General features: G+C 38.9%; 1 protein-coding gene and 1 long non-coding RNA gene across 6 annotated transcripts in view; both read right to left on the bottom strand.

Annotated features, from left to right (window-relative positions):
* The window catches only part of LOC308190851, a 6,362-nt gene extending 126 nt beyond the window's left edge, over window positions 1–6,236 (bottom strand). The window contains exons 1-2 of the long non-coding RNA XR_013947531.1: window positions 5,991–6,236; window positions 1–2,381 (exon numbers count right to left, since the gene is read on the bottom strand). The exon at window positions 1–2,381 is cut by the window's left edge and continues 126 nt beyond it. This is a non-coding gene — a long non-coding RNA (uncharacterized lncRNA). The remainder of the gene's footprint in view (window positions 2,382–5,990) is intronic.
* A 13,578-nt stretch (window positions 6,237–19,814) lies between these two features.
* On the bottom strand, window positions 19,815–69,107 carry CUL2 (cullin 2). Of its 5 annotated transcripts, none has more exons than XM_080582615.1 (22): window positions 68,949–69,107; window positions 65,720–65,858; window positions 62,354–62,456; window positions 60,466–60,560; window positions 51,403–51,508; window positions 47,190–47,272; window positions 44,445–44,531; window positions 40,922–41,018; window positions 40,720–40,830; window positions 39,323–39,485; window positions 38,026–38,150; window positions 36,315–36,422; window positions 33,322–33,381; window positions 32,812–32,940; window positions 32,631–32,717; window positions 31,956–32,108; window positions 31,497–31,574; window positions 28,739–28,805; window positions 27,900–28,102; window positions 25,028–25,129; window positions 24,189–24,305; window positions 19,815–20,423 (listed from the first exon to the last, which is right to left on the bottom strand). In XM_080582615.1, the coding sequence occupies exons 2-22, from the start codon at window positions 65,836–65,838 to the stop codon at window positions 20,292–20,294; spliced, it is 2,325 nt and encodes a 774-aa protein (XP_080438741.1). In that variant the 5' UTR covers window positions 65,839–65,858; window positions 68,949–69,107; the 3' UTR covers window positions 19,815–20,291. The 5 variants fall into 5 exon arrangements, with proteins under 5 accessions (XP_080438741.1, XP_080438742.1, XP_080438743.1 ...); XM_080582616.1 differs by having other exon boundaries at window positions 68,839–68,959; XM_080582617.1 differs by lacking the exon at window positions 68,949–69,107 and adding an exon at window positions 68,734–68,864.
* Between the last annotated feature and the right edge of the window lie 2,982 nt (window positions 69,108–72,089).

The raw sequence follows: 72,089 nt of genomic DNA, 5'->3' as shown, positions 1-72,089 counted from the left end.
CCTGGACCATGTTTACTACTTATCCCGAAGCCCAAAAACCAGCAGTGTATATCAGCTTCCCTAACAATTTCGCAATTGATCATTCAGAACAGGTCGGGAAGATCCTGAAGCCCACAAGCCAGCTGCAGCCTGCAACATCATCTGTCTGGCATTTTGTCTGTTATTGTTGGATAGCACCAAGCGTGCAGTGCTGCGTGGGCCTGTGATTTAGGCAGAAGCAGCCAGCTACCAAGCGTGGCATAGAGCTGCTGACTGTCCCCCGCAGCTGTCCGGGTTCCAAAACCCTCAAGCTACACACTGCAGCACAGCAAGTACGCCAGTGCACCTCAGGTTACCTATATGCAGAATTACACCAGATTTAAAACAACAACACAAACAAAAAATGCACAAAAAAAACACTCTCTGACAACAGAGAGACCATACTATACAAAACACACACATATAACTGATTCAGCTTTAACCATGCTTATCTTCAAATTAATCACAACTCTTTTTAAATATTTTAAGTAACCCTTTGGAGGGTATTGAGATCTCTGTGTTGGTTGAACTGCAAGCTTTGTGGTCCCTGCTGAGGAATTCCAGCTTATCCCATGGAGCGCGGCTACAGCAGCAATTTACAGCACGCTCTCCTTTTTATTTGTGTTTATATAAGATTATTTTATGACTTCTGAGGCTTCACAATGATGCATAATCAGAATGACACTAGCAGAGAGAATTCAAACGCTAAATATTTTTGAGTAATCAGCAGACCTGCTCTCACTGACTGCAGACAGTTTTTACGGTTTGTTTGTTTGGCTCTATCAAAGAGGTCTTACCTCCCACACGAGGGCTACCCTGCTGTAAGTTTTTCTAATTTGTTTACTGTACTGCTTTCAGATGTTGGTGTTTTTTTCCTTTTTTTTTTTTCCTCTTTTTTTAAACACAGAGAACATCTTGCTCTGCCTTTGAATTCAGCTCACTTTCCTTTGTACAAAGTCAGGCAGCACTCACACCTTTCCCAAAGCACGAACTATCAGACTCTGCTAATCACAACTGTCTCTGAAGTGCTGGTCCCAGATATTGCCCAGTGCCAAACTCATGCTAGCGAGGAATGTGTGCTTGACAGGTCGATGGTCTGAAGGCATTTCAGACAGAAACATTCTCAAATGCAAGGTGCAGATCAGAAAAACCAAAAGTCCCTGGACTAGGTTGCATTACTTCAGCCTAGAGAAATACCTCATATCTCAGTGATAATCTCACTGAGATTTTTCTGAGTTTTATTTTTTTTAAAAGGAGTGCTCAGCTCCACCACCCCAGCCCCCAGACTGAGCTAGAACCTCAGCCCGTTTGTCAAAATGAGAAAATAAGGCACAAAAGCAGTGGGTGGGTGAGGAGGAATTAAAGCAAGGGTTCGGCAGACTGAGCAATTTCATTTCTTGGCCTTAAATCCCTTTTTGTTATGTCAACTCATTTGATATAACCATATGAAGAATAACAAAGTCTGTGAGAAAGTCAGAGCTCAGCAGGACACAGGCAGGTCTCACAAGGTGATCGTGGCATCGGTTACATCTCTGCGTATCAAGTCTGTGCTCCTCCCCATGTACCTCAAAGAGGGGAGGAAAGTACAAAGCGTGGTTCATAATATACATGGCATCTACAAGAGGGCGCATCATCTGCTGCTTCAGAATCAGGCAAAACAGCAGTCTGAACATTATGAAGAAAAATAGAAACTTCCTAGTGTATTGATTCAAACTGCTGCCAGTAGAGCTTCAGTTTGGAAAAACCGGTACTTTCCTCACTCTTCTTCAGAGCTTTAATTTAAAAATCAATTATTTCAGTAATATATGCTCAGCTGATGTGCGAGCTATGCCTTGTGGCTGTTTACGACAGAAAATTAGAAGTCAGACCTTCTTGAGAGTTAATTTCAGGAACCTCTAGGTAGCAATTTCAGGAACCTCTAGGTAGCTGGCTCCGTACTTGCAGGCTGAGCCCTGCAGAAGGGCAGGTAACAGGAGCGGGTGCTTTCCATGTGCAGACCTGGAGCCACCACTGGCGCAGCCCTCTCACTTGTCACAGCCTCAGGGCTCTGCTGTGTGCCTGCAGAGCAGGTCGCTGCTCCTGCCGCATGCCAGTGTAGCATCACAGAGCCTGGACGCAGCTTCCACCTTCGCTTTCTGCTGTCATTTCTAAGGCGGTTTGCTTTGAAGATGAGTCAGCTCACCCTGCACATTCACCACTAATTTTTGTACCTGCTTCTGACCAGACAAATTGTTCTCTTGGAGCAAATCCCTGGGAATGGGAAAGAGAGAAATAAACACCTGTTTTGCAGCACAGCACTTCTGTTTTGCAGATACACGTTGCTTCTCCTCCCCTGACTTCCAAGCTGAGCAGTACAACGTTACCTGTGGGAGTAAGCATGGAATAGCGCTAGCAGGTGAAAATGTAAAGGAGCTTAGTGCACACTCTTCTGAGCCCTTACGTTGTGGGTAATTTCTCAAGGTATCTGTTATCATGGATATGTTATTACCTGTTATCACCAAGTATACGGGCTCATTCCCCTCTGAGCACAGCTTTACTCATAAAAGGTTTGTTTGGGTTGGCTTTGTGTGTTGTTTTTATTTCAGGTTTGGGCCACGCTTACTTTGCCTAAGCATTTGTGCAGCTCCCCTTGCTGCTAAGAGCAACGCGTTACCATTGCTGTGGTACAAGTGTCATCATTTATATTACAGAGGTATTTTAAATCCCTAAAAGCTTCCCTGGGCAAAGCCCTTCACATATGCCTGCCCATGGGAAAGCCGTGCCTTGTCCAAATGCCTGCCTGACTTGCATTCTGTAGTTGTGACAGCAGCACCAGGAAAAGACAGAAGAGGTAGAAGTGAGACCACACAGCCACAGGGCTCTCCTGCCCCAGGCCTCCTGCTGCACCCAGTCATTGTTGACTCACTCCATAGGTCCTCACAGCCGAGCCCCAAACCTTCCTTACATTGCACGACAGTCTTTGCACTAGGCAGAATGGCAGCCATTTCATACAGGTTTTAAAAACAAATTTACTACGGCATCCACATGCTTTTCCTTTCATTAATTCTGAGCCGAGCTGATACTTCCTGGGAAATGGGATAAGAGTGTCTGAAGCAGATGAGGGCAAAACCAGAACTGCTGCGAGCACGCTTGTTTTTAGATGCTTGAGAGGAAATTCTGAGCATCTCACTTGTCAGTGAATTTTGCAGTCTGCAGAGCATTTGCATGTCCATTTTAGACATTCAGAAACAGTTTGTTCTTGAGGTAATTGTCCAGGATTATACAACTGTAGTTGCATAATGACAATTACACAGCACAGTCAGAAATATTAAAGCCAGATCTTCCACTCAGCTCTTCCCACAGCAAAAACCAATGAACGACACCGACTTGGTGCACTCTTCCTTCAGGTCAGGCAGTGTGCTGTCAGCCCGCACCTGCCACAAACCCACAGCCCACCGCGGGCTCCACCATGCCGCATTCTTCATCAGGGGTAGCAGCAGCCCTGCAAGCTGCAGGCTGTCAAAGCACGCCTCGCTTTCTCCAGATGTGAGCCTGGTGCCCAGCTGACCGGTTGTGCTCTCACCTGCCTCATGAGCATCAACCCAGGCAAACACAAAAGGGAGAGATAAGTACGGTTCCTCTCGTCAGAGCAGATAAAAGTGAAGAGCAATGTGCAAGTGAACTTCCCTTTGGATGGGGATTAGAAAAACCAGAAGTGCCTCAAGGTAACGACTTTCCTAATTAGATCCTATACCCATGGTAGATTTGCATCAGCCCCTCTATCTAGAGCTGCTGATCATGAAAGCAAAGATTTGTGTACTTTCTGTTGTGTAGCTATCTGCACTTCTTCGTGATTAATGTCACCTCTCGCATCACCCGAGGGTTAAAAAAAGTACCCTCAGAAAATTGAGGAACATTAAACAATCTTCCCAGACTTTCTCTATTGTCTTAAAAGAAGAACAGTGAGTAAAAAAATCAAAAGTCTCCAGTATTTATTATGCCCGTTGTAATTCTCTGCGCTTCCCACAAGAGAGGCCTGGCATGTTTTGTGCCATTAATTCATAGCAGGGTAAGCAATGCCAGCGCACCCCTGGAGTTGCTGCTCATCAGCTTTTAGGACAAGCTCATAATTATTAAATGTCAAAAGTCTTCTGAGATCATTTTAAATAATTTAAAGAGAAGCAGAAACAACTCTTTGTAGCTTATTCTGGAAGGCAAGATGAAAGTCTGATCTCAGCAAGTTAAATTTACATCTTCTGGGAGATCTGTTTTTGTACTTTAGGAGTGCTTTGGCATAAATCTTTTTTTTTTTTCCTCATTTATTTTGTTCCCCTGAGATGAATATCTCATTTTAAAAATAAACATGAGCAAGACCAACAAAACAAACAATTACAACATGACAGGAAAAGATATTTCTATACTATTGCAAACATGCAAAGCTGCTCTGGAATAAATGCAACCAAATTAAGGAAGATTAAGTAGTTTCCTACACGTGAAAGATCACTCACAATAGTTGTAAAACGTCAGTGCTGAGGTGCATCTAACCCCGTATCTTGTCTCCTTCAGCTTTAGCCCAGATCACAGTATATGAACAGTGTAAGAACACGTTGTACTTCTGCCACTATTCTCCATTCTCAGGGACTTGGGCTCCTCGCTATTCGTAGCCCTTGACAGATTTCCATGAACTTGTTCAGTCTCCTTCTGAGCCACACAATTCTAGCAGTCACAACATCCTTTATGTGAGGAGTTTAACAACTCAATTACCCATTCTATGAAAATCCACTTTGTTTTATTATCATCATCATTTTTATCCTGGCTCCCACTACTCCATGGTCCTTGCATCAGAAGAGGCAGCGAGCAATAATCCTTACCCACCATTTCTGCAGCACTCACCCTATGGCCTCTATTGCCAAAGTCAGTCTCAATAAGCACACCCTTCTTACTGCTTCCTGAAGAACTGATTTCCCACAGCTGCTCCTTGCTCATACCCTGAACACTCCTGAATTCAGGATGGAGAGATTTCCAGATTTTTTTCCGGAAAAATTTTGGGCCTAGCCTTGGTTCATCCTCATGGTATTCCTCATGGCCCAGCTCCTAGCACAGGGCTCACCTACGTAAGCGTAGGTGCCTACCCACAACCTAACCGCTCGATACTCCCCTCGCAGTTGGCAGGCATCGAGTCGATACAGCCAATAGCATTTGTGGAGCCTTGTTTTCTGCAAGAAGCCAGAATAGCTCTGAGGACACCACAAAGCACCTACTTTTTGCTATTGACTACACAAGAGCAGATGAGTAGCTCAGGTATAAACATCTGCGCTACGGACTTCTGAAGTTAGACGACTCATAACATCAAAAAAGGCTGTGTATGCTATCGGGATAAAAGGGCATATTAATTCAACAAATAAAAAGTGCAACAATTCCCATACACATACGTTTTAAAGTTTGTTATTAAATGCAAAACTGCTTATGATTACAAACTGCCTACTCACTGGAACAAAACCTAAGACGTTAAATCAGAAGGCCCTTGCTTTCAGTAGGGACCTAGAAAATAATTTAGTGGTTGAAAACAACTGCAACTATACTGCAGATAATTTAGTGAGATGCAAGCAAGTGCAATTGTATTTAAAACATATATTTTTTTTAATCTTGTATTTAATTTCTGTAAAGGACTAATAGCAAAGCTCCTCGGAGCCCTGTGCATGTTCTCCCCCAGCATATTAGCTATTTTTAAATCCAAGCACATCCCTTGAAACCCGTGCGTGCTCTAAGAGCTCACCTGTGATCCTGCAGCCCTCCTGCCACGCCACAGGGCTGAGGTGCCAGTCTCATACTTAATGAGGGTTGGCATCGTCAGAGCAGAGCCACGCTGTGCACTGGGCAATGCGGGGCAGGAGCGCAGCAGGCTGGGCTGCAACAAGGGAGGAAACACCAGCGACAGCCAGCCCCAGAGGGAGTGCTACAGCTTGTGCTAGCATAAAGCTACTGGTACTTACACACAGGACGAGTTCAGGTACCACCACGTTGTCTGCAGCCTCAGCAAGAACTAACATACCTTTTTCCCTGTGCTTTTGCAAACCTGATGTTATTTGTTCCCCCATTCAGCTTCGTTCTGTTTTCCCTCTAGCTCCTCTCCCAGAGGTTTTAATTTTCTCATGCAATTTTACGCATGTTTATTTCATTATGTCTTCTGAGTATAATCACTGACCTCAGCCCCATGAACAAGATGCAATTTACCCGTAATTAAAATCATTCCTCACCTGTAAGGTTTCACACATGGCAGTGGAAAGGACATTAACTTTAATTGGAACAGCCTGAAGTGCAAACTGTGCTGTCCCACCACGGCTTCTCAAACAGCTTCATATCACTGCAGCAATCTAGTCTCCTGCTGGGACCTACTGTTATTAATGTTTTTTTTTTTTCTTTTTTTTCTTTCCACTGAGAAGGGATGCAGGTGCTATTGATTAAGTGCTAAAGAAAGAAGCCAGAAGGTGAGGTTGCACTCCTTAGGGCTTTTAAATCTGTTTCTAAATGTTTGCATTGGCACTAGCACAGGGATGCTCTGGTGAAGACGCAGGTACCACAGTCTATGTGCTCTGCACATGGATGCTGCGCACAAGGACCAGTGTGAACAAGCAGGGCACGCAAGAGGCTATGGGACTTCAAGAAAACCTGTGGCACAGACATGGGTGCAGTTGTAGATGAAAAAGCATATTTGAGAAAGGCAGTGGATGAGGGTTGTGGAAGTAGGGATGAGCAAGAAGCTTCTCAAAAATCTGAAGGGCAAAAGGACAGAACATGTAAATAGAGAGGGACAGTGAAAGGATGTGCCAGGTAGCTGTGGGAAGGAGAAAATGGCCAATGTGCTCATGACCAGCTTGTCCAGAAACCTACAGGGAGTACTGAAATATTTACCTCGTTACAGCATTGCAACTAATACTAAAGCATCCAGCTAGAACAGGCTGTTCTCTTGCCAGCTCCCTCTGCCACCCGTTCTAAGACGTCCCTGGTTTCATGTGTGTGTGTGCTTTTGTTTTAATAATCATATAAGAGGATTGCAGATATTTTTTCCCCTGGTGCTTTCACTATATTTAGCATTGTCAAAATCTCCTCCACTTTGTAGTTTATCTCTGCCTAGGGTTAGTATTTCGCACGCTCTGATTGAATTAGGGCGCTAATCCATCAGTGGGGTTGCCCGCAAAAAATTCTTCAAGACCTTTGCTATATGTTATCAGGAAAATAAATAATAAATCTCTGCTTCTCACAGAGATGGGGATTGGTTTTATTAGGTCAGGATGTATTCAAAATTAAAATACAGTGCCATATTATCAAGTTAAATCCAAGAGTGACAAAAACATGCCATCCTGAAGTTTCATACCAAGAGGTATCAATGGCAGATTCTTCTTTTCCCTTCTCACCTACCCCTTGCATTTGATAGCCTCATGGCTAGCACATATGGCTAGGAAACAGAAGACCCAGCCTCAGTTTCCAACACTGAGCCCCAGGTAATTCAAATCAGCGCCCTAGGGGCACACCAGTCACTAAGCACAGGTTAATTTGCTCCTCCCTGCTCCTGTTAGTGAGGCCATGCTGCGGTGCGTGGAGGAAGCCAGGACTCCACCTGGCCAGACCGAGAGCTCGCCCTCGTTGCTCAGCTACCTGGGGCAAGCCTTGGCTTCTGCTCCCTGATGTGTCTCCACGTTTCTCCATCTCCACAGCACTGCGATCCACCCCGCTTCAGATCCACCCTGCTGTGACAGCTTTGTTCCACAATGTATTCCTGCATTTCTTCAATGGTTGTTGAAAGTGGGACAAAACCGGTTGTCTGGGAGCCAAAGTGTGCATCCAGACCTCTCCACCCCTGCGCGAGCAGCCAGCTCACCGAGCGAGGATCCCCCTGGTTCTCCTTCTGAACTCGTGTACCTTAAACTTCTGTCAGCACAGCAGACTTGCTTCCACAGGTTGGGTATAAAATATTTCCTGCTCAGCTTATGGCATCGTGCTTTGAGCATTTTGCTGTACTTAGCATCCATATGTAATATATTTTTCAAAACAGTTTTTCAGGGAAGGTGAGTGAATGTGTGTGTTCTTAACCTCACTCAATGGACAAAATGGACTCCAGGTTTTGCATCTCATTTATCCACAATAATAGTGATGAAGTCAAAAATCCAATTAAAGATTTTTTTTTTTTTTTTTTTTTAAGTAAGGTCCATTCGCAATCAAAAACTGCAACTAGTAGTTGTTCTGACGCAATCACTGTTCCCTAAAAAAATGGATCGTTACCTGACCACAGGCATCTCCAGAACTTCTCAGCAATATCTGAACTTTACTGTAGTTGGATGATGCTCTTGAATGTTCTGAGGAAACAGCAGTAGATGGGGGGGGTTGTTTTATTGAATTTGAAAAACTAGCATCTCAACTAAATGTATTTTATATTTAATTAATTTCAAAAGTTGTAACTCTTATTTTCTAATTCAGATCTCAAGGATTAATGTATTTTTCAACTCAGATATTATCAGACAGCGTTAAAGTAATATTTCTTCTCCTTGGTAAGCACAAAACAAAATTGAAGAAATTCCCAAAACACAGTCAATGCTCTACCTGAGGGTTGAATAACGAGGCCCCAACTTTACACACAAAAGGCTCGCTGCCACCAGAGGGGCACATTGCCTAACCCCACTCAGTTCCCTCACTCCTGCGCACAAGCAGAAACCTCACTGCCAAGCTGATTTTGGTATCTTTATACCATGCTGACGTTCAAAATGCTGAAAGCTTTTTCATCTCCGGTGTGCTGAAAATGCATCTGGTTCTATAAAAAACGGTATTCTGTAACACAACTGGTTAAAATCTTTAGGACAACTTATAATCAGAGAACGTAAATATTTCAAACTGATTAGGGGAAGGCAACGTCTATAGTTTGTTTTCTTTAAGAGTTTCTTCTGCTACAAAATTGGAAAACAAACAAGCAACAACCAAACCATAAAGACATTACAAAATAGCAAACAACATTCAGACAGGAACTTCAAAACAATCAGGAAGCATTAAGCAGTGCAGTACTAGCCTCCTAATGACAGGATTTATTACATCCATTTTCTGCTGTCACATCTTCCTCCCCCCACAATGATTCACTGCAGCTCGTTTCAAATGGGACCACAGGTGCAGGTCCCTGGCTCCATTCCCGGTCTGCTCCTCTGCTTCAGGGCTTCTCCCATTTTCTCCAGCCCACTCCTCTCAATACACACATGGGATTCACACACAGCACTGCTGACCCATTTCAAGAAAACTGGAAAGAAAACTTGATACCTGCACCTGGAACTCTTGCCGGTTTCACTATTACCAGCTTGTTCCCAAAATCGAGTTTACATTTCAAATTCCACTCACATGCATCACCCTTAGCTGAGGAGCCCTTTGTTTTCAACAAGGCTCTGAAAACTCACAGCATCACGTACTCCACACAAAATCAAAGGAAGGAGGTTTGGGGCTGAGGAACTTAGGGAGGGAGGATATCAGCAAGCTGTGTGGAATCAGACACCAAGTGTCTCATTTGTTACCTGTACAAGCTTACTAACTGCCCAGGCTGTAGGTTGTTTTTTTCCTGCTCTAGACAAAACTGATGCACCACACACAGAAACACTGCCAGTATTTCTGTACTGTCAGCTCAGTGTCTGTCCATTCTTTATTTCATACACTGCTACATCCCAAAACTATTTTTGTTCACACTTCTAGAGTCCTTCTACCATGAAGAGGTGATCCTTCCCCTTTATTCAACATTGGTGAGGCCGCATCTGGAGTGCTGTGTCCAGTTCTGGGCCCCCCAGTACAAGAGAGACATGTGCATACTGGAAAGAGTCCAACAGAGGGCCACTGAGATGCTGAAGGGACTGGAGCGCCTCTCCTCTGAGGAGAGGCTGAGGGAGCTGGGACCGCTCAGCCTGGAGAAGAGAGGGCTCTGGGGGATCTTGTCAATGTCTATAAATACCCGAAGGGAGGCTGCAAACAGGATGGAGCCAGGCTCTTTTCTGTGGTGCCCAGAGCCAGGACAAGAGGCAATGGGCACAAAGTGGCCCACAGGAGGCTCCATCTGAACACCAGAAGCCCTTCTGTGCTGTGGGGGTGACGGAGCCCTGGCACAGGCTGCCCAGAGAGGCGGCGGAGTCTCCTCGGAGACCTTCAGAAGCCCCCTGGACACGGCCTTGGGCTCCCTGCTCCTGGTGGCCCTGCGTGAGCAGGGGTTGGGCCTGCTGGGCCCAGAGCTCCCTGCCAGCCTCAGCGAGTCTGTGATTCTTTAACAGTGATTTGGCCATGAATAGCTTCACACTGTTGTGGTTTTACCTTCTACCTGCTTCTCTCTCCTCCCCCCAAGTGGTGCAGGGGAACGGGCTATGGGGGCTGACACTTTGCCTCTACCACTCCCTCATGGTCCCTCTCTGCCCCTGCTCCACGCGGGGTCCCTCCCACGGGATGCCGTCCTTCCCGAACTGAGCCTGCGGGGGCTGCCCACAGGCAGCAGCTCTTCAAGCACTGCTCCCACAGGGCTCCGTACCACGGGGTCCATCCATCCCCCAGGAGCAAACTGCTCCAGCACGGGTCCCCCACGGGCGGCAGCTCCCCCCAGACCCCCTGCTCCTGCGTGGGCTCCTCTCCACGGGCTGCAGCTCCGGCCCGGGGCCTGCTCCTGCGGGGGCTCTCCATGGGCCGCAGCCTCCTCCAGGCCACATCCACCTGCTCCACCGGGGGCTCCTCCACGGGCTGCAGCGTGGAGATCTGCTCCGTGTGGGACCCGTGGGCTGCAGGGGGACAGCCTGCTCCACCAGGGGCCTCTCCACAGGCCGCAGGGGAACTGCTGCTGCGTGCCTGGAGCACCTCCTGCCCTCCTGCTGCACTCACCTTGGGGGCTGCAGGGCTGCTTCTCACTCCTTGCTCTCTTTCTTTTTTCTTGCTTTCTTAAATCTGCTCTCCCAGGGGCCCAACCAACATCACTCGCTGGCTCAGCTCTGGCCAGTGGCAGGTCCAATTTGGAACCTTCTGGAGCTGGCTCTGATCTGACATGGGGCAGCTGCTGGGCTCTGTTCACAGAGGCCACCCCTGCAGGCCTCCACTACCGAACCCTTGCCACATAAAGCCAAGACACACATCTATCTTGCTTCTTAGTTTTTGTACCTTTTTGCTGTACCTGGGCTGCACAGACTTGCCAAATATCCCCCAAATACTGACTCCGCAGTGGAGCGCATGCCCTCTCCTCCAGCATACTCCCAGTGCCCGCTGCTGTGGACGGGGGCTCGGGAGCAGCCAGGAGCAAGCAGAGGCTGTGCTGCGGGCAGGGGGAGCAGCCCCAGCAGCGATGCTGCCACCTCCCAGCACCCAGCCTCTCCGACGCAGCAACCTCTGCTGGCACAGGGCTGCAGCGGAGCTCCTGCTGCAGCACAGCCAGCGTGCACCCAAACCACCTCCCTGCTAACAGAGGGAAGCACCGCATTTTAATTTCTTTGTACTTGCCTCCCAATATTTGACCTTTTCAACGGAATGTATTTTCACACTGCTCTCTCCCCAGTCTCAGGGGCTGGAAATGTTCTCATGAAAGCAGAGCTTCTCCTGTAAGAATACAGTTTGAGGAAAGCACCCAACTTTCCACACTCTAATCCAGCGTAATGCTGTTGCAGAGCTAGCAGGCAAATTACATTTTACCTTTGGCTTCAGGAAAGATGAGAACAGCCTGCTGATGGAAACTGCCCCAAGCAGGCTTGACAACTCTCTGCCTTCTTCCCCAAATTTTCCCAATCAGCCAACAACACTGTTGAATGAAGAAGTTAACAATCCCACTATGTGAAAGCAAAGCAGCGGAAAGATGCCTCCCTTCGATGCTGTAGCTTCTCCAGCAGTGATTTTAGTGCAGTTGTTATTGAACGTAACAGCTGTTGCTTCCTCCATCAGTACAGACAGCAGCTCAGAAAGGAGTTTGCCTTTGTCTTGCCTGCACTCCACCCAATATGTAGCTTAGTGCAGGTTTTCACAAGCACTTTATTGAAGAACATTTTAGAGGCACAAAAATGAACAAAACAACCCCGAAAGGATTTCTAAGGACAACAAGGAGTTACTTCACTATATTACTCTAGCATGTGGAGGACTAATCGATGACTTGCAATGCTCTGTAGAAGCAGAACCAACACCGGCCTGCATGGGCAGGATCTAAAGTGATTTTTTAGTTTCATAATTGATGTACAAAACAGCGGTCTCTCAGAAATTACCAATGGCGAACACACGAATAAATCCTGTTTTAGTATGCACAGCTCGCATGGGTATGACAGTAACAAAATCACCCTGTGAGGAATGCTAGGCCAAACTGATTGCTACAAAAATAGACAGGAGTAGAAAACTGACATACAGATTTGAAAAATAATAAATTTAAGGCACTATGCATAAATGCCATGTACAAAGCACCTTAATGAGGCAGCAAAATCTACGAGGGTACAGCAAGAGAGAAGAGCTCCACATAGGTGTCCACAGCAGGAGCAGGCCCTGCAGAGGAACAGTTTTGCTACTTCTGGAGCTCCGCCAAGCCCAGCGTTACAGACGTGGACCAGCACAACAGCTGGTTTAGACAACGTGGACGGAAATTCTGGAAGATGAAAAACCCAGAGGTTCTGTCAGCAGGAAATCTGAATTATACGTCGCATAAAAAACCCTCCAAAGTAAACTTTGCGAAGACCAACTTTTCCAAACTCTGCATTTTATTTCACAACAGGATTTATGAACGGATCAAAAAGGGCAAAATCAAACCCGTGCATGAAGCTGCTGTTCTACCAGCCCTATTTTCATCTTTGTCAGTGCAGGTGACCCACACAACCTGTTGCTTCCTGTGCCACCTCAAAGATAAACTACGAAAAACTTTATCCAATGAAACCTTCTAATGAAGTGTGAGACAAATAAAATAAGTTTGATCTGCTCAAACTTGTGCAACGGAGCCGCATCATGAAGCCATGCAGAAACATGTGGTAGATGCCGCTAGGGGATATGTAGTCATAGAGCGTTTCTACGCTTCTCGGCGTTTTTACAGGCAGTTTACGGCCTCTGTCCCTATCTTAGAATTAAGCCCACACGGGTGACGCCTCCTGTGCCACCTGCGAGCCCGTAGCAGCCGGGCAGGCCGCCCGAGCAGCGCCCAGCTCTGAGGTGCGCCGTGCCCCTCGGAGCCAGCCGGCAGAGCCGGGCCTGTTGGGGCAGGCAGGCCTCGCGCTCGCAGGAGCTGCCCCGGGAAGGGAAGTAGATATTCCAGCTCTGCCTGTCAAGTCTGCATTTCAAAGGTTGTGCCTGGGTGTGGGAAAGAATAAAGAGGGTCTGTCAGTCCACATGCAAAAGCCCACACTCTTTTGCCCTAACTGCCAGACTCTGTCATTTGGGACCAGAATTCATGTCCCCACTTGCCCCTGCCCACTTCAGTAAACACCAGTCTCGCTCAGGGACACGTGCCCTGCTCCTCCTCCATCCTATCTGTCAAACTACGTACGTGTATTTTAAAATACGCACCTCTTAATTTAAGTACCTAGTGCTCTGAAGGAGGGAGGACATCCAAAACAGGCAAGGCCTTGAGGAAAGCGGGCTGATGAGCAGCTTGTGTAATTTGTCAGTTACTTTATTCAAAAGTGAATGAATTTGTGGGGTCTTCTTAATGGTAGAGATTTTTTAAGGCTACAGTCTACTTTTATGCAGATGGAAGGTTAATGCTACCGTTGTTCTCAATGGGAATAATACACCTTCCTAAATCTCTTTCAGCAGCTGCAATGGGCACGTTTCTGATTCACAGCTATGACTCAGATTTTAAGCAGCACATGCTTTGTGGGTGTACATCTATTCCCTTCAATTTGTGGCTACAGTAAGGCTTACGTACATCATTACCAGTACACTAAAACATGTGGCAGCAGACACCCACCTGGGGAAGGAGAGAGAGAACCTCACCTGGAAGCTTTGACATGAGTCTACAGGTGAGGTTCATGGATGGAAAGAAGAAAGGAAAACAGATGAACTCAACTGAAACTGAAACATAATGTGAAAACTACCTGAGAGTTCTTATCCTATATACTTAGGAAGTTATAAATGATATAACCAACACTGGAAGACAGGCAACAGCAATCTGCCACGTTTCAAAACAGGCCTCAGATCACTCCTCTTTAATAACTGTTGGCAAATACAGTGCCACTGTTCACAGCTGCTGAAAAAAAATAGCTTAACACACATCAGAACAACCAGCTTCCACCTAAAGGTTATAATTACAGTGTTTACCTGTTCAATGATTGGGCTAAGAACAAGGCCTCTTTCAGATGAAAACATGCCCAAGTCTCCTTATGTATCCATCGCTCCTGTAAACACTAATACATCAAAAGTGTGGTTGGATAAGAGTCAGACTGAAAGAATTGATCCCTTAGCTATGCAGACATTAGGAAGCCTTTCATCCATCTTCCTTTACTTTCTGTAGTCTCAAAATACAGAAATTTCTGCTCCTGCTATGTAACACTACATTAGAGAAGATAAGGGGGAGAAATATTTATGGAAACACCAGTGTATTATTTTATTTATCTCAATGGAAGAGTGGAAGGAAGGGCACACAGATAAGTATATCCCTCCTGAATTTAAAATACTAAAAGGTATTTCTGGCTAGGCCATGAAAGGGTTTATATACGGCAAATTCATTAGATTCTACTTCACTGGTGGTTCAAGTGTAAAGTTTTTACTTGATAATTGTAATAGTAATGCACACACAACCTTATTGTCCAACATACTACCGTGTTAATGCAAGCTGTTCATGACTTGGTTGTTCAAAACAACCAAGGGAGCATTTCAGTTTTGACTAACTCACCTTTGAGAGCTTTCAGAGCTTTGATAGCTTTTGAGCTTTCAGTCAAAAGGGTCATACAGAAGGTGTAGGAATGAATGGTGAAAGTAATTTCCTGAAGGTCTAGAACTGTTTTAGAAGTGACTATCAGTACCTCTTGACTTGCTTCTTGTTACTGCTCAGGCTTAGAAGAGTCCTTTACTTCTCTGGTGCATATGCAAGACTGGACTTAGTGGGGAGTCTTAAGGGAGCTTTCAAGTCTTGTGCTGCGCACTCCTGTGACAGTTGCTAAGAGCAGCACAGTTATGTCAAATGCACTGCTTCTTTGAATATCCTAACAGACTTCTTCAAATGTGCAACAAGTCATCATCACTACTGGACTAAATAGTAATCTTGTTAATCACATATGCATGTTTAAACTTTTCAAAGATATATAACAAAAATATAACTCGAGTACTTCTAAAAGCAAGTCCAGCTGGACAGCCTCCTCATCTACCTCTTTCCTTTAGCTGGCTGTTGTTTTCTTCCTATTGATGCAAGTGTGAGTTCCGTGGAGCAGACAGTAAGAAATGCACCTCTAAGTTACATGAGCCTGCTGACTTTTATTGTCATTTCTTCACCACTTTAAAAGCATAAACACACTAGTGTTTAGCAAAGTCTTGCACTGTTTTAAAATTGTACCCAAACAATGTTTTGATGCTTCCTCTTCTTTTGCCTAGCAACACACAAAACCTCTGTTATCAGCTTGAAAGTGCAGGATAAGTTCCAATTTGTTAATTATAAGACCATATTATAAGGCCAAATACTCAGTTCAAAAACAATTGCTTCAGGAGAATGTTTTCATAGACTGTTATACAATAGATTAATTGACTATAGGTAATTATCATATTTGCAAAGCATGGACAGTCCTAACATATTTGCCCCAGGGTACTCGTGAACCAATACTGTGCTGTAAGGATTGCTCTTAACTTTAAGGATAAGAAATGGATTTTGAAGCATAGCTGAAAAATATCAGCTTATAAATTTTATTTCCCCTTTGACTGATTTCTCTGCTCTGCTCCTTATTTGGAAATGCAATGTACTCAGTAAAAGACTTCTTACAAAGCATATGTTCAGTAAAGAATACTATCAGGTTTGAAAACTGTTTCTCCTGTTATGCCCATGTAAGTACCTTTCATGCTCCAAAAGCATTGTATATATGAACATAATGAAATATAGGCACACATTTTTCTTTCCTAGAATAACCCAGTCAATCTAGAGACAAATTAAAACCTCACAGAAGTATATTTTCAGTTAGCATAAGAATTATCAATAATGCCCAGTACCATAGGCAAAACGCATTTTCATCTTAGAAATGCATGAGATGTATCAACGTATCATGCTTCCAGACTCAGCTGTGTGGATCCCAATGAACTAGTGGGTCATACATGTTAACAGGCCTATAACAAAAAAAATCCACACCTATGTCAGTTAAAAATTAATGGCATTTTTAGGCATCTTCTGTTCTTATAACTCGCCCTTATGTTAATACCATTACCCATGAAATTACCCTTTCCAGACGTATTTAGTTGCCAGGTTGCAGCCCTACACGATACGCTGCATCACTGCGTGCCAACAATGACTTCAGTGACCTAACCCAACCACAGAGGGCTGAGGCTTTTCACTACTTCTTTCCTTAGGGGGAAGGTGTGAGTTATAAAGTAGGATTCAACACCTTTCCCAGCTATGGCTGTGTTTCCCAAGAGGCACTGAAAAGACCGAGTTTGTGTATAATTATGAAAGACATTGTCTGGGGATGCCAATTGTGCTGAAATATATGAATGTTTTTAACTCACTAAACAAGTCTCAACTCAGCAGCATGCTTATCTAAAAAACAAAATACTACTTTTGATGTTTTAGGTATGCAAAAAATCAGAGATAAGGTAATGCTAAAACCTTACACGTTCGGGCTGGAGCAGTGAAGTGGCTGTTTTGTTTATGAAGTGATTTTGAAAATAAGTTCGGTAGAGCTTTTTCAAACTCAAGTCTTACAATTTTGGTACTACAATTCAATTTAAATACAGTTTTTATTAAACCTTTAATGAAGAAACAAGCTTAAAATCTGTCGACTCGGATCACAAATTACAAGGTAAAATACATTTGCTTTCAGAAGCTTTGGTGCCATTGTTTGTTTTTCGGAGAAGGGATCTGATGATTCAGTGTTCAAGCAATATTTTTTAATTTTTTCTATTGTGTCATAGAATATTTCCTCTATTCTTTCTTTTTCTTCCATAAGTAATAATGAATTACTTTTTATAAAGGACAGATTTTTTCACACTGAAATAAATTAAAAGTCGCTGTCGTGAAAATCTATGCTAACGTGTCTCCTGTTTGCTGCACTTAAAGACACGATAAGCATGCCTGCTGTCTTTCAACACCCATATACAACTCTGAACTACCACTTTGGATAGCGACCTACTGCACTACATTTAGATCAAAAAACAGTTCTAAAAGGCAAATTCAATTTCAAAAATCTGTATCTAAGTGCCATGAATATGGAAGAAGTGTTTAGTGCCATTCATTGTTTACTGCCCTTTATTTGCCTTCAGCAAAATCCACATAAGAAAAACTTACCATGTCATGATGCATTCCCTAGTTAGCCACGGGATGTTTACTATATACTCTCCAGAGGACATATGAATGTGAGGCTACTTAAGAAAAAGGAGACAGGAACAATCTGAGAGGCAGAGAGAAGCCAAGCCATTCATACAGTGAAGAACTAGAAAAAGAAAGAAAACAAAAAAAAAAGCTCCCTCCTAAGGCTTTTTCCCTTTGAAATTAATTCTTGCTCTGTGGACTTTTAGTAGGTCATGAAATATCAAAAGAACTAAAAAAAAAAATAAAATCACAAATAATACATATATTCATATGCACCCAAATAAAAATCAGCAAAAATAGAACATTTGAAGTTAATACAGATCTCATCAATGACTAACAGCAGGCATAGCCATGAGAAAGCTCTTTTCTGCAGCAAGTATTCAGTATGTTCATGCTCTTAATGATCTTAAACTTTAATTATTTACATTGGTAGAGTTAACACTTTTAAAAATTACACTTTGCTTGTCTGATAGTGAGCAGTCACCATGCCATCCCTGATGAACAACAAAGGACACGAAATAGCCCATGGACTCCTTGTCCCACCCAAACTAGAAACCTGACTGAGTCAGGGGAAAACATGAGATAAGTAAAACCATAAGAGTTAGGAGGGAAAACAAGAAAAATGCATTACGGGCTTATGTGGAAACAAGTATAGGCATCTACCCATGTAGTGTTTCTACCCAATACGTTACAGAAAGAACACACTTTTCAGTTACCAGTCTGGTATATTCTTTCCCAGTAACAGTGTGGTTTCACAAGCCACTGAACTATACCTTCAATGTTTACAACAACCATTCCTAACTCTTTGTGAACTACTGAACTTAAATTCCCTCAGACATCTGTTGATTTTCTCTTGTAACATATTCCTGCAGTGAGATTAACAAGACAGAGTAGGCCTTACTAAGAGTAGAAGTTAGTTGAATCTCAAGAAAAGGGAAAGGCTGTGGATGTGGACTGCCTTGACTTCAGTAAGGCTTTTGACATCGCTTCCCACAGCATTCTCCTAGAGAAACTGGCTGCTCTTGGCTTGGACTGGCGTACGCTTCGTTGGGTTAGAAACTGGCTGGGTAGCTGTGCCCAAAGAGTTGTGGTGAATGGAGTTAAATCCAGTTGGAGGCTGGTCACTAGTGGAGTCCCCCAGGGCTCAGTACTGGGGCCAGTCCTCTTTAATATCTTTATCAATGATCTGGATGAGGGGATTGAGTGCACCCTCAGTAAGTTTGCAGACGACACCAAGTTAGGTGTGTGTGTCGATCTGCTCGAGGGTAGGAAGGCTCTGCAGGAGGATCTGGATAGGCTGGACCGATGGGCTGAGGTCAACTGTATGAAGTTCAACAAGGCCAAGTGCCGGGTCCTGCACCTGGGGCACAACAACCCCAAGCAGCGCTACAGGCTGGGAGAAGAGTGGTTGGAAAGCTGCCTGGCAGAGAAGGACCTGGGAGTATTGGTTGATAGTCGGCTGAATATGAGCCAGCAGTGTGCTCAGGTGGCCAAGAAGGCCAACAGCATCCTGGCTTGTATAAGAAGCAGTGTGGCCAGCAGGGATAGGAAAGTGATTGTGCCCCTGTACTCGGCTCTGGTGAGGCCGCACCTCGAGTACTGTGTTCAGTTTTGGGCCCCTCGCTACAAGAAGGACATGGAGGTGCTCGAGCGAGTCCAGAGAAGGGCAACGAAGCTGGTGAGGGGTCTGGAGAACAAGTCTTACGAGGAGCGGCTGAGGGAGCTGGGCTTGTTCAGCCTGGAGAAGAGGAGGCTCAGGGGAGACCTCATCGCTCTCTATAGGTACCTTAAAGGAGGCTGTAGAGAGGTGGGGGTTGGTCTGTTCTCCCACATGCCTGGTGACAGGACGAGGGGGAATGGGCTAAAGTTGCGCCAGGGGAGGTTTAGGTTGGATGTTAGAAAGAACTTCTTTACTGAAAGGGTTGTTAGGCATTGGAATAGGCTGCCCAGGGAAGTGGTTGAGTCACCAGCCCTGGAGGTCTTTAAAAGATGTTTAGATGTAGCCCTTAGTGATATGGTTTGGTGGAGGACTTGTTAGTGTTAGGTCAGAGGTTGGACTCGGTGATCTTGGAGGTCTCTTCCAACCTAGATGATTCTGTGATTCTGTGAAATCGAGATATGCACTTAAACATAGGTGGTTTTTTTGTGTCTTGTGTTTTTTTGCAATCATATCAAACATAACATCATACCTGGTACTCAGTTTTATATACAAGTCTTATGACAGTTTTTACAACAGATCTACTTCAAAGGTTATTCAAAACCTGAACACAACATTATTTTCAATCTTACCAGCCTCAATATTATTTACAGAGATAAATGCTATATCCATTTCTACAATAATTAGAGACACATCATATAACTTTATTTTTTTATTTGACAAGCAGCAGTATCATGTTCTTTTTTTTTTTTTTTTTACATTTTAATGTAGATACAATTATTAGGTTATCTGTCATATTACAATATTTAGTTTTTTTTTCCTTTTTTTTTTTTTTTTTACTTTGTCTTAAGATACATTAAAAAACATCAACTGCAAACGTGAAAGGGAAGGGGAAAAAAAAAAAGCATGGTACCCAACCAAATTTCCACATTTCAGCAATACTTCACTCATTCTTTTAGTAAAGTTTTAAGAAATGTCATAATGACATGAGCTTGAAATATCTATAGGCATTTTCATTGACGCTCATGACATGGCACTGGTGATGTTGTAAACAGCAGAAAAACAGGGGCTGCCAAGTGACCAATTATGGAGGCACAGGCCTGCCTCTTCCCACAGGAACACACCAAACAGTGACAGCAATGATCTCCTTACAATCATACCTGCAGGATAGCAACATCATGCTACATAACTGTATTCGTCTGCAGAGGCCTGGCTTCGCTCTATGTACTGTTTGTCTATCAGAACTTCAATACACTTCTTAATCATGCTGATACTTGGGTTAAACCTAGCTCTTGATTGGCTAATCACCTGCAAAAGAAAAACAAGTTTTATGTGTTATTTTCATTTACAACAGTTATAAATGCAACAGGAAACTCAATAAGCACTTTAAGGGAAAAATCAGTTTACTTTTCTTTTAAAGTCAAGATTAAATAAATACAGGACAGTTAATTTATAACAATAAACAAAGCATCTCTGTACAGTAGTGTCAAGAGACTTAAACTGACTGCTTAACTCATTGGTTCAGTTTGCACATTAACCAGATTTTTTCAGTCCTCTTGCTTGCTTAATTTGTCCCGGTACAAGTGAGGATAAATATCCAACTTAAAATTGATCTAACATTTCTTCACTTTTATTACTATTAGTACAGTTTAAGCAAAGCGAAAGCATTATAAAACCACCTGTGTCCTTTCCAGTATCTATGCTGGCTCTTCCTAAGTTAGGTACCTTTTACTTCCGTTTATATACTTTTGTTGTTCTGTAATATTTCATTTATGGACTCCCAAAAGTCTTACGAATTTATGGACTTGTCTTCAAGTCTTACTTGGAAAATAAATGCCTAACAAATATGTTAATCTTAGTTTTCAGAACAGTTTATACAATTATGAATGGTTAAATTTCACTTGACCAGTTTTCTCAAAACTATTTCTAAACCTGAACCAATTTCCCTCTCATGCATCACCACCTTTGTTATTAGGAACGGACAGAGAAGACATTTTCATTTAATAAAGTTTTGTGAATCATGTGTTTTCTTTATGGCATTACAAATAGTAACTGACATGCACGCAGATAAATAGCAAATTCCCCCAAAGTCTGACTAGGATCTTAATAAGGGGTTACTCATTCTTGATTAACAGTTTAAATGTATTAAAAATGCAAGCCATCCTCCTAGACACTATTGCACTAGACAATCAAATTTGTAAGATAAAATAAGATTTACTTTTTAAAAAAATTGTTTTGTAAAGTTACACTACAACATTGTTGTTTCAGTTGCCACGCTGTATGATGTAAGCTAGATTTGTTGTGCTGATTCTGCCATGCCATGCTGCATACCTGGTCCTGAAAGGCACCTGAACCCCTGAAGCAGCGTAAATGGAGTCCCCACACTCCCACCACTGACATCTTTTTCTCATACAATTTGAGACTATCAGGATGAACCTTTATTTATGTCACTAAAGACCATCCTACAATTTGGCAAGTCCAATCCAGCTGTGCTGGAACTTTTTAACAGATACAGTAAAAAAATTATTTATGGTAAAATCAGATCTATATGTGCATTGCAGAAGAAACTGTAGCTGCTGGCTAGACTTCAGATCTCTCTTAATAGTTTTAAATTCTATGGGTTCTCTTCTAGGTAAGTGAGGAAATGGTGTGTAGTAACAGAACATCTACCTTGGAGAGTTTTTGACATTTAAACTTTTGCGGCCAACTTGTAGCAAAGAAAGTTACTATTACTTTCTCCTTTCTACTTCCTAGCAGTGGGAAGTGAGGGAAACAAAAGACCTAACTACTCAAGTGTCAGAATAAATTTAGCCTGTAGTTTCACATTTGTTCTGTAAAGAAAGTGATTTTTATTTCAGCTGGACTTCCTGTTTTCTTTACAACTTTTCGTGGCTGGCTTTGTCCCAGCTCTAGTGAGGAGCTGGAGCTCTCTGCGAGCCAACAGAACTCACCAGGTAGAACTCACCCAGCAGAACAAACAGAAAGCTCAGAAGAGATAGTTTTGTTGGGCTAGCAGCCAACGGTCTGATAAGTTCCACAGCAGTCAAATGAGAAGAAACTAGGTAAAATTTCCACCTATCATGAAATTTTCATTTTTAACATTAAATATACAAAACCTGTCTCCCCACAATTTGCTCTACAATCTGGCAAGAGTATCTGAGGTACCCAAGAGTCCATCTGTATCCTAGACTGCAGAGTAGATACCTAACAGATTTTGAAGAACCTAGCTCATATGTCCTAGTTAAAGTTTAGCTGAGGAAGCATGAAGATTGGCACAAATCCAGACAGCTAAAAAGCACGAAAAATTAACTCTAATGGATTTTTGTACTGCTTCACATTACTGCTTGAAGTTCTACAATTGCTCATTTAAGATGACATCAGGTCTCCACAGTACATTGCAACATAGATAAGAATTATTTAGAAGTCTAGCCTTCAGTTTTTACTTATATTCTGGGTGGATTAGAACATTTAAGATTAAAAACTGAGAACTACAGACTAAATGAATAAGGACACGATTTTCATAAATTTATAGGTCATAAATTTAGTTAAAAGCTAAAGTTAAAAAAAACAATACAAGTTGATGTGGCTGGTGATAGATAAATGGGGCACCAACTTTATTCTGTGCTGTTTTTTAAGCTGACTTGCTATCAAGATATTCACTTTTCTGGAAAAACTTGAAAAATCTCCTGATGTTAATAGACTGTACTATTCTGCAAGAGTACTGCACGAGCAAAATGCAGCATAAGCATGTCAGATACTGCCTCCTGAGCTGGACAAAGAAGGAAATGACCATAAAGTAGTTCTTCTGTTTCTAAGCTGTCCAAGTTTGTTCTCTCTTCCACCATTTAAACGGGTCTCAAGTAAAGCACACTTTGAAAACTTTTTTAAGTTGCAAATATGGGGGAAAATATTTTCAAAGATGAATCAGGGCTTGCCTACCATTTTCTAGTTTTAACATAAAAATCTTAGAGGATTTCATCATGATTGTATGAAACAGAAGAGCAAATAAACAAAGGTTTTGAGAAGTAATCAAGGCCTATGCTGCCTCATCTTTTAGATGTTCAAAATCAGATTTCTTAGGTTAAGCTTGCTTTCAGAGAGTTTGTGTACAAACACTATTTATTTAAAGATCCAAAACCTTTCAGATGTCTCGTGTTACCAGTCAATATGAAAGCTCTGGACTTACAAGCTCTCTGCAGCTGCTTATTTTGCTTAGGAAATAAAAAATAATTGGCAATTATGGTAAACTAATTTCTCCATCACCACAGGACAGAAAGAATACAGAAGACCTCAAAATGACAGAATGCCTCTCCACCATGTTCAAAATAGTCCAGAAAAGCAGGACTCTATTCCCTCTCCCACCAATCTGCTCTGAGGCTATCCAGCAAAGCTTGGGAGACACAAGAACGACTTGGAAGGTTGAGAAAAACTAGGGACTGGTTGGTATGAGTGAAGGTTTGGTTGGAATAGGAAATGCAATTAGGCAGGCAACTATCACAGATGGAAAAGTAGAAGAAAAACGAAAGAAATAACACCTTTTTCCAAGCCAGTCCATGACAGTTCACAGATCATTAATTTAGAATATAAAAAATCTAGACAACTGTACTGCTGCTAAAATAAAGATTAAGAGGTGCACGTCTACATACTCAGACAACTTTTAAAATATAAGCCATGAATTAGAACAAAATCCAACTTTACAATTAGAGCTCAAAATTGGCGAGGTGCTTCTGTGGAAATGTAATGTCTAGAATATCCATACTCAAGTGTCTTCAATTGAACCTACAGCTCTGGCAACGATTCCTACAGGATACAACATCTGCAGGTATAGAACCAGCCAACTGGGAAGAGCAAGCACAGCACTAAAGCATTAAGCATCTCTAAGACATATTTACAGGGCTGAGTGATCACAGGTAAGTGCCCCAGTACTATGGTTCCAAGTAGACTCCATTGGAATTCTCATCAATTTCAGTGAAGTATTAGTTTTGACATGGGAGTTTTGTGGTCAGATGTTTTACCCAGCTATCCTGAAGATTTTCCTCCAAATCATGCTTAAGAAGAGGATTTTTATCTTACCTCCTGAATAAGAGCATTATGTCGCAACACTTTACGTGCTTTCATGATACGGACTATAGCAGCTTGAAGATACATTTTTCTGTCTTCATCTACAGCGCTTCTGGTCTGTTCCATCTCCTGCGATATAGGAAGAATGGTAAAGCTTCAAATATAGTAAGATCAATAAACACGTCATAAAAGTATCTTGAATCTAAACTTTTTACTTTATTAAAAGTGGTCAACTGACATAAAAATCTAGATAAAGATCAATGTAAAGTGCTTCTGTAAATCAAGAACACCAGGTTTCATGAAAGTCAGCAGGTAGGTAGGAGGAAGACAGCCAAATCAGATTCTGCTATGGAGAAAAGTGGGCAAAATTTACTGTAAGATATTGAGTTTGTCGGCACATACGTCTCTTGTATACATGTCTATGTCTTAAGAGATATAGAAGGAAACTGGATTATCAAAATTTGAGTTGATTATAGTTGATGGACACAAAACCATATGAAAACAGAGTTCAGTGGATCTGCTGTTTCTGGATTAAATTGCTTTTATAAACACTACCAACAAAAGAGTCTCATTAGATAAGACAAGGTGAATGTCAATTCAGTTTGGTACAAGAGGAATAGCTCTTGTTCATTTTTTATTCTTATTCCCTAACCCATTTTTTTTTCTACCTGTATTTTAAGTACAAAAAAATTGCAGTGCTTAAACTGTAAACTTAAACAATGTTTTCACAATGATATAAATCTTACACAGAGACTCTTATATCTGCTTTTACCAACCTAATACAATCAATTCAATTTTAGAAAAATAAGCTTCATAAGCTCTTCAGTCTACAAACATCAAAAAATACTTGCCTGTGGTGTGTCTTTCTGCATTGACGTAGTAATTTTAAATTTCGTTCGTTTACTGCTGAAGTTCATATTTAATGAAAACGTAGACTCTGCCTCTACATCTTCCTGCAATAGAGAATCTTTTTAAAAAACAGAAATGGAACCAAAAAAGAATAAGCAGCAAGGATTTGCCAGGATAACAGTTTACTTAGAAAAATCACAGGTAGGGGCTTGCATACATACAAATAATTACAGTGGATTTGTAGTTGAAAATTCTAAAGAGCCACTTGAACCAGGTTAGTTTTTTAAGTTACAGTTTAACTAACCTAGAAATACAGTCTATTTTACAAGACACTACAAAAAACTCTGATATACATGAGTACTGTTAATAAGTCAATATTATGAATAGAATAGTTCCAGTCCGAAGGGACCTACAAAGATCAAGTCCAACTGTCAGACTACTTCAGAACTGACCCAAAGTTAAACTTTCATTAAGAGTGTTATCCAAATTCTTCTTAAACATGGACAGGCATGGTGCATGAACCACCTGCGTAGGAAGCCTGTTCCAACATATACCTACCATTTTGGTAAAGAAGTTTTTCCTAACGTCTAGTCTGAACATTAAGAAAAACTTCTTTACTGAGAAGCAATTAAAGCAATTTCAGTTTTAATAACTGAACAGCTGTTTTAACTTATGGTTTAATACTTCAATAGCTTATCTTAGTTGCAAACACTCTCCTTTTAAACACATTTTTGTCCCTGCAAAGAAAGTAGGATTTGCATTTATTTATGGCAGAACCTCAAGAGAGCAAGCTATTACTTTCACAAACATTACTAAAGTTGCCTTAAAGAACTTAAGGAGAAAAACTAAACATTTTATGTTGTATCAGAAACAGTTGATGAACTGCAACTTCTACAGCTCCACAACTGTATGCAATTTCTCTTTTTTTCTCATCTGGATCTCAATTTTTTCCCCTACACATGTCAAAGTCCATTTCTTTCAATAAATTTTAACTATTCCCAGCAGTCCCAACACCTTTACATTCAACTAACAGGATGACCTGAACAATCTTTCCAATTTCCAGGCAAGAGTCTGTACAAGTATTACCAATTTCCAGCAGAACACAGTTACCGGGCTTCTTAGACTTCGGAATCTTGCCAAACTATGGTTGCCTCAAGTGCAAATACTTGAGCAAACTCTTAAGCAAACACTGTCAATATTTATTTAAAAAATATACCAAATACTATTACTTTTAATTTTATACTCTGCAGACATTCTCTATTAGAATATAACATCTAGTCATATATAATATCTAGTATAGAAAATTTAATACGGAAGGGCAAAGATCAACAGCTTTAAAAATGTCATTAAACTTTAGTGCTGTTGTGTTTATATGGTTGAGTATAAAACAAAACAAAACCAATAAAGATTTTGTCAGAACTTTGTTTAAAAAAAAAAAAGAACAAGCAAAAGCAAACTGCAGTATATAATACATTGTACTTTGCTGTGTAGCTCAGACACAGGTAGAGAGAAGTCAGTATGTTTAATTTCACTGTTTAAGCCACTGAAGTTCACTGGCTTATCCAATGAGTAAGCTGATAGACTGCATACAGATCAGCTTTCAAATTGCTGGACGGAATGCAAAGAAAACAGAATCAGCTAATACGTTTGAATACAACAGCCTGTAAGTTAAAGAACCAGAAAATGCAGTGGTAAACATTAAAAGGTAAAAGGACTGGAAAGCTATACCATTCAGCCTTCAATGACATATGCTTAAAGAAACTAGATGAACCTTATATGGCAGACAAATAAATGTAAATCCTTTAAATAATGGGCAACTTTCTAAGATTATGAAAAATCTCACTGTTTTCTGTAATAGCTCCCAGTGTTATATTTCACCCATGGTTTAACAGACATCTTCCCAGCCACTGTTCCAACCTGAGCTCATTTCTAGATATTGGAAGCATGTCCTATGCTTCAGCCAAGCATCAGATCTTCCTTGCGATCTCACTTTCCATTTTCTAACATTTTCCTGGTTAAAAAAAAAAGCAGCTATCAGAGCAGCTTTGGATTTCTTCTCGTAAGCCAAGTGAACAGCTTATCAGTTTGTTCTGCTTGATACTGTCTGAATAACTTGGGCTTTCTGGGCTAGCTGGAAGCACATACTAAAGTTTGTACGGTATGCAAAGGCACTTCTGTAGCATTACTTACGTAACAGACTTCTGTGCCCTTCACTGCATGGGGAAAAAAGGTAAGTGATTTGATGTACGTCATACAGAAGTGTGAGGCAGAGTCAGTAATAGTACCTGTATGAACCTTTGCCTTAACCACAAACAAAGCTCAGATGTTACTAGAACTCCATGAAACTCATGGAAAGACAGAGTTTGGCATAATGCAGCAAAAATCCTCTCACACAAGCCCTCCTTGCTGTCTGTCCTCCTCCCTCCTTCTCCTGTAACATGTCAGCCAGGAAGTATATGGTTGCTGTTACTTTCAGTCTCTTAACCCCACAAATTTATTTTAAGGATCTTTTTAAGTCATTTTGATTTACTACTCAGGCTCCTTCCTGTGATCCCACTACTTTGAAAGTGATGTATTTAAAGAGAATTCCCATCCAACAGTAGTGAGTTTAAAGCCACATGGATTCAACAGGAACAATAAACAGTCCCAGCATTATTACCTTTTTAGCAGACCCTGCTTTTATAGGCATATAGACCAAAGATAGTCTACTTCTTCCCCTCTTTCCTTATAAATATTTGTAATTGCTAACAAGGCCCATAATATGTTAAAAAAAGAAAAAAAAGAGCTGATTGTTTTGTATTAAAAAAAGCCCTTGACAAACCGTAGAATGAAAAGACTGAGAACATGAAACACTTTTATATCATTACTGCATACCTTGTCTGAGTCATGGTTGATCATTTTGACATCGAGTAAGGATTTGATAGTTTTTGTCAGTTCCTTCTCATTCATTTGTGTGCTGTCCTGAAGCTCCTTGTAACTGACAGTTTCACTGTTGTTGAAGGCAAGCAACACTGCCATTTGGTATGTTGTCACCATGGCTACATACGGTTTGCACAAATAATTCATTTTTACTTCACCTGTAATGATACAAGTAGTATTTTATAAACTGATTAATGTGCTGAAAAGACATCTGAAGCCTAACTACTAGAGCTACTCATACAGTTCCTACACACATGCAATTCCAGACATGCAATTCAGACCTCAATATGGCATGGGAACATGAAAACCGATGTTGTAAATTTAGACACGTAGGATACGGTTTGCAAAAAAAAAGCACTCATTAATTGTGAATACCACAACAGTAGTGTTTTCAGGAGAAAACTGAAAGCGTTGAATTTGAATAATGCAATACAATTTAAAGTAGTAAAAAAATTCCAAATACCCTCAATGCAACACTGCAACACGCAAGCTTCAATTAGTAACAGCTTACACAGAATCACAGAATAGTGATTAAAAAAGGCACTGAAGAATGTGCATTAAGAACGAACAACTCTAGTTTTCCCTGGATTTAATAAATCACAGGTGACATGCAGGTTTACAAACAAATTTTGGAAATACTAAATAGCAAATATTATATTACTTAATGATGCAAAAATAATAAACTGACTTAATATGCAGTGTAATGTTCTACCTCCAATGTCTGCCGTCATTTGACCTTTAACAAACAATTGCCAGTTGTTTAGAGCATAAGTTAGCAAAGCTTTTGTTTTTACCTGTACAAAGATAATGTAACCAAGTAAGCTTCCTTCCACTAAAATGTTGACTGTAGAATAATTCAAACTGCAAAACAAGATGAACTTCAGTTAATCACACATATAAACTTACAATAGTTTAATATCACACTAACACTCCAGCAAAGAAATACTGGTTTTATGCTCACTGTATTAGACACAGACCTTGCTGATAAGTTCATGACAGCACCTTCTTTTAGAAGACGGGTGATTGAGCACCAGCCAGTTAGTGAACTACTTGAACACATTAACATACCACTTGATGACTCAATCAAAAAGATTGTTGAGACATTCATACTCTCAAAGCATAAAATATTGTAGCTAAAATTAGTGTAACTTGACTGAACCCAACAGAGTTCCTCAATGTTTATCAATCTTGTTATGTTTTATCATTCTGTTCCTTCCAATTCCATATGAAAACAAATGTATTTTTGTTTTTTCACCTTGGTGAAATCAAACCTATATTCCATGGCTTTAACTTCATTTGATTTGTCTTGATTTAAAATCAAATCAGAAAATCCATTTTACTGATTTTTTTTAAGCATCATTACAAAAATGTAAGCTTTTAGTTAACAGGTATTTCCCACAGCCAGCTATGCAATGATGAATCTCATCCTGCAAATCTCAAGATGAATCTCATCTTATGTTCCTCAACACATTTTTAGGGGAAAATTTCAAAAAAAGCAAGCTTAAGGGCAGGTATAGTTTTTGTCACTCTTCCAGTTTCGGTTTCCGACTAGACACAACTACACAAATGGAAAACATCTCAGAACCAAGAAACAACTAGGAATCCTTAAATTTCTGCTGCCAAACTTGTAAACCTTCAAAAACTTCCAAAACCTATTTTCAGAAAGAAACACACATTTATGATTTAGAAGGTAACATTTCAAACTTATGTTGACATCAAAAATTGAAGCATCTCCTTAAAATCAGTATTTTAAAATTCTTATTTCCTAAATTGCATTAGTAGTAATATTAACTTCTTCCTGATTTTTTTTCTTTTTATAAGAATTTATAGTCATTATGGAAAGTGTTACATCAGTCACTCTGGACAGCAACTTTTCCTGATATTTAAGATATAAAAAGACACATAAACACATAGAAAACCAAGAATATGAAAAAATCAACCTCTGAACAAGAAAAGGACTTAAATTAAAAATTCCTCTCTTCCTTTAGAAACATGGGACGACTTTGTTCCTTGCTTTCGTGCAACTGAAAATTAGCTATGCAGTTTGAAATTTTGCAATAAAGTACACAAGTCTGGCATCTATAAATGAGATAGCTCTACAGAAGACTCCAGAAATGCCATTACCAGAAGATTCTTTCAAAACTACATTTACCTACATTTAAATATAATTTTCATAGAATAAGAGAAGGAAAGGCATATATGACCGGTGGATTGTGGTAAGAAAAATCAAGTTTACAGAGAAGATGCAAAATTATCCTACTTTCGTATTATATGCAATTTATCAATCCTGCTATTCCTGGAAACTAGTATGCAGTGCAGAGACAGAAAACAAAAAACAAAACAATCAAACAAACAAACTTGGAAAATAAAGGAAACACTGGATTTTGAAGAACAAGTAAAGATATTCCAGAATGTTAAAAACAAATAAACAAAAAACTTTCAAGGAGACGGCTTCCAGGTTACTTGTTCTGTGGGCTAATCAGACTGATGGAGAAAAGTTACTCTGACAGAAAAGAATTTCTCCAAAGGCTAAAGAAATTTATGGTAATAAGTCTGACCATTTTTCAGAAGAAATAACACTGGGAATTTTAGTAGACATGGCATTCTCTTGGATGTCATCTGAAAAGAACTGAAATTTGGCTAAAAAGCTAACAGAAAAATTAAAATATGAAATGGACCATAATCCATACAGACATGAAGGACAAGTCAGACTGCATAGTCATTGCCAAGTGCCTGGTAAGCGTTAGTATTTTTTGTTGTTTGCGTATTTTTATTTGTTTAGGAAAAAAATCCAGACATTTTGCCCTCATACTGCCTATTCGAAAGGAACAAGAAAGTAAGGCTTGCAGACTAATCCTAATGTTAGGTCTAGCTATTTTTTGGCAATGAGAAGAACTCTGGCAAATTCAGTCTTTCCTTAAAATTGGATGGAAAATCCTCACATCCCAGGTAGCCAGCGCTACCATTTAGAACGTAACAATATAATCAAAATTAATGAAACATTCCACCTGTACAAAACAGAAATAATTTTAAATAGCAAGAGAATATGTGGCCAAAGCTAAACTTCTAATGTTTTGAGAATTCTCAAAATTATCTTTAAAGAAGTTTGCATGAGTTTGATTTTGAATGAAATGTGGCTCATATGAAATACATGACAAGAAAGTTGTATCTGCTTTTTAATCTATGAAGTCTATGCAATTTTAATATTACTTTTTATATTATATCTAGATAATTTGTTAAAATCAGTTGGAATTGGTTTTAAAGTTAAGAATCAAGTCAGTTCACTTGATTGTATTTAGTAGCATTTTCCTCTTCGATCACTGAGTGTAGAAAACAGAAGAAATAAAAGTTATGCAAATGCATACATGGAAATCAATATGTCATTTGGGTGACCTTTCCAAATTTCATATAACTAGAGAAAGGGTAGCCTTGATTTACAATCAAAATGAAATAGCTCCGGTTTTCCTCTGTTAGAGTGATCATCATAGTGGTGTTTTTTTTTGGAGTTTTTACATTTTCCACATGTTTACAAGAAGCCTCCTACTAACCTACCATCTGTACACTTTTTTCCAGTTCCTGAGGAATTGCAAATGTAGAAGAAGGAGCCTGAGTAAGAGGCCATGCACCAGCCTAAGGGTATCAGGAAAAATGAAAGCATTAACATTTTCATATGATATATACATCAAGAAAAAAAAAATAACACCACTAAATAGTTTTACAATGTATATTTTCGTAAGACACTCAACTGAGACCAGAAGTTTGAGCACTGCTCATTACGCGTGCCCCAGTGAGACGTAAACTCAGGTAAAAAACACAAGGCATTTTGCATCACTACTATTTAGTGTGCTAGCAGGTTAATTTTAAAAGTTAAAACTAGGAAAACAAACTATTCCACACTGATCACAAGGTGTCATATGAGAAGTGTTCCTAGTTAGAAAAATATTTCACTTGATATCAAAACATAAAAAATGAAGTACAAATAACTCAGTAATAATAAACATACATTAGTACCTGTAGAACATATATCTGAAAACTAATTCCCAAATCTATAATCGTGTCTTGGTTTTTGATAAAGTTGTTGAATTTATTGTTGAGATCAGCACTAACACTCATGTCTGTATACATTCGATGCAGCTTGCTGGTAAATTCATAACCACAGGCTTGCTGTGAAAAAATATTGTAACAAGTTTTATTGTGAAAACAATACTTATTAAATAAATAATGCACATTCACACATTTATAATATGAGTATCTAATTAGTAGAAGTGTTATATACTGTTTACAGAGAACACCACGTATAATAGAAAACAAACACTATGAAAGAAAATTATCAAATTTATCTTAATCCTGCTTTGTACACATTAGTTTAGATGAACAGTATAATTTCTTATAAAATTGAAGGATAAATCTAGTTTATGACAGGCTGCTTGGTACTTTTACAATACAAAAAACAGGCTATTGAACACACTTTATAAAACTACCCAAAAATCATAAAAAAAACTTTCATATTTAAGTGATACTTCACAATATATCTTTCATACACTATGAAAAACTTAATTTTTCTTTTCAACTACTCTAAACAGAATCTACCGATTACTAAGTTATCTCTGGCACCCTCTGCTGCTCCCTCTCAACACCACATTCTCTTATGCTTGTTTACATTGCATTAGAAGAGGATTACATTACCTTTAGTTTATTAATCATGGCTTCTTCAGAGTCCATAGACATAGACAAACCATGAATTAACCTTTTTGCCAACATTCTGGCATAGAACTGCAAGGCAAAAAAAAAAAAAAAAGACATGAGGATTCTTGAAAGTATAACCACATTGTTCGTGTATAGTTTAAATTTGAATATCAAAAGTTACCTTTTGGAATACGTCTTTGTCATCTATGTATTTGAACACGGTAATGAAACTTGTAAGTTTGTCTTCTACTTCATTCTCTGTCATTCCCTTCGCTGACTTCTTCAACAAGTTGTCACAGTATTTGGCCAGCTCAAGTTAAAAAAAGAGAAACCCAAACCTACTTGTCAAGCTTGAGAACAAATGTATACCAAAGTACTCTTAAATTCTACATGAAGGTTAAAACATGAAGTAATTCACAGTCCATAGTCTCATGTTCTATTATAAGGGCTGTATTCACAGGTAAAAGATACCAACTACACACACCAAAACCACAAATTCTGTATCAAAAATTATAACTGCACCATTTTTTGCATACCCCCAAAATGTGAGGGGGGGTTAAGTAACCACTACTGACATACACACCTGAGGCTGACTTAGAGAAATGGATATTCATGTGATGGTCCCTATGCTAATTCATTTGATAGTTATAAAGAAGTATTATTACATTCTACAATAATACTTATCACTTACCAACTCAGGTGCTTTGCAGATCGACTTGGGCTCCCTATAGTTAACTACTGATGTCAAAGCCTACATAGGAACACAGAGCAAAGACATAAAATGGAAATTACTTGAAACTTTTTCTGTTATGAATTTTAAAGTAATTAAAAAAATATTCAGGTACAGACCATCCAAGAGCCTATGAAACTCAAAAGTAACAATGAATAAAAGGATTTGGATTACTGCTCTGTGAGAATTTGTTGAATATTTTAAAGTTGAGTTGACTTGCAAATTTAATTTTTAATTTGAGTTGAAGTGCAAAAAGTAGAGGAATAGGAGTTAATTTCAAAAAGCAGGAGAGAGAATTAAGTTTCTCTCCTTCGTTTAAGTTAATTAGAAACTTAAGCACTGAAGTATGAAGGTTTTGGTATACAGCAATAAGTATTGGAAAGAAACTAAGGAAAGCTGATAAAGCAGATTTGAGCAGCAGCACATCAACAGTAGCTTACAAGACAACACAGCTTGATTTGAAGAACATACTTGGTACGCAGTAAGAAAGAAAACTATTTTGGTTTTCAGATTTTTGTTAGACTAAAGAAAATTAAAAAAATACTGTTGAGAGAGATTATGTGGAAATTTGAAGCAGGGCGATACAAAAAACATGCTAGCTGAAGAAGGATATGAGGAAATAGAAAGGAAGGAGATAAATGGCAGTTTGGAATTGGAAATTGCACGATAAAGATACCAGATTCATTGAGATTAGTTTATAAGCTATCAAATTTGAATTAACATTTTAAATTAACACTGGCCTAAAAATATTGCATAACCATAGTTTCTAGGAATTTAATCTGTTTGTGACTTTAGGTTCAAAATTCAGTAAGACTTAAACTAGCAAGAGTCCATGAAATTACTTCCTTGAGTTGCTATATCATGTTACAAAAAATTAATGCTCAAATGAACCTATGCAGAAAATATAATAATAATAATTATTATTATTATATAATAATATATATATTATATTATATTATATATATTATATATATTATATATTATTATATATATAATAATAATTATATAAAATAATAATAATAATTATTATTATTATTATTAAGAAGAACTGACAAACGACTTTTTGTACAATGCCTCAATATTCCAGTATTTGACAATAGGTCCCTAAAATCCCTATGACAAAGGAATTCACTATTTGACAAGAAATATGGAAATCTGAAGCTTGGAGCACTCTTTTGTAATAATACTGGAGGAAACAACAGCAATTTTGATACTGCCATGAAAATTGGCAACAGATTAAGATTTTAAATATCTGTTGTAAAAAAGATCACTGAAGTGACGAACCGAAGTGTTTCAGGAAAAAGTACACTGCCTAGGTACCAGTAAAAGTAGCTGTCAGTCTCCTTTTACTCCACCTTCTGGTAGATGACTTTAGTTGCACTTGAGATGCAGCATGGTACTGAAATAAGCATTTGTTTTAAAATACTAAATAATTAATTTCTAAGTATCACAAAGACAGATGGTTACCTATCAATTGTATTATTGATATCTTTGTCCCTACGTTTTTCCAGACTAACCTTGGCTGAAACTTATCTAAAGCTTTGAATAAGACTAACTACAAACTCCGAATACTATAAACACCAGAAAAAAGAGTAATGAAATGTATGCATGCATCTTATGACTTAAAACTATAGATAGGAAAGCATTACATTCACTCTCCAGGAAAAAAGATACAATGATGTATCTCTAAGAGTGGGATATTAACAAATGGATAAGATCAAATGTTCTTCTCTGAGAAGGAACCACCCAGTCTCGCAAGAGCCCAGGCATGTTTTGCAGAATTAAATTATTGTTATTATTAGAAACTAAATGTATAACACTTTGGAGTGTTATCTTAAATATTTTCATAGGTATGCATTCCACAAAAAAGGATGTCAAGCAGCTTTACTTAAAAATGCTTATTTAAATTCAAATGCAGTTGTCTCCTAGAAAATGTTACTGTGACCAGTGATTGAAGTGATATTATTTTCCAGATATTCTTTGTAGTCAGCTTGCAAAAAATCTAAACAAAGCTGCTCTGTAAGTAAGACTATCAGCATTCAGAGTTTAAGTGGAAGCAAATTCAAGTTCAAATGCATCTAAGAGTTATCACAGAATGGTTAGGGTTGGAATGGACCTTTGGAGGTCATCTGGTTGAAACCCCCTGCATGAACAGAGCCACCTAGAGCATAGTGCCCAGGACCACGTCTACACAGCTTTTGAAGGTCTCCAAGAAAGAAGACTCCACAGCCTCTCTGGGGTCCCATTCCAGTGTTCCATCACCTGCACGGAGCACAGAAGGGCTTCTGGTGTTCAGATGGAGCCTCCTGTGGGCCACTTTGTGCCCATTGCCTTTTGTCCTGCCTCTGGGCACCACAGAAAAGAGCCTGGCTCCATTCTGTTTGCACCCTCCTTTCAGGTATTTATAGATGTTGACAAGATCCCCCAGAGCCCTCTCTTCTCCAGGCTGAGCGGTCCCAGCTCCCTCAGCCTCTCCTCACAGGAGAGGCGCTCCAGTCCCTTCAGCATCTCAGTGGCCCTCTGTTGGACTCTTTCCATGTCTCTCTTGTACTGGGGGGCCCAGAACTGGACACTGTACTCCAGATAAGGCCTCACCAGTGCTGAGTAGAAAACCTTTTGCTGAGTTGCCAAACCTCTTGCAACACACAATTTGTCTATTCATTACCTTAAACTTATATTAAATGGGTCAGCTCCATTTTTGTGTTTTGATTTTTGCTTAAAAGGCTTCCTTTCAGTAAAATTTTAAGTATTACCATGTTTTTCTTTGTACATATCTATTTTTTTCCCCAGTACTAGAATTTCTTTCATATCATTGCATTTCTAAACTAGAAAAACTACATGAGAATTCTATCAATAAATGTGCTGATGCCCTGAAGAATTCTCATGAACCTGAAACAGGGTTCCACATTGATTTCCAATGCTTTTTTTTTTTAAACTTAATAGGTTAAAATTACCTTGTCAAGGGCACTCATAAAGTGTTGATCACCATTCAAAACTGTGTTGATAAGTTGAACAAATTTACTATGCACTTCCAAAACTGACTCCACAAACTGAGTTGGCATCTAAAAAGGAGATAAAACAGAAAGCAAGTTATTAAGAAAAGGGTTATTATTTACACACAAACATAATTATATCTACATTAGTTGTACATTTTTTTCTAATTATTCTTTCTGATAAAAAGTTAAAATCACTAATAATTAAGTCTTTGAGAGGATTGCTTCTGCAGTCATACTCTTGTACTAGAGTGCTTGAGCATGTTTTCAAATTAAAAAGTCTATGGCTACATTTAGAGTCAATCACACATTTGAGTCTATACTGCTCCGATGCTGTCTAATCTTTTCCATAACAACCTAACATAATTTATAAGCATTTTCAGAAATTGTTAACGCTAATATGCAAATACAGAAATCAAGTGGAAAATCCACTGAAATAAGGAAACTGTTTCTTCTACTGACTCTGAAGACAGAAAGCTGGATGAGACGTTTGAACTTTCCTACATAGAAGAACAGTTACCAATCGAATTTAGCGTGCCACATTTCAGCAAAATATTTTGTGTGGAACCAGCTAATGTGAATTCAAGGAGCCCCCACACAGATAATATAGCAGGCTGCAATGTAAGAGTGTGCAATGCACTCACCATGTCACTTGACTCCCCAAGTGCATTATCAGGTCACACAGCAGAAACGTGTTGATGCCAAAGCACTCCACCATAGTGGAGCCAAGTATTTCACGTTTTGAGTTTACCTACGTAAGGCTGTGAATTTTCATCACCCTCATGGGTCTGCATTGATTTCACTATGGAGACACTATTAGCTTGAAAGAATAGACTTGGTAAACTTTATTTTTTGAAAGCAAAATGTGCTACTAAATACTTCAGTCAGTTTTCTGAAGGTACAGAGGAGCTATGAGGAGTAAGCAGACTCCTGTGCAGTCAACAGAAGTTAGTTTACAACAGCCCATGTCTCTGTATTTTTATAGACAGAAGTACTGGATGGCTAAAGTCACTGTCCTACACTGAGCACAGATCTAGACAGCAAGATGTATAAATGTACAAAAGAGCTTCCATGTGGCATTTTTTTTTCTCTTCTGAACAGCAATGTTCAAGGAACAAAAATTGATTTCAGTAATTTAAATACACATAAGTTGAAAAAAAATTTAAACAAAAACACTTCAGTAGAGCAATTAAGCTACAGTATTTTCAAACGTCACATACAAACATGAAACTACAAAATTATTAGTGAAAAACACCACACCAAAGCAGGACAGGATGTTGAGTCTTTACAAATAACACATCGTTAAACTAAATGGTATCACTGGTTACTAATATATGAGAACAGCAAATGTCAGGGAAAAAAATAAAACAAAAGACGACACAAAAAACCACATACAACAAAATGACCTACTTGCCATGACAGCATTAAACAAGCAACAATGAAAAATATCTATCTGTAGTTGCTCTGGTTAGATCACAACAATCAACTCTCAGGATAGATATGTGTTGTACAGCTAAGATTGCTGATTGGAAACTACAATTTATCCATAAAGTTCCAACCCAATTTCATATAAACAAAATTAAAGAAACATAATATACTAAAAAGAAAAGGGTAAACATTTCATTAGGAATGTCAATCAAATAGGTAATTTCAGCTGCCTAAGGAAACTCACATTTTCCTGAGAAAGATTGCTGGTTGCTCTAAGGCCCTCATCATGGATATGGTTTTGTAGTTCCTGAATCATATGAGGTAAACCACTTGACACAGCACGAAGGAGAGTATACATATTTGCCATGTCTGTAACAGAGATACATTTTTATAGAATATGCTTAGAAACACTAAAAATCAACACTTAATATAGTATCATAATTTCACACACAACTTTCAAACACTGAAACAGGACCGACCGTTTTGAAAAAAATATTTAACATACACTGAATCGCCGACAAAAGAAGAAAAGGAAAGAGCAGGGCTAGTATCAGCATTTACTGAGTACTGCCATTGGGACTACATTACTCTTCCAATAGTGCGTATCTAGGATAGACTCCAAAAGGACAGGTAGCCTGGTAAAGAAAAGTATTGTGCTAGTTTATTTTTAATCCTCTGCCTCCCTAAGTCTCCCTTAGCAGCAGCTAACTAAGATCAGTTTTGATGTCTTCTTGACATTGTTTTCCTTCAACGGTGGCTTGAGATTTTTCTCAGGTAAGAAAATAAGCAGTGGCTGGCTTTATTAAATTTATGTAAAAAAAAAAAAAAAAAATCCAAGCCATGATCAATTGTGCAAAAACTCTTTGGAAATTTATCACTAGTATTAAATACATTCTGTCTGTGAAAAATAATTTGTTTCACATAACAGATACAATCCTCCATGCAAGAATAACTATTCTTTCAAGGGTAAAAGGCGTGTAGTCATCAGGAAGCTTTTGTTTTTTCTTTAAAAAAAAAAGGCAGGCAGGGAATATAAATGTAAGAACATCTGCTTCTGTAAAAAAGGATTTGGGAGGGGAGATCACAAAATTCAGGACAATAAAAAGTGGCTATGGAAAGAAGCCAAAATGTTTTATAATCCTGACCCGTCAAATGAAGATGAAGAAATCTGTAAAGACAGAGCCATTGGTTTACAAATGAAAACACAAGCATAAAATATGATTAATTCTATAGGACAAAAGACTTCAGTGTGTTTTTAAGCTGACTAAGACAAGGAAAGGGAAAGAGTTTTGGCCAAAAGAAGGACTGTTAAAAGTAAAATGCAAAAGAAGGTTTAGACTGTATATTTGGAAGAACAATGACAACTTGAAAGGTAAAAGAAAAATCTCATTTGGAATTTAATTGAGCTTTCTAGATGAGTAATATATATTAGCTGAAAATGCTTACGCGCATCAAAGGTCACTAAATAAAAATAATAAATCTCAATGCTAAATTAATAAAATAAAAAACACTTCATGCTTTTTGAGATCAGTGAGTCTTACCACTTCTTTTCTCTTGTCTGATAATATTGTGACATTCTGCATGTAGAAACTGCAAGTGATCTGCTACCATTCTCTGTTGGCATTCATGAATCACTTTGCCATATGAGCTGGGATGCAAATATTTCCGACACCGCATCTCTTCATCTTTTAATCTACCTAAAACCTACAGACAAGTTTTCAAACTGAGAGCAAATGAAATACTAACAAACAGCCTAGATCCATGAATGTACAATAGTATAAATACATAGAATAAGAGACAGAATCGAGTAACCAAAAGGTAAACTCGCCCAAGATGCTGAATAATTGAATTTGCTGATTTGAATCAGGCAGTTACTGAATTAACATAATCTTCTATTTCTCAGTCACTACTAGAAATCTAATAGCATTCAATAGTCCTCAAAATTTCTTCTTCCTTTGACTTTGTGACCAATTTCTCCTACTACACTTCTTATTCCTTCTGAGAAAGTATGAATATAATATACATATATAAATATAAAAATCAAATTTCTGTTCTAAACCCATTTGTTTGTATGTAAATATGTATACATACAACATGTATAGATCTACACCTGAGCTATTCAGAAGAACTCTCTTTACAATCTCAATGAATGAAACAGGTATTACCATAAAAGAAGTCATGAATACTGACATAAAAGTATTTATAACCGGTGAATGAGGGGATGCTAGGGAGACTAGCACAGCTGCAGAGCACTAATGATAAGCAAGATAAATCTGCATTTCTTGCAGTTCAGTTGAAGCCTTAGCCTTTCCCTGAATTTCACCTCAGGTGTTCAACCATTACTTTATGCTTCCTACAGTTATAACCAATCTCCCAGCCTTGTCTTCAACTTTTCCATCTTGTTACTGTGAAAAGCACGGCATCAAGGACTGATTCTTAGTCTTATATTAATCTCTGCCTTCTCAACCAAGGTACAGGTACCAAAACTTGACTTCATAAACCGCAAAACAAAATTAGACCTACTTCAGAATATATAATCTTTAAAAAATGCTCTGTAACTACTCCACCATATAGTCTTCCCTAAACATTACACTGCTAAAACTCTCATCTTACAGATGAAGTGCTTTTATGAAAAACAGAAGGAAAACAAAAAAGTGAGGAAGCAATAAGGATCAACCTGCTGCTTTTTAAATATCTGTATTTATTTGTACTTTTCATGCAATTGGTTTATCATTTATTATAGATTGCTAGCTTCAAAATAATTTATCTAGGCAAAGTTTTTAATCTATATTCAGATAAAGCATGCCATCAGAATAATCTCAAACTGTAATAAAGCACAAGAAAGAACAAATATGGAACAGAACAGGAACACATGAATCATTTATAAATTGGTAATCTTGTATTTCGGTTACTGCACATGTACAAAATAATCTCTTACCTTCTCCATGTACTGTGAGCAATTTGACTCTTGCAATAAATTTGAAGCTTCTTGTTTATAATACTCCCCTGTTTCATTCAGAAAAGGACACTCAAAAATTTCCTGATAAAACTAAAAGGGAGATTTTTTTTTTAAGTGCAAATAATGCATATACTAGACTAATGTTCACAATTCAGAATATAAATCAGAAATGTGTATCTACCTTTAGGGGGAATTTTTTCTTATACTGTTCAACATGAACAAAGGAGTTAATAACCCCATGGATTACTTTCTGGTTTGGGTCTTCTCCACAGCGATCACTGAAACAGTCAAAACAAACATTAATGAGAATGGAGATATCTAGGTGTAACGAATCCGATAGCCTAATGAAATAACTTTGTATTAGATGAAAACATTTTCTAGTAAATTCCTCTGCTTAAATTGGCCAAAAAAAGAATAGGATTAATCTCAAAATAAATAAATACGCTGTTTCTTCTCTCCTGTATGTTTAAATTGTTGAAGTGGCAATTCATAAACTATTCACAAGCATTTGCAGAACGTGAAACTTCCAAATATTTGTTAAGGATTTAAGTATTCCAAACTACGTAGTCTAAGCAAGAACTTTAAAAGTTACATCAAGCTCCACCTTGTATCTATAGCCTTCATTGAACAGATCACTTTCACACTACCGTCTCTGCCATTAGAATCATTTTTGCCAACATCACACCAAGAAGCCTAGTATGTGCTTTTCAGAATATTTGCTATTCAATCAACATGCAGACGTCAAGTAGAACAAATAATGTACTTGGCACAATCTTTACTCATATGTTGGAAAAGAAAACCTTGCATTTTCCAGTCAATTTCTTAGCTTCAAGCGAGTGGGCTCAAATAAAGTAAATATACCCTTTAGCTCCATTCAGTTGAAAACAAAAGTAATAAAAAAAAGTGTTTTGGCGTTTTGCACTGCAATTAGCAGTGATCATTCTTTTGCAAAGACTGGAAATAACAGACCCACTCAGAGCAGCAGAGGTACTCCTGAAACATGAACTGTTCTAAAAAAGACTACCTTTCACATATACTTTGCCAAAAAAAAAAATTCCTTAACTCCTACTTGTAGATAGGATTAAAATACCACTTTTAAAAAAGTATATTTACACCCAAACATCCAAAGCTGTAATTTCAAATGCTTTCCATTTTTAAATACATATACAGATATATAGTTGTAGATATAAGAACTTTACTGAGACTGCACTGAAAGAGAAAATCAGTTCTCTATTGGAAACTGTTGTTGGCTCAGGAGAGTCAGTCACAGGAATGACTTAAAAATTAAAAGGGGGGAAAAAAGCAAAGCCAACATAAACACTTCAAATCCAAACATTAACATACACACATCTAGGCTGCAGGTGGAACGATGGAGAAATCATCTTTCCTTGCCTTTATTTTAGAATTGATGAAAAAAATACAGAGGATGCCCATGAGAGGCATCCTAGAGAGGTTTAACAGGGCAGCCACAGCAGCAGTTATTGCGTTACACACACCACACCATATTCCTATGTTCACATTACTGATTATGTGTATTGCTCCTAAATACCACCGCATCCTAAGATCCTTAGATTTAAGCTCATGATGGTCATGATGGCTAGAAAGAATTTTCTTTCCCTGGGGGGATAGGAAGGTTTCCTTTGGTTCTGGCAGCCGAACCAGCACAAGAGGTCTGCTTTAGGGTACATGTAATCACATCCCACGTTCTTTCCAATACTCCTCTACTAAGTCTGGTTACGTGATGCATAGGTGGCAGCACCTCACAGAAGAGAAGTGTAACACTAGACCACAACCTGGAAGCAGTTCCGTCCAGGAGGTGGCAGGCAGCACAGTAAGGCTGCACAATGCATGAGCTCTGAACACAGAACAATGTCACCGAGTGCAGGAAGCTATGGGACCAGAAGTTAAACATGTTGGACAGCTGGGCTCTGCCAAGAGATGGTGCAACCTGCCTCCAGCATGCAGGTTTCTGGACCTGGAAAGCCAGGGGTGATACAGCACCGTAACTGAGTAAGAACCAGCTCCCCACTGCTCGATTCACAGGCCACTTCACAGACCTTAGCTCATGTAGATGCTGGAGAAGAAGAGGCAGGAAAAGGTTGGGACAAGGGAATTCAAAGGACAATGTACCATCAGAAAAAGTTTTGCGTTTTTTAATAAAAAACGGTAGCAGGTGCAGCTTCTTGCCTGGGCTGCAAGGGAGAAGACAGGCTTTAGACACAGAGGCCATACAGCACAAAGGCAATAGAGGAAAAGGATCGCAACGCAGAGCTGGCCTTCCATGGGGGTAGCTGGGTGTACACAATAAAAAAAGTAAGAATTGATGATCTGCTGTTGAATAGGGTGGTAGTGAGGATGGGGTTGCCAATCAAATGATTAACTTGGAACAAAATTCTTATTATCAGGAAAATTACACACTGCTAGATTCACCTGATTTCAAGGCCTTCAGAATTGTGCAGTTTTCCTTCAGAATTTTGTAGTTTTAATAGTTTAACTAAGATCACATTATAATGCAGTAAAAAAAAAATAGAATGATTGCCAAGAAGTACTTAACAGATGCCAACACTCCCCATTCTTTTCCCCCACACTCAAAGAATTTTAAGCAGTTTAACCTAGGTTTCCTCTGTGTGTGAGCACTATACATCTACAGCAAAGTTGTCGCAAAATTTATTGACAGAACTGTGTTATAAACTTCATTATGAACCTGTCTTTCAGATGAACCTAGTTTCAGCCACACAGCTTCCCAGACAAGCAGCATGTGTCTCCAAAGTATCATTCTTGTCAGTTGGGTAGCATCTTCAGGTTTTTAATTACATTTATCGAACTCCTCAAGAAAACTTACAGAACAAATGGGTAGTTTCAACAAAACTTGATAGAAGTCTCAGTTGTTACAGAAGTTTCAAGTTTTATTGTTATAAAAGTTGCAGTAATGAGTGTGTACTGAACTCGAATGAGACAAACTGGTGACCCAGGAGGTGGATGTTTATGCTGCATAGTTTGTGTAGTGGTAGCCAGCAGGCAGTACGGATGTGAATTTTTACAGAAGCAGCTGCCACACAGTGTGAAGTAGGGGTGTCACAAGACATTGTGGGAGGATGGAAAAGAATGAAAGAATAATGTTTGGTGGGGAAAATCAACCTAAAATATAAAGCACCAAAAATAAAAGCTCCTCCAATTCTGCTGCTGATATGGTCCCCTTTTTCAAAATCAATGGAGAAAACTACAAAGCAAAAGCTCAAGGAAATTGTGCTGTTTTATTAACTCCATCTTTAGCCTTAAGACTAAAACTAACAGTAGAAGTTTAACACATACTGTACAGTATATACACTATTATATCCATACTGAACATATTTAAAGGTCAACATACAATAATAAATCCTATATTCATTAAAAGAAGATTCCATTATTCAAGTGTTCTGCTGTGTCAGACCGATGGCCTATCTAAAACTACAGAATGTGCCATGAACCAGAAGAGCCTGTTTGGAACACTTTAAAAGAAATTATTAACTTCTAATAGATTTTCTTTCAAATGATACATTATTTGTATCAGCTTAGAGAGAAATAGGTTCAGTTAGTTAAAAAGCGTTAGTTGTGTTTAGTAGAGAAGCATCTCCCGGTTAGTCTGTGCTAATCACACCAACATTTGAGCTAGCACCTGCATAATTTCCAAATTATTTAAGAATTTCAGAGATGAATTTTCTCACAATTCGAGATCTTGTCGGCTTCCTGTTGTGTTGAAACAAAAATGCGTAAGTTGATATTCAGCTTGCCTTGCAGAAGGAGTGCTTGGGCTAGAGGGAGGGGGAAGAAAGTGTGTTATATTCAGAACTCTGTATTAAGAGAAGTGCAGTCAGACAAGACTAGCTGAAGTGCTTTAACAATTCTCTGCTGTTCAAGGGGGCTAATACTACTCCCTTTTGCTTCGTCACAGGCTTCTGGGTCCCTCTTGCACTGCTTTGGCACTCATCTAAGTCTTTGCTGAACTGATTCATCATGCCAATCCATAGAAATATTAAAACTAGACCTTGATCTGTTGAACCACAAATCACTACTTGTGCTTCTTCATTTTCACATGCCCTGAGTGTTTAATTTTTTTTAATGGGTATTGTAATAGTTTATAGCTTCTAAAAAAGCAGGTGTGTGTAAGAATTTAGTCAGTTTGTTTATTTTTTTTTCCCTTTAAATTCCAGTTCAATACATTCATAAAAACAGAAAGCAAAACTTGTGGCTTTGCTCTCCATATCTTTTCTGGTACAATAAAGATATAGTTAAAACATACTTTTATATACAGCCATTTGACTACTTCGTTGGTTATTAACTCTGTGTATTGTTGTATTCTATGCAAAATCTTCTGGTTATGAGAAGTTCAACTGTCCATCTATTTAAATTCTATTTTCTCTGTAAAATAAATTTTAATAAATTAAATCATGCATGTTTAAGTACTACACTAAAGACATCTGATGGATAAGTTTAAGTATATGTATTAGTAATTTTATTAACTTTATTATTTATTTTAGATAACAATCATGCATATTCTTGTGCCTCTGATAGATGCACTTTATTGATATCCATTTCTTTAAAAACATTAATCCCTGATTTGCTGAACTCAACATTAAAAGACATTTAACAGCCATTTGCAACAAAGACTTCGAAATTGTCTCTTGCAACATGCATCAGCCAGTGGACTAATAGCAAAGAACAGTAACAGCACTACAGTTACATGCAAAGACGATCTTCAGAATACAAATAGCAATCCCCCCCTTTCACGGTATCAGGAAGAACAGCTGTAATACTAAGTTGTCTTATACAGTTCATTACATAATATACAGATCAAAAAATGACTAGAACAAAATTAATATGGATAGTTAGATGGATATTTTTAGAAAAAGAGGTGTGTGTGGGGGGGGGGAATTATAGACCCAACTATCGTAGACAATTACTCAAGCTTCATTTAAAATGTTTAACAAATAACATTAGTATGTTACAGTCTCAAGATCTAACATCCTGTGAAGCTAATGACCTAAACATCCTTGCAAGGTCCACAGTTAGCCTCAAGGTAAATATATACCATTACTTTTAAGCAGCATCAGATGTTTGTTTAAAAAGATTTTAACACAGATTTCTGCTTCCACCACTAAGTGAAATATACAGATTGACCAAAACAAGCATTCAGTGTCACTGTGCTTGATGTAAAAAGGCAGAATTTTATTCACCATGAATCAGGAAATCTTCATTTAGTAAATATAAACCCGTAGTACAATTGTTATGGTAAACATATGAAAGAAGCCACATAAGCACTGGTTACAAAGAAAGCACACTTCAACAACCAAAAGCGAATAGGTCCTGGCTTCAGAAATACCATCTGAGAGAAACATCCTGCCAGTTATTGAGTCTTCAGAAATGTAATTCAGAAAGGAAAAAAATAAAAACATTAATACTGAAATCAGTCTTCCAATGCTTTATGGATACAGCTTTTTGCCTGACCAAGTCTGCATTCTAAGGTATCTCAATCTGCCAAATTAGCTCATTCTTTCAGTTTATATCATTAGCCTAGTCACCTGAGTCACTGAGGCATGCAATTCCTTAAAAAATCCCAGTCATTAGGCAACCCCACAACTACCGTAACTAGCAGTAAAAGTGTAGAAACTGATAGAACTTACAACTACACACAGCATCTGTAGTTGATTTCAAAATTTCTGGTTATTTATAAATAAAAAGATCTTACAGGAGCTAAATAGTACAAAGGTTTTAAATCAAAAAACTTAACAAGCCCTAAGAACTTAATGGGGATACTACAACCATATCTACCATGGAATTACCAAGGACGTCAAGGAACAAAGATTCCGAAATAAAACAAATTCCCCTGAAGTCCAAAAATAATTATTTCCATTTCACAATTAATGTAAATCACCAAGAACATTAAATAAAGTCACTCATCTGAGCAACAGAAACCCAGATGCTGCGGATAAGCAAGAATTTGTTTTGAATCCCAGGCAAAGCAATGTAGCTTTTCTGTCTTTGGCAAATCCGTGCATAAGACCTTATGTTTACTGACAGCACAGAAACCATAAGCAGTCAGCATAAGATGGAGAAAAAGGCAAAAGACATCCTTTGGGCCCTGGAGAATTATCCCAGCTATTCCCCCATCACATTATTATTAAGACAGGTTGCTGAAACAGAAAAAAATCATTACACTTTGGTTACAGTAAATGAAGTTTTCTTTCTTCTCAGTCCTCTTCCACATACACAAACAGCAATCATATAGCTACATTTATAAAAATTGACAGAACAGCATTATCAGGCAAGAACATATCTTCAATTAAATCATAAACCAGTTTGGTCAAAGTGCTTAGACTTTTCGAAAGAAAGTAGTACGATAATACCCCCACTGTATCAGTAGTACTGATAATACCACACCACTGTGTAAAAGCAAAAAAATAAGGACTCACTTTTTGATTTCTCGGAGGAGCATCCGAATAAGGATGGCCTGTAGTGGCTCAATCATTAATTTTCTCCACATATCAAGAGCTAGCTGTCAGGACACAATACCACAAGTTTATATCAGTAAAAAAAGAAAAATACAAAGAAAAATAACAAAGATAACAACTCCCAATTCCCCATTCAGGATTTTAAAAATAAGTAACTTAAAAAGAAGAGGAGAATATCCAATGATTTTGTTTGGACACCCCTTCCACATCTGAAATGTGTGCAGACACACAATTACTAGCATAAAGCATAGAGAAAACATGAATGAAGAACACCATGTTTGCCCTGCAAATCTCAAGAACAGACCCCATTTTGTAACAATCACCCGTATTTCTAGAAATGGTATCAAATATCCTCAGCTGACAAAACAGAATGTCTCTTGGCCAATCTGTAAGAAGGTAGCATAAAAGATACAGATCCCTTGTATCCAACACAACACCTCCACATTAAGATGCATACAACTTAAGCAAAACCACTTGCAGGCTAGTATTTGATTTAAATGGAATTCAAATTACTTTCACAAGAATTCCAGATGAATGTGACCCTGTCCTTAGCATATCACTACAAGGATCAAACTGTCTTGAATATTTCAAACTCTTGTGGATATAGTAATCACTCCCAAAACATGCCATTTTTATAAACATGGCTGCAATTGTTCATATGAGTTTTTGCAACAGGGCAGTCAAAAATCAGATGTGAAGTCCAAAGGGGATAACGTGATCCCTGGTATGTGGGGGAAAGACCCCCACATATTTGAGACTTCTAAAAACACCTGCCAGTAGGGGGTAACCTGGGAAAGACTGAACTCCCCCAAACCAGTGAGGACAGAGGCAGTTTGCTGCTAAAACAACCTTTGACGCAACTAACGGCTCCCTAGCTGTTAAACTTGAAATATCGGGGAGGTATGTCTTAACTGAAAGTAGGCATCTAGCTACTAAGCATCCAATCTGATTCACTCTGCAAAATAAACCTTCCTTTTAAAGACCAATTTGTAAGAGCTTCAAGCTGTCTGCTGGAATTTTCTTGTCAAGCAAACTACAGACAGATCAAGCCAGGAACCTGGTCTATCAGTTCAGGAGACCTTTTTGTCCTTGAAAAGAGGAATTGATCTTACTTCTCCACCTAAGACTGGCAATACAGAACATGGCAGTTTCCTCCAATTTCCAGAATTTGTTCCCCTGTGATGAAGGAAAAAAATAGAAGAGAGCCTACCTACCTTCTAGCTCAGGACTCCCCTGAGTCCTCTCCCTCATTAAAAACTCAGAACTCTGAAGTCACTGACATGAGCTCAGCTCAGAAAAAGCAATACCCTTCATAAAGCATTCATAAAATATTAACAAAAAATATCTCATTTTGCAAGCACTACCAGGCTACTTTCATAAACCGATTTCATCCCGTTTTCCTAGTACGAGAATTACTGAGCGTCCGGAACACCTTCTGGAATGATAAAATGTTTGAGGCCATGCCGATATGTATCTCATACATACTCCCACAGTCTCTCGTATGTTCCTAGTGTTACATACCCCAGAAGAACCAAGCAGGCATGTACTCTTGTTTAAGATTATTGAAAAGCTCCCAAAGTTTCATGAATACATATCAGTGATGTTGAGACAGAAACTTAAAAGCACATAGAGAATTCTGTTTCTACAAATTCTAAATACTGGATATTATTTTTGTAACTTCATCATGAGACTGAAAAGATCTATACATAAAATACGCCCATTTGTTCTTGAATAGATAAAGGACAGATCATCTCAGTCATCCAAAAGTGTTTAAGTGATAATTCCGTCCATTCTAAAGTGATGAACATCGGAGATACTTTTGTCAAAGCCCCTAGTGTAATCCAATGAATACAAGGCAGAATCCTAAACAGGAACCACAATGAAAGAAAATGCTTTCAAAACAAAGACTTGATACATTTGGCCAATGCCTTGCAGATCAAGAAATGTGAACCAGTTTTATTTCTGGAGCACTGAATTCACCAAAAACAGCCCTAAGTAGTTTAAGTGCATTAAATTATGTGTGTAGGACTCCAATCTCCACTGCTTTGCAGAGCAAAGGATTAACTGCTATAAATCTACTCCTACATCAGTAACGAACAAAGATTAACTTCACTGCCACAGGACCCAAAATTTACCTCCTACTATTACAACTTACGAAGACAGCATTTGTAAAGAGAAATGGAAAGAATAGTGGCGAGTGAGATGATAAAAAAATGGTTAGTAGAATTTTAGACATCATCCAGAACACCTTTGTCAAAACCCATAGGCTGTCTGGTGAAGCTTAAAAACCTTGATTCTCCCCTTAACCTACCGAAATGATGAGCTACAGATATACTGTACTGTCCAAGCTGGGAAGCTTGAAGAAAAGTGTCATCATTCCTCTCCCCCATGATTCCATAAATACGAGGAAAACTAGATAATCAAAAGATGAATTATCTGCTGTTTATTCTTTTTTGGTAAGTACATCCTAGGGCAGAGAGCTATGGACAAAACACAGAATTGCTACTACCATTCTTTGGTTGATACTTCAGAATGGAGCAGAGCACGAATTCCTAGCCCCAGGGAGCTCAGAATAGCCCAGAACTATTCCCAGTCCCAAAAGCAGCTGAACTAACATAGTCATTTGCACAGAGCTGAGGACTACCTCCAACAATTGTGGAGGAGTCAATTAAATCTCAGCCTATGGAGATAATGAAAAATATGTAGTGCATTTTGAAGACCGCACAAATAGCACAGAATTACGTGCTTCCAAGCGCTGATAAGCTCTTACAGATGACACTGATTAGAAAACCCAGGTGACAGTACAAGTAGACCAGAGAAGTATTTCCTTTTCTAAACTGCCTTGATTTGAAGTGTATCATGTTGCTGGTATTTTTTCCAGCCCACCCATAATCTGTCAAAGAATTAGCAACTTCAACTGGCAATGTCATCTTCATCAGGATAGAAGATGCTTCCTCATGCATCACATTCTCTCTGCTCTTAACTAAGACAGCAGAGATCTACTTAAAACAATGAAATCTAAGAGCTAGAAGGACAGTAAAACTTAAAGGTCCAGTTCTGACATTAGAAAAAAAAAAGGCTTCTAACTTTCCAAATCAAGAGAGGAAGAAGTATTTGCTTCCTTTTTAGAGAAAAACCATAAATTTAGAGAGGAAAGGAAAAACCACCACACCACTTTGAGTGTTAATAGAATAAATTAATCCTCCAGCTAGCACTGTGTATTTGTCACAGAAGCAAAGCAAGCAGATACACAAAAAAGTATTCAAAATTAAAGTTTCTATTCAACTGTGGTTTTGTTCCAATTCATACTCAAGTGGTGTTTTCAAAGTCTTCCTAAAGACATACAAAAATATTCTGTTGTGAAAAATCTGAAAGAAATTTTCTACTGGGAAATTTTCATTTTACTTTCTTTTATTTCAGGGCTTCTTGGCTGCAACAGTAGCCACGAAGTGACAGAAATGTATACTTCACTTCCCCAAAGCCGAATTACACAGGGTGGTGGTATCTCAGAACATACTATTGACTTTTTTTCATTTTACAATAACTAAAAATGAGCCTCAGACTCTCCAACTTACATAAGCCAACTGTAGTTGTCAACACACTTGTGTTTATTCCAATTTTTTTTTTTTTAATGATAAGCCCTCCCTACATGATATTTAAGTGCACAGAAGGCCTATGTTTTCTTCCAAAATCTGAATTGTTACAACTGAAGCACAAGAGAGCCTGCACTGGAAAATAAGATGTGCAGTATTGCTGAAGACTCTACTCTCAAAAAAGCTGTAGCACTTTGCGACAACGCAAAATATAAGTCTAAAAGTAATATTTCAAAGATTTCCCCAAATAAAAGTATTGCCTCTTTAAAATCTTTTCTAGATGATAGTGCCACATGAAAAAAACAATTTTCCCCAATAAGAGGTATCATAATACTTTGAACTGAAGTTCTGCAACAATCTTCACATTTGCTTTCTACCCTCCACCATATAAGTCATTACACACGTGTGTGTTTATATATATAAACATCAAAACTGTATTCTCATTTTCCATAGGATTCAATACTTGTATCTTCTACTTTAATTAATTACTCAGATTCTGTGACACACAGAAGTCAAAATTTGAAAGGACCAAGCTGTGCTTGTAGTGCAGCTGAACACAGTTGATATTCGGAGATACCTACCTCTCCTATTTCCATCAATGGTTCGTTCATATCCACCCCTCCATAGCCATACTGAAGATCAGCTTCTGTCAATTTGTTCTTCTTAATAAACTGTGTATTGAGGTACCTGTACAAATAAACACATTCTAATCAAAATATGGAAAAAATTGACCTATTAGTTCTTAAAAATAAATTTGGAATTCTGGAATGTCTTCCACATCACAAAAGATAGCCATGATATTGGTTAAAAGTGGTTATCTGTTGAAAGTTCTTAAAATACAGATGACTTGAATATCGAAGAACCTTATATCATGTTAAAGCAGTACTGTGGTAGTAATTGAGATATTAGTCTGATAGATCTCTGTCAGCATTTTCTTGGCAAGCAATATACTTGTGTAAGGATCCACAGAAGGTGTAGAAGAAAGTTCCCAAGTATCATTTTTTTTTGCACTCCCCCCCTTTTAAAGTAAAATGTGTTTTCTACCTATTCTGCTTATTACTTTGCATTGCTCTCAGTCTAAAACACCATCTGTTTCACTGTACTTCAGGTACAATGATTTATGCAATTATTCTTATTTTTACTACTCCACAGACGTCATCATCTATTTAAATTAAGAATACATTTTCTACTTTGGAAAAATACATAGTTTACGCAATCCTGGCTAGCTTCAGCATCCCAAAGGGGAATGCTTATAACAACAAAAAGCTACATCCTAAAAATCAATGATTATGAGAACCACTTGAAAGTTACATTGAATTATTGAAAACTCCATTGCCTCAGCCAAGGCAACATGTAGCACAATGTACAATGAACTATAATCTAGAATAAAAGACTGACAGGCTAAATTAATTCAATTTGCATTTGTTTTCCTGCTAGTATTCAAAACTATGTTCTCAACATGTATGCTGAACTCCAACTGTTTTGTTGACAAAGGTGAACTCGAAGCACTTTGGGGGAATCTAAATGGCCCTTCCAGTAGCACTCAGCAACAAAATATGCTGAGAAAAAATGCCTGTCATTTTGAGATTAAATCCTTCTTATAGTGGAACTGCGTGGACGATTCAAAGATTAAGACTCACGCACATTCACTTGCCATAGATATGTGCTATAGATATGTGCTCCTTTCAGTATTTTGATTTTTTTTCTGGGAAGCAATCCAAAAATAACGTCAATTTTAACACGGTCAATTTGTTAGGTAACATCCCTCCCTCAGATCATGGTAACTGCAACTAGCAAATAGCTGTATCATAAATTTTAAAGAGAAGAGAAGAACATGCATAAATTAACCTCATGAACAGTTATATAGAAGAAATGTTATAAATACCTTTTAAAATTATTTTTTATTTTAGGATTCGATATTTATTATCATATGCATAGTTTTTAGAAAGAACAGAAAACGGCTTTTGCACAAGACCTGATAAAACATCCATCTTAATTCTCAATATTCCTCAAGAAGGAATACAGTAGCATTTTCAAACAGAACCGTTCTCCCTCTCCTGAAGATTTTCTAATTAGAATTAGAAATGGTATTAGAATTTTCTAATATCATTTCTCATAACTACACTTAAAATATCTATGTTCTTGCTTAAATGAGCTAACTAAGAAAACTTAAAATGTCATATCCATCTAGTAGTTCTGAGATGCCTGGTTTCAGACACTGAAGAGAGCCCGATTACCAAAGCACTTTTAAGGGATGCTGATTTCAGAGGCTGTACCAGGCTAGCGGTGTCTGAACGCTTTAGGTAGGAAGGTAAATGACGAGCAAGAAAGACAAGGAGAAACACACTACAGAAACCTCCAAACTTGAAAGAATTTAGCCACCAGCATACAAAGAATGAAGACTGGTGATACCGCAGTGGTGACAAACTGGAAAACAGTGGGCTAATCTCCTTTCAGACCCCACAGAGTACCAAAACCCACACTGCTACCATCAATCACCATCATAAATTTTCAAGTACTAGTCTCTGTGGAAGGCTCCAGTCCCACCACTTCACGTAAAGCGTGTGTGGACATGCAGAACAGTTAGGCCTTAGTAGGCCTTAAGCAGGCACGTTCCTCATTTTTGTTACATGGGGGAAAGTCAGCCGGTACCATACTACTTGCTTTTTTAGCCAGCTTAAAAGGAAAAAGTCCTATGCTCTGCCTATTCACAGCACATGCCTTCTCAACAATCACAGACCAGGCAATTGATTAAACTTAAAACTAGTGTAACCACAAGTAAATAGATGAGTTTAACCAAGATGAAGTACTTCTTTGCAGACCTATCTAATTCACCAAAAAAGAGGTGGAAAGAAGCAGACAGGCAGAACCACTCTTTCGAGAAGAGCTCAGAAATACTGAGAACAAACTTGCCTCTATTTCCCTTCCACTTATCTCACCATCAGCTCCCAGCACAAACAAATAACTGAAAAAGATGTGCAAACAGTATAATCTCACATCATCCTCTCCACTGAAGCGATAAGCCATTTTTCACCTTGAATAACTACTCAAAATACTTAATCTGCATTTCTTACTTGTAGAAGACAACCCGTGAGGTTCATCAGTAACTTACTTCAGAGACAAGGACTAGGTACGAATTGATAATAGCAGAAAATACCCACAGACTCTTACTGCTATTGAGATACAACTTTCAGGTGAAAATTTGGAGTACCTGACCACACAGCTTCAGGCTCAACTATTTGAGAGTACACCTATGCAGGCTTATGCTATATTATCTAATAAAGAAAAATGTAAAAACGAAACAAAAGAACAAAAAAACTTTAAGGTTTGTTTCCTTTCACAGTGTTAGCGAAGCAATATACTTTTCAGTACCCAAACCTCAAAACACACCCTCTGAAATATTTCACTCCAGAAAAAGGTTAAAACAGTTCCAAAAGTGTTACAGGAGTCATTTAAAACCATCACCTATTTGACAGGGGAATACTGGAAGCCAGTGTTCCCATCTGAATTACCAGTTAATGTCAGGAAAGTGTCCAGTAAATAAACACACATTTTGGGGCACAGCTTTTCAGACTAAAGGCACCCGATAATTCAACAGATAAGTCCTTTAAGTATTTTAGCAAAAAATAAAACAAACATTAATTTAACAATTAGAAGGGTATCTAATTACTGGGACAGACTGCCAGGTTACATGGGAACTTTCATGTACTTGGTATTTTTAGATCAACCAAGGGCAACAATCTATCCAGAGATCCCTGTTCTAAATACAGCGACCACATTCCCAAATCAATGTTTCCAAATCACAATAACATGCAATGTCCTTGCAGATACAGACTTTGCAAAGCCTTGTCAGAAGGATTAGTTGAACATACATATTTTTTCTTTAAACATGTTACGTGGGTTTAGTGATTTGAATTGCACACTCCTGGATAAGAAACAAATATTAGCATTGGCAAAATAGATGTTGTGAAATTTAGCCCGAATATAATAAACCCAAGACTGTACCTGTCTCAAGACAACTCCTTGTAATTTTCTATGTTCTCCATCATAAATCCGAAAAAGTTTACCTTCATTAAATCTTTGTCCACCCATGACAGGACACCACAGAACAACACATTTCTAGAAGTACCACACTTCTTTAAGCAAAAACAGTGAACCCTTCCTGTTCAGGTTATTTCCTTCCCAAAAGCTCTCCAAACATATGGAAGAAACTTTTGAGTAATGTTTTTTTTTTTTTCCTCCGAACTTGCCCCCACTTACATATTACATATTTTAACCTTAAGCAGCATCCTCTAGGGTGCAAAATAAGTAAAATCTGTGCAAGGAAAAACATGTTAATTGACAATGAAATACTATTTATGACCAATTGTCAATCATTCCTCTAAATTAAAAAGAAAGAAAATAGTTCTAGCTCGATCTCTCCGTTTTCAGTTTAAAGTACCAACCCTAGTTTTCACACTTAACTGGCAAATAAGACAAGCAGCTACTTCGAGAACTGTTTTCTATACTGATCCTCAAAATGGCACATGAGCTCAGCAGGACAGTATACAGAAATAAACTCAATCAAGTGCTGAAGAAATTGCTTTAAGAAATTTGCATCAGAAGTGCAACAATGTGAACAATTTTCACAAATTGTTGCAAGTGCTCATGGATAAATGGATAAAGAGCCTACACGACAATACCATCCACTGTTCTGAGGCATAGGAGGCAATTAAAACCATAACTAATTAGTCCTAATTATTATAGATAGTTTCAGAAGAATGATTTATTTATTTATTTAACAAATAAACTGCTTTGCAAGCTACTGAACATATAGGCATATACATTTACTAAGTACATGGCAAAATTATAAAGGGGTACATTACTGTACAACAGCACATAGCAATCTTATTAATGCTTTCGATGATTTGCATGCGCTTTCATATGCACTTATGCTTAAAACCAAAAATTTCATTCTTGATATTTCTGCCTTTTGAAAAAGGAAAAATCTCCAAGATCCAAGAAGTTTTTTTTTTTTTATCTCGACTGTCACCCCAGTCAACAACAAAACAAAAAGCGGGAAAGGGTTCTTTGAACATAAATTATTCTAAAGCCCACAAAACACTTGAAAAAGTCTTTACACACTCTAAGAAAAAACATTTTTTTTTCTATCTTTTCAGTTAACATGACAGAACTGTCAAAAAAAACACCAGAAACACCTACTACTGGTGTCAGAATAAACAGTCAAATTTTAAAAATAAAATATTCAAAATTTTATATATAAAGAAAGGGTTACTTGCACTCATTCCTTAAGGAGGTTTTACCTCTTGAGCTGGAAATGCAATACAGCAACAAACTAGGGACTTAAACAGAAGCTCGACATGACTAAGTCTGTGATAGCAAAGGGGGTGTACAGGAGTGTCCCGAGGGAGGTAGGGAACACCACTGCAAGGTCACACTCTATCATGTCTGAAAGTCTACGACAATCAGGGGCAACACCTAATGATTTAAAAAAAAAAGAAAAAGGCAGAAGGATCTGGGGAACTCCACCAAAGTCACACCTCAGTCCCTGGGAAAATAGCAGAGAACGCTTGAAAGTCATTTCTAGTTACAAGATAAGAAAGCAACTGGGAACAGCTAGCACTGATTTACCAATTGCAAATCACACCCGAGTAACTTGAAATAGGATGAAATGGGACTGTGGATGAGGGGAGAGCAGTGGATTTTATTTACCTTTGGTGTAGCTATCCACAAAGTCTTTTATAGTATCATTGTAACCACACAGGAAGAGGCTGGATCATGGACTACAAGGCGGGTGACCTGTCAGACTGGAAAGGCAGGGGTCAGCGGTGCTAAATCCACCTGGGGACCAGTTGCAGACAGCATTGTGGGTGGACACTAAGTCAGCAAATTGCCATCGCAGCGTTGACAATTAACCACTTCCTTTGCGACATCAGCAAGAGAGTCACCAGCAAGTGGAGGGATGCCATTGTTCCATCAGCGCTGTCCAGAGCACACCTGGAATGTTGGCTCGAGTTTCAAGTACCCAAATACAACAGAGGTTGACAAGTGGGAGTCCAGAGAAAGCCCAATGAAATAGAATCATTAAGGTTGGAAAAGACCTCCAAGATCATCTGGTCCAACCATCCCCCTACCACCAGTATCACCCACTAAACCACATCCCTAAGCACCACGTCCAACCTTTCCTTAAACACCCCCAGGGACGGTGACTTCCTGAGCACGAGACATACCAAAGATGAAGATAAACTCTCCTCTAAGGAGCATAGAGGAAAGACAAGAAACAATGCACACCAAACATATGGAAAAATTTCTTAGAATGAGAGTATAAGTATGCTGCACAGAAAGTTGCAAAATCTCTGTCCCTGTAGGAGCTCAGAATTCAACTCAACAAAGCCTTAAGCAACCTAGTATACCTTTGAAGTTAGTCCTACTCCAAACATAAGGTCGAACTGGGTGACCTTCAGAAGTTCCTTTAGACCTAGGTTTTTTTTTTAAAGGAAAAGTCACCTTTACATGTTTCAGTGAAAACATTCTTCATGAGAGTTACACTAAAAGCAGCAGAACCACTCTGCTTTATACAAGCAGGATGCTTTAATGCATCTAGCAATACAGATATACAAGTTCTTAGCACTCGAAATTTTCATAATCCTATCTGTTCTGATTCACTTTTAAGCACAGATGAACTATTCACTGGTTGACAGACCTGTAAAACAGGGTTAAGTCATCTAATCACAATTGGAGCATTAGCTAATAAATGAAAGCCACTTCAACATGACAAAGCACTGCAGATAATAAAAATGTTGTGACTTCAACAGTTGTAACAAGACGATGAGATCATTAATACATACCTGACGTGGAAGTAAACTTCCAAAGGCTACAAAATGCTATAGCTTAAAATGAAGGCAGTCCTTTCAGTTGAAATCTCAATAGAAAAATATTGTTCAAGTTTGGTTTGAAAAGCTGAAAGGACTTATTGTTTAAATCTTTCCCGTATTTATTAAGTTACATATTTAGTAAGAAGGACTAAGAACAGCAGCCTCTTAACACTTAAAAAACAAGAGAAGGGACTGGAACTAATGTCAGTTTGAATTATGTGATGGGTTACTTAGGGGTTGCAAGATATCTCATGCAAAGTGAGAAAAAGATCCAGATAAGGCTGAAGACCTAAAAATTACTACAGATGAATACGCTGGTATCATTACAAATGCTACAAAAAAGACAAGATGGAACAAAGCAAAAACTGATATTTAGAAAAAAGCAAACAACCATTTAAATGAAAATCAATTTGCTGGGTATGAAACCCCCTCAGTTGTTTGAAATAATGATACACGAAACAGAATTTGTACAATTACCTGTGAAAACAGTTACAGCACCATGACACAGGTAAGTGTCAATGTCTAGCACCGCTTTTGTCTATTGTTAATCTGCTAATAATAAAACAAACCCTACAGTTTAGTCAACATCAAGTGCTCCTTATTCCATCAGTTTTATCATCTTGGGTTAAGTCAAGTGTGTGTGGGATTTGAATTTTTCAAATTGAATTCAAATTTGTTTCCTTAGGAAAACGCAGCCAGGAGGGGTGGGAGAAGAAATAAATATATCAACCACATTTTAGTAGTATTTCAAATATTATCTATCAAAGTAGAAGGATTAAGAAGACATGCAAGCCTACTTAAATTTTAAAGGTACCTATTTAAAAAATATTATTAACTTTGGATCTATTATCTTTATTATCTTTGGATCTATTAACTTTGGATCAATTAATTTTCATTGCTGAAAGAATTATACAAATTAGATCCTGGGATAAAACTGGAGTTAACTAACTTATGCTACCTTCTTGAGAGCAGGAACACAACAACTCCAACTAGTTTATAAAAACAGAATATCAATTTATGGTCTTCAAAGGTATTTTCAGCAAAAACATTTTCTTGGAAAATGAAAGAGTGACATAACACTTAATGAAGTGCTTCCAACGCATGAAAGCTATTATGACTCTACTAATCAAGGCCTGAATTATTTATTGCCTTCACTTAAGAGTGTCTTTCAGTTCCCATTACAAGGTGTGTTTTATCATAGAACATACAGTCATACTTCCACAAAGTCATACCCTTTATAGACTTTTCAAAGATACTACATGACAAAACTCAATCTCAAAAGAAGGAAAGAAGATACAAAGCACTCCACTAAACTTTAAGGTAAAATTATTTCCAACAAATTATCTAATGTTAAGTAATTTTTCTGGACCAAAATACTATATGCAAAGTCTGAAGAGTTAGAACAGAGAAGAGTTAGAATAGACAGAGCTGACATGAAATTAACTACACAGTTTAAAAATTTGTCATCACTGAATATCATTACACAGTTACTGACCTTATATATACTTACAGGTGTGTTTGTATGCACAGTAACTGTTACAGAAAAGCAAGCCCTAGGTTGTTTAGAAGTAAAACAAGAAAGCAGGTGCACACTGCTGGAAAAGTATTTTAATTTGTTGGTTTAGGACCAGAAGCACCCAAGAGCTCAGAAAAAACTGTTACACAAAGCAGAATCAATGAGATTCCTACACACTAAATGGAACTTCCCCCCACCCCCCGCCCCGTATCAACCCTCCAATTATGTGAGACTCCAGCACATCCATTCCCAGTCTCCTAGAGGTCATTTAACAGATTCTTCAAGGTAACAAACAGTTCTGCTAGAGTAGTGGTAAAGGTCTTGAAGCTCTTTGTAAATCCTTAAATCATATTGTCTCATGTTACCAAACACAATATTAGCAGTACCTCATAAGTTATATTTACTTGCTGGGTATCACAAGCATAATGGACACTAGTATGTTCAAACTGCAGCCAGACTGGAACTGAAATTCAAATCCTAATATATCTAAAAACATCTCAATATAGTTACAATTCTGTCAGTTCATGCAGGAGCCGGTTTTATATGCTTAAGCTATCACTAGTAGCAAAGAAACACACTCACAATTCAGGCAACATTAAAAGTACAAAAATAAAAGGGACCAGTTGTATTTTTATTTGCAGACTTGGCTATAATTTATTTTTTTAAAAAAAGTAAAATTTATTTTCTGTATAGAGTCTATCAGCTTCTGAAACTCTCTGTAAGGAGTAAAGAAAGATGTCCATTGCCTCTAAGACCTGTAGCCTTAACATCCACCTGATAAGACCCCAACAGTACTTAGCCTTGTGAGAAAGGCTCTTCTAGAAGGGAGAGGTATGTTTTTTGCCAAGGTACACGGCCAAGGTTTGAAATAAACCATGCTGGTTCAACAGGACGCTTCAGTACAATGCCATCATGTAGAAAAATACCGAGTATTACAAGCTGCTTCACTACAGAGCTCGTTAGCGCTGACATATTTGGCACTGGAACATCAGAAACAACTAAAGTAGGCTATACTAGTAATAACAGAATTGTAGGAATAATCTTGGATAATTACTTTAGTGGTAAGGAGCAGTACACAAAAAAACCTGTTGGAGCATTATTCCTGTTTTCTTACGTTCTGCTGCTATAACTACATTTTCTCCAAAACTCACCTGGGGCATATACACCTCTTGCTCTCTTTAAACATTCTTCAGTTTAATATGTAGATCCCAGTAATAATCTCAAAAGTTTAACAACTCATTTGCAAAACTTACCTGTATAAGCAGTCCATATAGTCTGCTCCTTTGCTATACTCTTCCCAGTATCTGTGATACATAACCAGTACTTGTTCTTCAGATTCCAGAACTCTCTGTGAAGGAAGACAGGTGCGCACAGGTGCACACACACACACAGGTAAAATTAGTAAGAAAATAGTATAAATTGAAAGTTGTAACAGGATTACTGTTTTAGAACAACCACAGATGCAAAACTAAGACCACACCTAAGCTTCAACAACAGTCAAAATAACATTTTTGCAATGACCTGAAAACTACCAAATATTACTTAGAAGTTTTGATAAGTTAACTACAACAGCAGAAGTTGTTTTATTTTGTGTTTTACAAGGACAACCTCTATAATACGTTAATTTTCTATTTGTCCTTACAGAAGCACTGGCTTGAACAAGCACTGTTCATATTCTCAGCATATGCTGGTGGATAACTCACATAACTACTTCTCCACTGACATGAACTAATTTTAAACCCATGCAACCACATGCACACTGGGGGAGTTGCCTCACTCACTGTAACTATTTAAAATCAGTATGCATTACTCATTTGAAAAACCCTCATACTCACCAATAATCCTGGAATAAAACAACTTTAACAAAGCACAGGTATATGCAAACTTATACACATCTTAAATTCTGTAAAGCTAGGCCCAAATTTTTTGGAACATCAGCCATTTATCACCTGAGAAGTTGTTGGTATACTAAAGTTCTCAAAATATAATAGTATTTCAAACGAATATAGTTTAACTAATTTGTTTAAATCTAAATTGTATGATTTGTGGAGGCAGACAAGATCCTAGGAATTTAGCTCCAGAATGCAATTTTAAACTGTCTCAAGCAGCAACAAAGCTTGTTCCACAACAATATAAAAGGAAAGCCAGTAGGCCAGATAGAATCAAGAGTGCTTTCCTCTGTAGTATGAATTTCACAAAGATTTTTCAAAATTATTTCAAAGACAAATGATGGGTAGCCACTTCCAAGAACTGGATGTATGCTTTCCACTCCTTCCCACAGCTTCTAGTGTGCCTGAGTGTCCTAAGTGAGCTCGTTCAGCTCACTAAATAACTGAGAAACAACTTTGTGACTGAGTTGTCTGCCAGTTTTGTGAACTGATTTAGTCTGTCAAAGCATCAGAGGTAGCCTCCCTGCAACCAGTGGAACTACCTATTAAGGTGTCTAGCCTATGCTGTCAAGCATACAGGTACTTAAGTTGAAAAACCAGCAATACGCCACTCAGCAGTGCTGGCCAGAACTTGCAGCTCTTCACTCCCTATACAGACACCAAAGAGAGGCAGGCATCTAGTTTAACTCTTTTTACTGATGCACAAGGAGATACTGTTCATCCATCCTATATATGCAGCGTGATAAATCACGATTCTGTTGAATTTCTGTGTCATCATGTAAGACACCTAAACTAATTTACAGCTATATTGGTATAGAAGTACTGTTATATGTCGTAATAAATAATTTGTCATTACTTCCTCCCCTCTCAAGCACTTTTCTTTCTTAGAGTATACACAGTCGGTTTTCAAGACGCTGGAGTAGTTTTACATTAAACAGACAGCTAATGACAAACTATTAACACATTCTGAAAATGAAGACCTTTCTGTAACTCATTTGATTATAAGCAGTGAACAGAGAAGAATGAACATATTACAAATTGTATGCATTTGTTGTTGGCTTGAAAAGTAAGTCTGTGATGCATACAGACATCTGTCTCTCTCATAGATGTATATTCTGGTGCCAGAACACTGACACCTCTGATTTTACCTCAGAAAATATACACAACTTCACGTGAACAAAACAAAAACCCACCCTGAAGTCAAAAAAGGACAAGCAATAACCACACACACATCATTAACTGTATAGGTTACCTTGTGCAAATGGCGTACATGATTTTCCAAAAAAATTTTAGTCTCAGTATAAAGTCTCTCTCCAAGAGGTTCAGGATAGGCCACACACAAAGCATAAATGTCTCTGGGTTAGGAGTCAAGGCTTGTATCTGCTTAAAGTATGAAAACTCATCAACAGAATTTAAAGTTTACATAAACTACCCACCCACATTTTAGAGGTTTTAATTTTATTTTTTTTGTGTGTGTGATTAAATCGATCTTTTTCTGAAGTTTCTCTAATCCCTGATTTGCAAAGAGCAAGTTTTCAGCTTCAATAATCAATATCTCTGTTTTAAGTAGTGGAAGCTGAGGGAACATTAGGGCTCGGATCCTGGAACTTCTGACAGCCCCACACTGACATGGCTACCACTTATTTACCATCTACAGATAGATATGATTATCTGAAAGTGAAAATCAGCATTCATCTAAAATACTTCTGTATCTGCAGCCAGTATGGCTGGTGGAACGATCAGTTCTCCAGCTGAAAAAACACCACGACAATTACAGGAAGATCCTGACGTTCTACCTGTCCAAAAAAGTCCAACTGTTAGACAGCAGTTACCAAAGTACAGTTATCAAAGTTCTAAACTACCACTCCCTATTCAACTCGATCAGCCTCTTAACTTAAAGAACACACCCTAGCCAACCGAACAGTTAGAAGCAAAGTCTTAAAATTTGTATTGGGTATTCGTAATAACCAAATTCTTATAAATAATATCTCAAGTAGAGATTTGTAACTGTCGCTTTTTTAGTGGACAATGAAACATCTCCAGAATCGCTTGTTTCCACAGAGAACCGGTGAGGAGATCTGAAGGTCAAAGGTGGCTGGAGATGACTCACAGTTTAAATACAGTGACATATGGTCTTTCAGGTGATCTTTTCCAGAAGATTCTTTAACCCTTACACAGTTAGGGCTCTCAGCTCCCTGCCATTCTAGCATTTCGAGGTATTAGCTAAGTTTAAAGATGAGCCAGGTTTAACAATAAAATTATTATCAAAGTTACAAAGAAAACACTATATTTGAGTTTTGGGAAAGTAATGATGCAAGAATTAGTTCTAGAAGATGAATCTGCACATTGCAAAGCTTCTCAGCCCTAAAAGACTGCTAGCCTGTGTACTGCGCCTGACCTCAGCTGTCTCAAGCAGCGCATAAGAGAAAGCAATCACTTCTGAGAACAGTGCTGCAGACTGAAATCACATTCCTCTGCTGTAGCTCATTCTTTATGTCATTGTTGCGACTACAGAGGGAGTACGCTGATCACCTGGTACTATAATCAATAAAACAGCCTGGATTAACACATTGTGCAAAGCTATTAGTCATCTCTTCGTTATGCTTAAGCAGCAAGAAGAATAGAGTAAACAACCAGCATTTCCTCACCCATTTTTAAGTCAGGTCTATGAAGAGGTCATATACATACACCAATTTTACAATCCCTCTAGATGTTTAGAAACACGTTACTCCAATTAAATTAAATTTGGCAGAGAGTAAAGAGCTATCACAGAACAAGAAGATACACTGTAGGAAGACTTGGCATTTCAAACTTATTAATAACATCTCAGATTAAAAAAAAAAACACATTTAAAATACAAGAAAAATCTTCCACGCTAGCTGTACAGAAGAGCTACCAGTTTCACTGAGTTGTTCAAGACTCAGTCACCAGTTCATGTTAAAACATACAGCTTGGGTAATGTAGCAAAAGTACCAATCCGCATTTAAGGTTGGCCTGAGGGGCTCTGTAACTACCAGTCTGCCATGGAGAATACTCCAAAAGGCTCCTGACTGTGCCAAATTAGGCAGTAACAGTGCCACCTTCCCAGGAATTTAACAACGCCATGCTTTACTCTCATCTCTCAAAGAATTACTTGCCAAATGATTCTTCCCAGACTGCTTCCTGAGTCTGCTATTCCCAAGCGTTCGCCTCCTGATGCTCAAGCAACTGAAGCAAATCCCAAAAGAGGATCAAAGAGCAGACCTGCGTACAAGGTCCCAACATAAGAAGTTCTAAGTGGAGAAGTATGACGAGGAATCAATCCAACATCTCATTCAACTATTCTGAATAAAATCCACTTTGGGTGCCCTTGTTAAAATGGTTAGAGTTTTACACTACACAAGTTAACTTGTTAAAGACTGAAACGAGTGGTTCTTAAAATCTGCTTAGAAAGAATTACTACAGCACTACCTGTAAGCATGGGAGCGCACATCTAATTAACGAAAAAAGTCACCAATGTTTTGGTGTTGTTTGAACTTGACTCAAAGACAAGGCGAAGAGTCATGCCCCCAGAAATTAATTAAAAGTTTTCAAATGAAAGAGCCACTTAAAGATTATTGCACCATACAACCGCATAACCATATTCTACGTGGTCTATGAGCAACTACAATTTTATATATTTACATACACAAACTCAAAGTCAGAGGCAAACTGAAAACAAGTCTAAGAAACAGTAACACGTTCAGAAAGAGAAGAGGCTTTAGAGCTCAGCTCCTGCACAAAGAACGAGGTCACACTGTAATAACTTATACCTAAGAGTTCTCTTGGAAGCTTCCTTTTTCACCCAGCAGAAATTTAAAAAAACTGATAAACAAGTCTAAACCATTCTTCCACCTTATAATCAAATCCAACTCAGTCAGATTGCCTGGGAGCAGCTATGAGCCTCCAAAACTTCTCTCATTATTCACCCTACTGACAAAGGTAATGAATGCGCAGACACAGGGCACAGCTTTATTTCTGCAAAAAAAGAAGTTCACTGAAACAGATCTTATTACAAGCCCACTTTATGTGTAAAATGCAAACCTTTCACTACAACAATATCACTTGTGCAGTTATAACTTGAACTGTAAGCCTGTACGATCACAGCTAGAAATCTATGTTGAAAATAATCACTCTTAACTGTTCAGGACCAGGGAGCTAATAACAGTGGCAGAAAAGAAGGCTTTTCTATAAACCCTGGCTACAGAAATGTTTAACAGCATACTTAGAAGTACAAAGAAGATGGAGATGTGTTTAAGCAAAACAAAAACAATCTCACCTCTACTGCCAGCAAAGTTTAAAGATTAATTCTCTGTCTTAGATGCTCCCCTCACAACACACACACTTAAACATATAAGAAAGAATCGTTATTACAATAGGGGAAATTGATGCATGAGCTTTTGTGAACAACTATAGCACAAGCTAAATATTGATGGTAGAAACGAGCAAAAACTCAGTCTCCACTGACTCATGAGCTTAACATCTGGTACTACCTGAAAACGCACTCCTGATCAAGACCACTGACACTGTCACACAGCGCAGGCTTGCTCCATGCTAAGCACATCACACAACCATATCAGGATTGGCACTTAAAGGATACGAGAAGCGGTCGTTCCACGTCGCTCTTTCAACATAATCCAACATAACAACAGCTTTAATTGTTGTTAGAAGTTTGTTCCATGTTTCATCAAAGTCAACTACTCGTGGTTTCAGGGACATTGTGGGGCTTTAGTGTTAATCTGCAGAAGAATTAAACATATCAGGCAATGCTGCACAATAATTAAAAAGAATACATCTCATTTGATTTTTTCAGTTTAAAGTGTATATACTGCTGCAACACATCAGCACAGCAACATGAAAGGTGCCTCCCTCCTCCCCCCAAAATCAAGCTCTTAAGCCCTGATTTTTAACATTAAGGAAGGAACACTAATGCTGCACGAGTAGCCTACAACGTAACACCAATTTATCTAACACCACCACGCCTCAAAGCTCATCACCTTACAGAGACGTCCATTCAACAGCACCATATGAAGAAACTGACTTTTCTGCATGCCTTTGGTCACTTTTACACAAAGACTGCTTCAGCTTCTCAGTAGCTGAGGGAACTTTGAGCAGAAGCACACTCAACAGATTAGCAGTTTATCTGAAATTACTGTTGTCAGCTCGTAGCCAACGTTCACCTCAAGCTTTCATGAAACGTTTGTTGGCGTTATATTTGAAAAGCCACAAAACCCAAAAGCTTTGATCAAGATGACAAAAAGAAAACACTTAACACAGAGCAGTATGCACAGCTTGCGCAGCTTATTGCTCTGTGCAGCACGACAAACAGTGAACTCCTTCAAATAAAACGTGGCTTGAAAATACAGAAGTCATGTTAATAAATTCACGTAAAAATACTTGGAGATTTATTGAAACAAACAAAAAAATAAATTACTGAAATAAAGCTAGGAGAAGAGTAATAGAATTCAGAAAAGAGGTCCTGAGAAAGACAAAAAACTGTGAAGGCCTCTTCTTTCTGTGTTCCCATTTGCCTCTGTCCCATGCACCCAACCCAGCAAGGAGCTGACGTGTGACACTCCATGCACAGAGCGAGCCTAGATCCTGCTCAGAAGGATGGCATCATAAGATAAAGAACAGGAATAAGATTCCTATTCCCATTTTATTTAGATGGGCAGGTGACTTCTCACTTGATTCCCACATTTTCATGGTCAGAAGGAAAAAAAAAAAGAAAGCTAGTGACAGACTTTTAGCATGGAGAATGTCTACAAGGTAAAGAATCAAAAAATACATTGAAAAGGTGGTTATCCAACCAACTTACTCCCTTAACCCTACTCGCTTTGTATTTTTTCCTCAGGCACACAACTTCTTTCAAACTGCAGGATATGCAGTTTCTCAGACTAAAGAAAATAATAATCACGTCAAAGGCAGCTTCTACACCTTGTATCTGCAAAATGTTACCCTGACTAGTTAACCAAGCTCCTTAACTGCTGTAAACTCAGGAACCTCAGAAGGCTGTTTTCCTCTCCCTGCAATACAACAACTTCCATTTGAAGTGTAATCAATTTACTACCTACATTTGCTTTGATTTCCTAAAAAAAAAGAGTAGCAAATAATATCAAGGAAGTGGTATTATCCTGTGCATTATGAGCAGGACTTTTTTTTTTCCAGCAGAAGTAATAAAAATCAGTAAGCGATGGTTGGACCAGATGATCTTGAAGGTCTCTTCCAACCTTAATAATTCTATGATGCATAAATACTTCTCAGTTCAACAGCAACATGTAAGTTGGTGTATTTGCAACATGGCTATTATTGCTTTGGGAAATAAAAGAAAAGTCTTCTCCTACTGCCATATACGGGTTGGAATGTGTTACGCAAAAAAATCAATGAGAATTGACAAAATAAACAGATATCCACCAAAGGTAAACTGAAAAACACAAACTGATGCATGTTTCAAAGAAACATGAACTTCAGTAGAAGTAAACAACTTCAAAGCTCTCTTTTAAAAGAAAAAAAAAAAGTATTTTTCTAAAAGCTTTAACGTTAATCTTCTAGTAAACGCAAGAACATTTTCAGATGATGCCAAGAAGTTTTCATGGTCCATAAAACCTTTAAGAATCCCAAGAAGCACTTGTGTTAATGAAGTTACACTTAATTGAATGTTACATGTTACAGGCTTTTCTCTCTAAAACATGCACTTGGTATCTCTAACTAAACAGGCACTCCTTCAAAGATAAGCAAAACCGAGGGGAGGAAGGAAGGCTGAAGAAAAATTCTTCCCTACAATACATCCCACAGGACCAGTAACATTGTATTTAGGGTCAGCCAAACATGTAACATGCAAAGCACTGCGCACCCCTGTAAGCATAGAAGTATTCGGGGTTAAACAGCTTAAGATAGAGCTGACTAGAGCCTGGTAACCTCTTACAACTTTTAAGCCAATGTGAACCTAACTTTTATGAACGCGTTGACAAACCCGGTGTAAGTTTTTGTGTACAACACCGGGGTTTTGGGTGCTAGCGGTCCAAGCTTACCACCTCAGAGCGCTAAGCGCCCCGCGGTGCTGCACGCCGTCCTGATATATCTACTCGGCGGTCCTGATACATTTACCTCGGTGGTAAAAGTTACACCAGAGCCGAACGCCTACCCCGGGGTGCACGCTACCGAGGGGCTGGGAGCCCTACGCGACCATTACCAGCCCCGCGGCGGGCAGCCGGCGCTGGCACGCCTTCACACGCGGGGACGAGGAGCGGATGCCCCCCGTCCGCCCCCCTCTCAGCCCGGGCAGGCAGCCCCCAGCACGGCAGCCCCGACCCCAAACCCCCCCCCCGGCCCTGCTCTCCCCGCCCCGGGCACCCAACCAAAACCGAAACCAGGCGGGGCCGGGCCCCGCCGCTCCCTCCCCACAGGGCCCGGCCCGGGGAACGCCCAGCGGGGGCCCCCCCGAGCCCCCCGAGCCGGGGGCGCTGCCCCGGGACCCCCTCAGGGGGGCAGCGGGTGGGGAAGGGGGGGGTGGAGAGCCCGGCTCCCTCCCGCGGCCCGGCCCCGCCGCCCCCCGCCCCGAGCCGTGGCCCCGTCCCCTCAGCGCGGCGGGGGCGCGCCCGGCCCGGCCTTTACCTGGCGGCCCCGAGCACGCGCCTCGCGCGCGCGCCCCCCTCCCCGCTCCCCGCCGCGCGGCCGCGGTCCCTGCCCCGCGCCCCGTCCTCACGGCGCTGCCATTACCCAGCCGCTCGCGCCCCGCCCCGCCCCGCCGCCGGCCGCCGCCACTGACGGGGCCGGGGTGAGGCGCGGCCCCGCTGCCTCCGCTCGCCTCCCTCCCTCCGCCGCCTCACCCGCCCCGCCCCGCCGCCTGTCGCCGCCGTTCCCTCCCGGGCTCGCCCCGCCGCCGGCAGGATGGGCGGCGGGTGGCGGCTCCCGGCACACCGAGGCTTTCCGGCCGCGCCCCCCCCCGCCGCAGGGGAGGCGGTTGGTACGGCCCGCCCTACGGCAAGCACGGCGGGCCGCAAGGCCCCGCGCCGCGCATGGGCCGTGGGGGAGCCTCCATGGGCGACGGTGCCCGCGCCGCGCATGCGCGGGGGCCGCCATGGGGTGTGGGTGTGTGTGTGGAGATGTGGTGTTGGGCTTCCGGTGCTCCTGAGCCCGCAGTCCTTACGTTATTAAACTTAAACCCTCTTCTCTGTAGTGAATCTGTATCCCTTCTGTGTTCTTAAGAGATCCCTTAATAATTACCAGGTTACAACGAAATAACTAGTAACTCCTTAAGATAGTATATATTCTCCTTAATATTTTTCCCTTAGTTGCGTGAGTTGCCATTACATCACACAAAACGCCTCCTGATTTTTATTTCCTTTGTAAAATGCATCCCTGTCCAGAAATGCTTAGAAATAGCTCACTATAAATTTTGTGGGTTTGATTTTTTTGTTTTGTTTTTTCCTTATGAAGTTCAGGAATGTGAAAGATGGGAGGACAATAAGAAAACAAAAACAAACAAAAAAACACATCAAACCCCTATGGAAGAAGAAAAAATTCCAAATTCAGTGTTGCAATTGCTAATAAAATTCTTACTCAATACGTTTATAACTCCAATTTCTCCTTTCTGTTATTTGTAGTGTTTCCTGCCAGAGGGGAATCTGTGTTTGATTTCAGCCCGCATGTTTGTTTGTTTAATTATGGAAATGCCACACAGATGCTCTTATTGTTCAAGGCGGTTTTCATACGTGTATCCTCCTTCACATGCTATTCAAATACTTTTTTTTTTCCATCTGCCCAACTGTAAATAGCAATTGCAGAAATACACAGCTGGTACAGTGAGGTCGTTTTCTGAATAGTAACTCAAAACTGTTCTACACTTCTTGTAACTTACAGAACAAACTTGTTTAAGGCCTGGCGTGTAGCCAAAGGTGGATTTCTACACGTACATGTAAAAATCCAGTGACATCAAATTCTTCAACATCTTATTTTTCCTTGGCTGTGGAAAAACAAGGGTTACTTTTTTCTTAAAAGTCAAGTCCAGATCTTCAGTTACGCAAAAGCAAGCCTAAATATGTATCTTATAATGAAGTGGTATCTTAAAATAAAGAGGTATTTTATCATAAAATGGAAAATGAAGTTCTAAAGATATGAGTGCTAACTCTGTAGTCTACATTGAAAAGATTGTCATCAGTGCACATTTCTGTATCTTTGTAAAACTGTATGTAGGTGTCAGGTTTACATAATTATAATTATGGTACTCCAAAATATCTTAATTTTATGTGTATGCAAAAAGTATCAAATCTAACTGACCTTAAATTAAAAAAAAAATAAGAATATTTTAGACTCTCAGTTAGCCAGTGGTCTTCACAGACAGCTGTAAAAGAAATTGCACCAAGTAAAAATGTAGTAATCAGGCATTTAAATCAGCAGGTAGTCCAGCTGATAAACTCCAACTGTTAATGTTCACAAGTTCAAAAGTCCAAACTAAAACCTCTGAAAATCACAGTGTGTGGATACCAAGTTCTCAGCACCAGCAGTTTTCCATGGATGTGCTCCTCTTGTGTCACAATAGTGAGTGTAAATAGAGCCAAAGAAAGAACATCAAAATACAAAAAATGTTTATAGTGTGTAACAGAATGTTTTTTTCTGGAAATCTTCTTTCCATCTATTCATTGCATAAGTTATTAATTTGCTTTCAGTGAGCTACACAGGTTAATTTGTAGTAGGTGCATATGTGACCTTAAAACTATGCCACAACACCTATACAAATAGTAAGTACTCTGTGATTACATCAACTATCTCCACATCTTTATAACCAGTACTGCAGTATTTCCTGAAATTCCCCTGGTGTTTATATGTATTTGTTCTCTCTTATCTGATACTTATGTTTCTCTGTCTGTTTGTATTAGTTTGTTTTCTCTTCCATAATTAATTCTTTTGGCAGGAGCTGCCTCTTTTGTTTATGTTTATACTACAGCTAACGCAGTGTTATTCTGGTCCAAAATTAGGAATCCTTAAGCCTATGATAATACAAGCACTGTATGAAATATGCCAATATATGGCCTACTGCTTTATTTAAAAATAACCTCACCCTTAAACTGTGGTTTCCTCATAAACTGTTGGCAAAGCCTGGTACCCCTCAGCAGAAAGTAATCAGTCAAGGCCTCCTTTTTTCGTAAAGGTATGGATCATCCTTATTTGCACATTTACTTGTCACTCAGCTAGTTCTTTGTGCCTGCCCCAGGCCTAATTACACTGTGAGAAATCACAGAATCGTAGAATGGCTTGGGTTGGAAGGGACCTTAACCCCCCTGCCATGATGCCTGACTTCCTTAGATCTTGGTATTTTTTCTTCTCCTTTCGGACATGTCTGAGTTGCATAGTTATTTATCACTGGGCATATCTAAAGTATTATTAATAGTATTACCACCTTGTGTTGTAGTAAATGAGGTAGTTTATTCCTTCCTGCATTTGTTCCAGGATCTCTGGAAATTCAGGTATACGTTGCTGCCTTAGCAATCAAAGCAAACAAGGGAAAAAGCCAAGATGATGACTATAATTATCAGCAGAAAACATTATTCTCAGAGGTACAACGAGATACACGAAAGGAAGAATGAACCTTTATTTCCTTACAGATATTTTTAATCTAGTCTTTTATCATGGCTTTGTCTTTCATGTGGTGGCGTATAAAATATGAGTATGAATGGAATGTATATTTTGTGATTATTAAAAACCACAGTAGCAAAGTATTATTCTTTTAGCTTTCATTTTAAAGTTTATGAAGTGTGATAATTTCATGTTTCAAAACCTTTAATTCTTGAAAAGAAATAATCTCACTGCAATCATGTCCACTAGATGGCAGTGCTGAATATATAAAAATAGCAGTCTAAGAAGTTGCACATCATACACGGTGACTAACAAAATCTAAATGTTATTGTACATGAAATAGGAAAATAGACAGAAGTTGAACTTTCTCAAACAGCATTTATTAGTTATCCATC

The sequence above is a fragment of the Anser brachyrhynchus genome (genome assembly GCF_964034855.1).
Source record: "Anser brachyrhynchus genome assembly, chromosome: 2".
Classification (NCBI taxonomy): Eukaryota; Metazoa; Chordata; class Aves; order Anseriformes; family Anatidae; genus Anser; species Anser brachyrhynchus.
The sequence above is the reverse complement of the archived record's forward strand: the minus strand, read 5'-3'. Positions and strand labels throughout refer to the sequence as shown.

What these genes read in the sequence shown, in the direction of transcription:
- CUL2 (XM_080582615.1), bottom strand. Translation starts at nt 65,838, where the DNA reads ATGTCCCTGAAACCACGAGTAGTTGACTTTGATGAAACATGGAACAAA. An exon ending in CATTGATGGAAATAGGAGAG is followed by an intron (nt 47,273 to 51,402) that starts GTAGGTATCTCC and finishes GTGTCCTGACAG; the next exon opens with CTAGCTCTTGATATGTGGAG. An exon ending in CAGACAAGAGAAAAGAAGTG is followed by an intron (nt 38,151 to 39,322) that starts GTAAGACTCACT and finishes TCTCTGTTACAG; the next exon opens with ACATGGCAAATATGTATACT.